At 32.8% G+C, this 72,089-nt stretch overlaps 2 protein-coding genes and 1 long non-coding RNA gene across 3 annotated transcripts; all 3 read right to left on the minus strand.

Annotated features, from left to right (window-relative positions):
• Positions 1–7,384: 7,384 nt before the first annotated feature.
• LOC139481972 (uncharacterized) lies at positions 7,385–35,169 on the minus strand. The gene is made up of 4 exons (XR_011654738.1): positions 35,008–35,169; positions 17,255–17,363; positions 16,530–16,568; positions 7,385–8,274 (listed from the first exon to the last, which is right to left on the minus strand). It is a non-coding gene; the product is annotated as an uncharacterized lncRNA (long non-coding RNA).
• Positions 35,170–42,174: 7,005 nt separating this feature from the next.
• LOC139483316 (uncharacterized) lies at positions 42,175–44,853 on the minus strand. Its single transcript, XM_071267344.1, has one exon. The coding sequence runs from the start codon at positions 44,851–44,853 to the stop codon at positions 42,175–42,177; it is 2,679 nt and encodes an 892-aa protein (XP_071123445.1).
• Positions 44,854–44,915: 62 nt separating this feature from the next.
• On the minus strand, positions 44,916–47,801 carry LOC139483317 (synaptonemal complex protein 1-like). The gene has a single exon (XM_071267345.1). The coding sequence runs from the start codon at positions 47,799–47,801 to the stop codon at positions 44,916–44,918; it is 2,886 nt and encodes a 961-aa protein (XP_071123446.1).
• Between the last annotated feature and the right edge of the window lie 24,288 nt (positions 47,802–72,089).

Raw genomic sequence — 72,089 nt, forward strand, 5'->3', positions numbered from 1 at the left:
TATTCAGAAAGGGGTTACGGGGTTAGGACCAACTTTTTTTGACGATCAATGCTTTTGAATTGGGTAATATGATTGGAACTTCCCTTTCCCCTGGGTTGGAACCCCCTTTTAAAAAAAATGATGGCTGGATCCACCCATAAATATTTCCTAATTCTATCATAGATACATGTATGTATACATGTATGACCATGATTTGAATATCCTGGTCATTTCAAACTTAACATCACGTAAAATTGAGAATGGAAATGAAGAATGTGTCAAAGAGACAACAACCCGACTAAAGAGTCGAAAACAGTCGAAAGCCACCAATGGGTCTTCAACACATCGAGAAAATCCCGCACCCGGAGACGTGCTTTAGTTTGCCTCTAAACAAAAATATGTACTAGTTCAGTGACCTTGGACATCAAGCTAAATCCGAAAATTATAAATAAACATATTAACATTAAGGCAATTAATAAGTTTGCTATAACAATTTTGCCAACGATTAAATCTATCTGAAACAAGTGTACAACAAGAATCAATTTTCTGATTTATAAACCAAATCGTAAATTATCGATGATAAACGTGATTAAACTGTTACATTATCACGATTTTATTTTGACTGTTCAAATAACAGAAAAGTTCCCACTTGTGAAATAGATAACGACTTGTTATTTTTCTTCCCAGATGTGAAACTTCAAAGAGTGACGATGTGATAGACGGATGCTAAAAATCAACATGTAAATTATATGGACTAGAAATAAAAAGTTGTTACATATATGAAGGTATTCTGGAAACTGTTATTAATTAGCGAGATTCCGATCAAAGCTTTGTATTTGCAGTCTTCGAAGAAAGTAAAAAAAAAGGCACAAATAAAGAGTGATGTTATAAATGAAAAAGTTCATAAAGTTTATTTTAACATATTTTTATTTCCAAGCCAATGGTCACTTACTCGCATTTAACATTAAAACAAATATGTTTTAAATGTTTTTTAAGAATATATTGTTTTTCATATTTGGTCTTTATTCTACTGTGAAAGACATTTCCAATAATTGCATATATATGTATATACATATATATCTTTTTAGATATTCAAGGCAGTTTTATTTCTTTTTCAATAACTTTTAGAATGACTCCCTTCTCTTGTTTCTAGTTAATTTTCTGTATTTTATAAGCGTCTTTTTTATTTGGGTAGATACATTTTCTAATTAAATTAACCGTTTATTTGTGTTGAGTCCTGTAGGTAAACAGAAAACACAATATAATAAATGATTATTTTCTTCACTGAATATTCTTGCTACATCATGTAAGAATATCAGTGAGCGTAATTCGTCCTGAACATGCATGATATATGTGCCACTGGATGTCAAGAAACGAACAACCAATCATTACTATTGTTTGCACTTGAATAAAAACAAATACACTGAACATGCATATGATAGCGGACTATGCCTGCAATTGAAGATAAATTGACGGATTTTGGAAGTATTAGGTTAATTTGAAAAAAGGTTTAATATACCGATCATACGCTAATGTGAAAGACGGGAAATGATTACACTATTAAATGTCATCGAACAAAAATTTGCCCTGCGTGAAACAAAATAAGAAGATTTTTTATCTATTTTTTGTAAAAACCTAATGGGCGTTAGTTTAATAATTTACAAACACGAATAGGGTCATTCTGAGATACTCCTTAAATTTGTTCACGTCTTTTACGGTGTATATCTCACTAACTAATATTAAGATCCCTAAGGAAAAATAAAGAGAAAAAAAAATGACAACTTTAATAATCAATATGAACAATAAAATAAAGAATGTTCCCGTCTTATTTATTTTTTTTAAATAATATATAATTTTTTAGGAAGAGAAGGTATTTTGATATTTAAATTGATCTTGTTAGCCTTTCATAATTTAAATATTTTTTTCTTATGTTTTTAATTTTAAATGTAATAACGAAATAATGTTATGAATACTATTCATAAATAAACAATGAGTAATATAATATACCGATTAACTTTAGTATATATATTCGTTTCAATCAGGTGAAATAGTATCATTTCTGAACGAAACATGTTTGTTTACACGGAATATATTGATCGTTTCGTTCGTTTCGTTCACACACGACATTGAGCGCGAAAAAAACCCATGTTGACTTCAATAAACGAAATGAGTGGAGATACACGATTCTGACTGATTTAACTCGTTCGTTCTCATTTCATTCCATTCGCGTGTTCGTTCCGTGCTCGTTTCGTGTAAGAGGGAACGTTGAGTGGTTTAGTAGCTGTACCATTTTAGCCTTATATTATAAAACAAAATTACAACTTGAATATTATAATATAAACTTCAAATAATGTTAAATTATGTGTTTGAATTATTGTTTTCCTGCTATTCTCATTATCACAAAATTGCGGCAACCAAAAAGCAGACATTTTTCAATTTTCATGTCTGATTTCATCATAAATTCCTGATGAAAAATGGTTGCATGTTTCCACAGCAACCGTTCAACAACAACAAAAAATGAACTTGCAACCTATAATTATGTGTTTAAATTATTGTTTTCTTGCTATTCTCATTATCACAAAATTGCGACAACCAAAAAGCAGACATTTTTCAATTTTCATGTCTGATTTCATTATAAATTCCTGATGAAAAATGGTTGCATGTTTCCATAGCAACCGTTCAACAACAACAAAAAATGAACTTGCAACCTATATTTCAATCTTAGCCGTCTATTATATAAAAGAATAAAGCAGTTCTGAGACATACATGAATCATTCCTTGTCTGGATCTTACAAATAGCTGTAAAATTTCAAACGTTTAGAACATGTAGAAAACAAGATCACAAGTTGATTTAAGAAAACAATTGGTTAAATCAGTTTGATTTTGGTAGAGTTGTAATTAAGGATATAATATTAATACACGATCTGTGTGTTGAATATTTTTCGATTATCTCCCAAATACATCCAGGGATAACTGAAAACGTGAGACGAAATATACTTAAAGGACATTCAAACGCATCAATCAAAAATAAATTGACAATGCCATGACAAAAAAGAAACGAGATCAAAGGGCAAACTACATTATACTAAAAAAACAACAAAAACAAAAACAAAAGAAGAACGAGCAGCAAGAACCTGACAAAAACATTGAAATCAAGGCGTGATGTGATTAATTATATATATATTAATGATTTTTAAAAATAATTTTACCACAAAGATAAGGCACCCTTTGCAGTCGGGAGTTAATAATGATAGATGATTCTCGGAAGTCATTTTGAAAAACAAATTGAAGTCAACATATTCTAAGAACTCATAGCACCTCTCGTGCGAATTGTTTGAATTGTTTGATATATATCTCGTTATTCACAAAATATATTGTTGTTCGACGCATTTATTCGCTCCTTAAGCCCTAGTCACAATGAACCCACGACACATCTATGCAGCTCCACGACAAGAAATGTTGTCAAATCTGTGATCGTCGTACGACAGTCGCACGATATTTTGTGCATCGCAGCGCTGTCGTGTGTCGTGGGACGAAAATTGGACATGCATCTTTTTTGTTCTACAATTTTTTTTCCCTGTCGTGTAGCCATCGTTGAATCATCGTGGACATGTCGTAGCCGATGTGAACACTCGAAATATGTTTTTGACATTTCGAACGACAACTATAGAATAGATCTTCCACGACAAAAAACGTAAGATCTGTTATGACCGGGGCTTTAAAAACATATTTTTAAGTACACGCTTAATTGCCCTGTTTGTAATAATGTGTTTTGCGATTTAAAGTTTTTATTTTTCAACATTTTCCAAAAAAAATAAACCTTATATTGTGAATCTCGTGTACAATACAGTACCTACGACACCTGGTATTGGCTACCAAAATCAGATATTAGTATCATTTCATAGCGTTCAATATTCGGAATATACATTGTATATATACTTCCGTGGAAACCCACGGATGCCAGGGAGTAGGACACACACTTGCTTTGTAAGTATCTTTTAAGTTTCGTGCCGATCTGATGAGTCAACAAATGTCCACCAAAATTGCTGATCTTCTTACCTTGTGCTGTAACACTTCTGTCTACCTCACAACAATGCTATCTATCGACACAACACTGTAATTGAGTGGTTTAGAACCTGCATGTAATACATGTTTATGTTTGTTTTGAGCATTTGTGTTTTTCTTTCGAGTGTTTTAATTTTTGGTCTCAACATGTTACAGTAAAGAATTTATACAAAGAGTGTAGCGACTCATAGATGTACTTATCTTTTGGTTTCCATAGCACAGAAACGTCATTGAGCATCATACAAATCATACAACGTCAAATGTTTTTCAATTGTGTTCTTTGATTTGTTTCAAAAACTTTAAATATAATTATATTTTTTTTTTAACTTAACAGCGACTTCTTCATTCAAAACAAAATACCCGTAACTTGTTTGTGTCAAATTTTCCTTTAGTGGTCAATCAATTAACCTGTTATAGGTTCAAATATTAGAAAAATCTGGTGATAAAATTTCGTAGCTGTAAATAGATATAAGAAGATTTGGTGAAGAAAAAGGTATTGTTTGCGAGGGTTACATTGTTGAAAAACAAACGAAAATAACAATCCTCAAGATTTTTCAAGTTTAGAATACAACTTATCGTTAATCCTAATATGCTTTCTAAAATGATTTGCTATTGGTTACATGCAAATATTAAAAATATGGTGATAAATTGTGGTACACACTCTGCTTATCCTTCCGTTCATCTGATGTAGCCGGATTCGTTTTGCTCTATATTATGTTATATATGTAATACTTTAGTGTGGTCTAATTCACCTGATGTGTGTTATTTTAACTCTTTTAACCTGTACATTTATTCGAAGAGGAAACTACACTTCACATTTGAAGAGGAGGAGCATTATTTGTGGAGTGAAATAGATATTATTTGTGGAGTGAAATAGATATTATTTGTTTAAGAAAAATATTTTTCTATTAACGTTCCTTGAACAGATGATATATCGAAAGCATTTCAGAAGGACATGATTCATAGTATATGCTTTTTTCATAATTCTCTATGATGTTTTAGAATCAGAACCTTCTTATGTAATAGACCAAGTCGAGATATATTAGTTTCACACTTTTAGTGTAAGATATGTATAATATGAATGACGTCATCATACATATCATACTAGTGTTGAAAATATGCACAGTAGACCCAGATGTCTTGTACACAAGACATACCAGGGACGCTCGAATCTAAAACAGAGAACAAAAAGCTTGTAATACATAAAAAAATGAATGTTCCAAGTCAGAAATATGGCAGTTGTTATCCATTTTTGAACTTTTGATTTTGCCATTTGATTCAGGATTTCCGTTTTAATTTTCCTCGGATTTGACTATTTGTAATTTTACTTTTTGCTGATTATCACGTTACACCCGACAAAGTACTTGAGGCTACCACTGTTGTGTGACTTTGAAAACACAACCATCACTTGACTGAGAGAAACAAAAATCGTCAAACAACAAACTTCGTTAACTGACTTGAAATATATTATATATTATAACTACGGGTGCTACATGTGAAGTAAAACATGCTTGCCCTTATTGAGTACATTTAATCACGTGTTAGGGTCTGTGCTACTCACTCGTTAATGTTATTCTTTGGGTTTTGTAGAATGTTGTTTAACTTTTGGGAAGTTTTTGGTTTGAGGTTTGCCCTAGATTGTCATGTCGTCTCAATTTTTAGTTTTAATATTCCTTTTGTATTTTCTGTCTCTATATCTACACTTCTTTAATAGTCCCATAGTGTATTATTTGGCCAATGGTTTTGTACTTACTATATTTATAACACACTTAATATAGCTCTTTGTGTGTTTTGGTGAATACGTCCTTTGCTTCAATTGTTTAGCGTTAAACGGTTCTATTGAAAACATCAAGCTCTTATTTGATTTTTATTAGCATTGCGAACCTAAATCCTTGAGGTTATCGATCATCAGCCTAGGAATTGGTAATGGGGCTGAGGGAAGTTCATGTTTTTAACATTCCTTTTTTTCTGTAAATTGTACGATTATATATCGGATTTTTTTTGGAATTTTGGATCCTCAATGCTCTCCACCTTTGTACTTGTTTGGCTTTATCAATATTTTGATTTGAGCGTCACTGATGAGTCTTATGTAGACGAAACGCGCTTCTGGCGTACTAAATTATAATCCTGGTACCTTTGATAACTATATATGACAGTGAACAACTAGTATGTTACTACTCCTTTATGTGTGAGTCTCCGATGTGTCAGTCAAAAACCATTTACATGTTTCTGTTCTTCATATCCTTTACTTTCATTTTTTTCAGTTGAGCATTCTGGAAGAAGGTTGATCCAGCGTAGTTTTGAATGCATACAATAATCAATTAAAAGCAAAACAAAACAAAGTGTTATATTCAGTTCTTTAATTGTTCGTTTATTTTTGTAGAAACTATTAAGAAAAGAAGAATCGAACTTTTTCAGGGGAGTATAACATTATAAGATTTGGCTCTTATCTTGGGTCAATATCGGTCATTTTGTATTGACGTGTATCGGCACTTTTCCCACCTAACCATTGAAATATTTTGCTATGCACGTTTCTAGTGAAAAGCGATAAAAACAAAACCAAATTTTGACATACATTTGTATTTTTGTGTCAACGGTTGTATAAGGTTTTAGATTATATTACAATGCAGCATCGCACATCAGTTTATATTTGTTCATTGTCAAATCCGAATAACAGGATACATTCATTCTTGTCTAACAATAGTATCGTTACAATAAGAATGTACAGTCATAACATGGATAACATTAAATTTGAGCATACTTAATATTTGTTAAAAAATATGTACCACAATCAGAAAATGATAACTATTAAACTTAACTGGGTGTCTGTGTCTGTAGGATGTTGTAATTTTAATAGCAAGTATTAATCGCGATTATAAAGGAGATACATTGCTAAATCCGGTTTTAAATGGTCACTTCTAGTTGACAGTTTCAAGGTCATAATACTACTGACCTAATGCAAAAGATCCCAAGGCTTTAGCATGTATAACTATGAATGTGAATATGAAAACTATGTCAAAATCTAGAACGTCAATTTTACTTTTGATCTTAAACTAAATTTCTTGAAGCAATGATCTGAAATCAAATGACCGTTAGTCTTTACTATGTAAGGGAAATGCGTTTTATCCCAAAACAGCTTTTTGTAGTATAAGGGTGGAGAAAACTCACATCAAATGTCAACGCACCCTTTTCACCAAAGTATGTTGTTACGACATGTCGCAAATAACAGTTAATTAAACATATTTTGTCCAAATCTTATAGGCCTACGGTTGTCGAAACGAAGCAATATTAAGCCAAAAGAAAAATTAAGAATATGACCTTGGCCTTTGACCTTGATCAATTTTTTTTAGACCCTGTGTCTCTTTTACTTATGGTTTACCAGTTAGAATTACATTTTTCTTATTTAAAATACAAAAGGGGAAATAACTCTTATATGGAGTATCCGGACATCTTTAAAGTCACATTCTAAATCCGGATTTCTTTTTTCTCTCAATCGATTTATGAATTTCAAACAGCGGTATACTACTGTTGAATTTATTCTTAACACCTTCAAATCCAAACTTTTAATTTAGAAGAACCGGTTCTGCTTTTTGAACTTTGCATCTTACATATTTCCCCAATTGATTAACATTTATGACTAAATAAATCGTCATCTAAATCTATAACACATACTATACAAAAGTAACTACTTGACTAATAGAAATATGTTTCTTTGTGATTAAGTCAATGTAATGAACAGTTTTAATTAAATACGTTGAATGTCGAGATTCCATTATTACAACTGTAAGTTATAAACAAACAATTATATATAGTCAAACATCATTCGATAGACTTCAGCAGAGGTGGAAGGAGTTGTCCAACCGCAGTTATCAACGCTCCAAAGATTGATTTGAAAAATTTAAAAATCGCTCTGCAAAATCTTGTCCATAATCGTGCAGTACCAAACTCGAATTTGATTTCATTTCTCAAAATATTAATGATAAGATGCTCCTTTCCCTCATTTATTTTGAACTTGAATGGTTCATCATTATCTCCAACGAATATCGATATTCGAACATTTGTTTCACCGTCTAGAGCTTTATAGATGTCGCTTCGGAGTTCTCGTAACTTCGTTTTAGCTTCATATGGAAAACATGGATTTTCTCTCAGTACAATCTGAATAGCCTCATGTGCCTCGTTTACAGTTCTGAAATCGGGAAATCGGTTTCGATCGTTTCCGTTTACAGTTACCTAAATACATTTAAAAAAAGATTAAATAATGCTGTTATAGAATTTGGTTCAATGTTATTTAAATATATTGTTTTAGGTTTGATATCTTTATTGTTTTGTTTTTATTAGTAATGGATGTCTTTTATTTTGTTCCATGAATTTCCAAAGTCATTTCGCCATAAAAAAAAGTTTCGCCAGAATGAAAAGAACAACATTGTGGGATCGTGTTTTTACCCTCGTGTATCAATATTTCTATCAAGTGGAGACTTTTTGTTTATTTTTCATATGATGAAATCATATTGCTCTTTATTCTAGCTCTTATATAGGTTATATCTATTATCGATTACTACCACACATCTTGAGTACAAACAATGCATTGTCACATCTAATCAAATTAGATAGCTGCAATTGACAATGTCGAGTTTTCCGTATTTAATTGTTAAAACTCCTGTTTTTTTAATGGTACGTGCATTCAAATATTATGTCAATAATAATGAAGATCTTTAAAGTTTAAAACCGATTTTATTTTTGTTTTACTTTTATGAACATGATGAAGGCGGCAACATAACATACAATTATAACAAGACAAACACACTTTTTTTTCTATTTTAATCGAATTAATCACTGTCTAACGTTAACATGGTTAATGTGTTCCAAACATATATTATTATTTCGGCATTGAGCACAACAAAAGTCACTTGATGATACTTTATAAAATGGTCTTTATACTGGAAACATGGGACTTTTTCATTTGTTTCATATCATTACCATGGTATAACCATACAATGTTAGCTTTATTTTAAATGTATTGTATATACATTTTGCTCGTTATCTAAAATGAAAATATGCTTGCTCGGTGTGTTGAATATTTGTATGTGTCAGTTTGTTCTATTACATATAAATTCACTCAAAACTATCAGTTCAACGGGAAAAACTGTATCAATAGCCAAACCAATACAAACAATATCATAATAGCTTTAAATCCTTAGCCAATAATGATACTGTAAAAAGCAACAACATGTGTGAAATACGAAACGCATTTATAGAGGAATTACCATTTTCTTAATCGTCGCCTTAATGCTCAACGTGGTTATTGTGAGAAAAATTTTGGCCGTCGTTTATCGTATAATTTAAGTTGTTACACTGACGAGGTCAAAATGAAACAGTTCATAATGCAAAACAGTCTTATTGTTGTTATTGGTATAATTTTATTTATTAAAATAAAATGATTTGTTACAGGATAAAAATAATGATTGTGAAAATGTTATTTTTTTTTAATAAAAACAAATAATTTCTTATGTCTGCATGGATGAACAGTCTTGAAATATTAGACACTTAATCTGCCGTAATTAATTAATGTTAAAATATAACATGTTTTATTACACGGTAGGTATAGTGTCCGGCTAAGATCGTGGTTTTTCGAGTGATTCGGTCCGTTTTTTTCGAGTGTAGTTCGGGTTTTTTCGAGTGAAAAATGTGCGCTAAGGTCAATTAACTGCTAATTCGTAATTATAATAGTTTTTTCATGACTATCCAACAATCGTCCGGGTTTTTTATCAAATGGTCCGGGTTTTTTCAACGAAAATTGTGACAAAAAAAAATATTCTTGACTTGAAATTTTTTTTCTCAAGTTTATAACTGTTATATCAAGTAAAGGACAATATCATATCTTCCCAGCAATCACAAAACCATATTACTACGGTAATCAAAATTAACCTTTCAATCAGTAATATTCTGTTCGGAAAATATTCTACCATAACTTAGAAATTATTGGAACTTTTGTAAAAAGGTCTTTAGAACATATTGCAAGGGACTCATAATATTTTCAACTGCATGCATTTTATGGTAATTCTTTTGTTGTCACAGCTAATAATATTTTTCGTGGTGAACCAAACGTGTTTATATGGGACGTATTATGGTATACCGTTGTCTGTCCGTCTTCAGCAAGTCGGGCAATATTTCAAACACGTTGTAACCAATTTACATTAATTTTCGGAGAATTGTTTATATCTATTAAGGTATCCTCCTTTTTTGGATTTTATTATTTTAGATTTTATGTTTCCCAGTTATTGAATTTAAAAAAAAAAACTAGAGGCTCTAAAGAGCCTGAGTCGCTCACATTGGTTTATATCCTGCAACATATATTAAACAAAGGTCACTCTGAACATTGAAGACAAGAATAGAATTCATGACACAATTCTGTTTTGGTGATAGTGACTTGCTTGTAGTTCTTACTTTACTGAATATTCTGGCTGTTTACAGTTATCTTTATCTATGATAAACTTGGTCAAGTAGATTCAGAGGAAATAATTTTTGTAAAAGTGAACGGACGACGAAGATTGACAGCGACGAACGCCAAGTGATGGGAAAGTCTCACTTGACCTTTGTTTGACCAGATACCGTATTCGGCCATGTATAGTACGCATTTATGTATAGTCCGCACCCCCTTTCCATCCCCTTAAAATCGAGAAAAAAAGTTTTTTTACAATTTTTTTTTTTTTTTTTTTTTTTTAATAAAAGCCTAGTTCAGTGTAAAAATCCATTGAAAGGGACCTATTCTCCATGTATTTTATAAAAAAAAAAAAATGTTTTATTTATTTCATGAAATAATGAAATGGTAGAGCTTTTCATCAGGTAATTTATATTAAATAATTTTATAAAAGTAGTTATTAATCAAAAGATCCCTGTTAAAATCAACATTTGTCTAAGTATCTCCAAGCTGATATATAATATAACAAAAATAATTTGAATATTATGGAACAAAAGAAAAAAGAGATCAAACATTTCTCTAAATTAATTAGCTGCAATCAAAATGTTTAAACTATTTAATCTTTTATAATCTTTTCATTGATCATGTTGTTTTTTTGCCTGGGATTATAATATTTAACACCTGTCAAAACTTGACATCATTATTTAATTGCTACACACCCATACTTAATCCTTAATTACCCCTCTTGATTACCTTTGCAGGATGTCACACCTTTACTTTGAATAATCTATTTTGAAGAGAAAAGTTAAAAAAGAATAAAAGAATAAGAATTAAATGAAATAAATATAATAAACGTCTCCAATATACATTATTAATGCAGAAAAAACGAAATTAAAAAAAAAAAAAAAAAAAAATTTTTTTATAAAATTTCAAAAACCGTCTATAGTTGTGTATAATCCGCACCCCTTGTACAAACTACATATTTAAGGAAAAAAAGTGCGGACTATACATGCCCAAATACGGGTAAGCTAAAAAGGGGTGATTTTACAGTTTTACAGACAATATTTTTAAAGTGCTTTTAGAAGTTTTCGCCAAACTTTGGTGACTGGTTTACATAAATTAAGGTAACCTCCCTTTAAGTTTTTCATAAATTTTTGATACGACATTGAGAAGTTACATGTAGTTATAGGTTTCATAACAAGTGAGACGGATATCGCTTGATATCAACTCTAGTAATTAAATTTCAATATAATACGGTGAGTTTATTCTATTTGAATTAAATAACGAGAGTTGATATCAAACGGTATCTCATTCTCACAAGTTGTTAAACCTATTTGTCTTAATATACTCTCATTGTGTAGAATAAAAAAAAATACGCGAATCCTAGGTGTAGTATTTTTCACACGTAATATACATCGTCGTAACCTTTGAAGGTCAGCAATGACCTAACGAATAGCCTATGAGATGCCGTAATATCATTGATTATGGATAAGCAAATCAAATTAACGCAAATTTTCGTATCATACTCTGTGCAGTGTGATACGAGAAATATATATGCATGCAAGATACATAAAAAGTCGCAATCAAAAGAGAATGAAATGTGTACTTTGAAAAAAACGCTACGGGCGTAGCATGCGCTCATGGCGTCGCTGTTTACCAAACAAAGCAGTAAGAAACCGACATGACAGCAGAGACGAGTTAGAAAATGCTATTTAATAAAAATTATTCTAACGAAAGAAGACTGCCCCCTGCATCATAGAAAACAAAAAAACATCACACACTAAATCCGACCCGTTTTTTTTTCCAATTTACAATTAAATGTTAATGTAAAATTATATAGACAGTTAACAATGAAATGAATAGTTTATCAGCTAAACACACTATATGTACGCACGTCTCGTTCCAAATTGTCTATGCTTACACTAGAATGTTGTCATCACGAATATATATAATAGACATGTTATTTATAAGAAGTGACAAACATCAATATATACAAATGAACGATACTTGTCTATAAAGTGTAATCGTAGTACACCATTCAAACTGATAAATGCATTAGTTTTGTGTCTTAAAATAACATAATTTGAACTATTTTTTATTGTTTTTAAACGTATATACATGTACATTGATATTTATCATTTTTAGCAATAGGAATTTGTATAATCACTCGATAAAAAACGGACACACTAAAAAAAACCCGGACTGCTCTCGAAAAAACTCGAACACATAGAAATGAATTTAGTCTTGAACATGTTGAAATGTCGTTCTCAATGCAATAACAAAAAAAATGTAAAGTGTCTGTATATCTAAGGATATAAGGATTCCATTTATGCATTTCCATCGACATTTGGATTGGTATGTGTATACAATTGGCTTTATTCTGTTTTTTGGAATAAAAAAAAAGATGAATTTAGCATTAAAGCATTTTAATGCTAAATTCATCTTTTTTAACAAAAAATAATATCGGATTGATAATATTTTTTTTGTTTTTAATACTAGTACACCTTTTATTTTCTTGTATGTTAAACTCAAGCGTCTACATCACGCCTTGTCAGAAAGGAAGTCTGTTTGTTTACATTTTTGATCATAATCACTCGAAAAAAGTGGTCAAACTCGGAAAAGCCCCATCAATCCACTCGAAAAATCACGATCCTGGCCGGACACTATACCTACTGTGAATCATGTCAAAAATAAGAAAACTTTTGTAATTATGAAGTGTAAATTTCTGTGTGAATGACGCGTTTTAAGTGTCGATATTAAAGTCACTTGTATAAGTACATATAAGAAACCACTGTTTTCATCAAAGAAGGTGTGATAGATACTTCACCGAGAAAGCAATAAAACAACACAAATAACTAGAAAGTTGCATGTCAAACTCCAAATGCCTTAAGCAGATTAGTAGGTTCGCGTCAATATTGTCGAAAAGTTTTTAATATTTTTGAACGTGTTAATTCTCGGCAACAAAGCGGGACGTGGGTTCGAACCCTGTCGTGGACAAAACAAAACACTGAACGTGGTATTTGCTACGTCACCTTTGAGCACGCAACATCAAAAAGTAAAGGAAAAGACTTGTCCTCTCTTACTCAGAATGAAATATCCGTGTAGAGTGACATATCAAACGGCGGATTTAGGGTGCTTCAGTACATCTTAGGGGAGCTACTTTTATTGTTAATGACGATTTTCTAATTGTTCCACTCAAAATGTTGTTCCCTTCCCTTCTTAAAATCATGTAACCGCATTGAATGTCTTTCTACGGAGTGTTGTCTTGTGAAGATTAACGTGAAAAATCCGGTAACGGTGTCGGTCATCTGCATAGCAAGGTTGTAGATTCATATCATTTCATAGATAAAGAAATATTTGGTATGAGTGCCAATGAGTCATTTTGCCACCCAAGTCACAATTGATACAAGTAAACCATTATAGGTCAAAGTACGGTCTTCAATACGGAGCCTTGTGTCACATCGAACAGCTAGATTTAAAAGGCTCCTGAAATGACTAGTGTCAAACCATTCAAACATGAAAACCAACGGTCTAGTCTATATGATAAACGAGAAAAAGAAACACTTATGAACCAAATCAACAAACGACAACTACTAAACATCAGCTTACTGAATTAGGACAGGTGCAAACATTTGCAGCGGGTAAAAACGTTTTCAAAGGTACCAGCCTACACTCTTATCTGGAACAATAGTGTAATATCATAACATAGAAAGACACAATATTAAATATCAATTGAAATGGCTAAACTCAATCAAAAGATCTATTAACACAAGTGAACATGCGCTGAACGAATAAATTTGATCAATGATACAATGTTAATACAAAATTAATAAAATGAGTAGTGAATAATAAAGTTACACTATCAAACTGCTGTGAAATGTTAATCAATTTCAGATAAAACAACAATAACCGTGAAAAAAAAAATCCGCCATTTCAAATAATATAAAAAGGTAAATGAAAATAATTTTGTTGTTAGGTATACAGTTTAAATGAAGAAAGGAAATATTTTTACAAAATAAATTAAATAATTTTGAGGTTCATCGGACGAAGACATGAAAATTTATAGTAATATCAAAGCTGGTATATATACCAGATATAACCCTAAGTAAGTAAACATTGAAATTTAAAAAAAACAACATTACAAATAGTATAAAAGCTCAAATTAACAAGAAAGTACGATTTCAAAGTACTCGCAGTTACTGACAGCTAATTAAAAGCCAAACACAATTAATTATAAATAAATCATTCCAGGGATTTATAATTTTAAAATCATGGGCAGTTAAAGAAGATATACCTAGTGCAATGCCAAACATATATGTATCGGAAGGCCGACGCACATTTACCAGTTAACCTCTTTATGGATGAAAATGAAAATGGGTGTGTCTTTATACATCCCGTTTGAAAAGAAAACAAATTAAGTTATGTGGAATACACAAAATTCGGTGAAAGTTAAGAATGAGTAGGCATATAATGAAATATTTTGTGAACAACATTACATTAAACAAATCTTCTAATTTCTACTACACAATAATATCTGCTAATTTCTTGGTAAAATCATATGATTGATATCTTATTTTGAACTAAGATTGTTTTTTTAAATTTTAAATGGATGATATATAAATTCCACAATTGCAACAAGTGTGTTACGATATTTCTTTACTCGAGTCAGTTAAATCTTTTTAATTAATTAAAATTCAACTGTTGAGAGTGAAGAGATATTGTAATACACGAGTTATAGTGGTGGAATCTGTTTCTCTAATGATTTGTATCCCTCCTGTTCGAAAATTTGAAGAACGTTGTGTACTTTATATGTGACGTCATCAGGCATGGTCACCTTTTTCAGGACGTCACAATAGGAAAATTCAGAAGAAAACAAGAAAATTTAACGTTACAATCAAATTTAGACCAATCATTTGCCGAGAACATATTTTCACTAGTGAAAAGAAATAGCTTTCTTACGCAAGCCACACACAACAAAAGATGTAAAATAGTTCCATGTATTGTGAAACAATTCCATATATGATTTCTCATCTGATGCGTTGAGTTCTTTTACTTTGTTTTTTAAAGTGTATAGAACAGTCGGTTCACCCTTGTTTTCGTTGACCAGGAAGTGATTAATTCCGTTGCCGCTAGAGATTTTGAAAGCATTATCCGTTAAATCATACACCGTTACTGTGGCATTTTCCCAGATGTGTGTAACCATATGGGTTTGAATATAGTCAATAGTGGCTTGGAACAATTTTCGCAATCCCGCTTTCCTGTCATCTACATCCGCTCCTTCATTTCCTATATACTTAATGATTAACCTACCGAGAACGCGTTTATTGATGACTTCTACAGATACAGATTCGTCGAGATGTTTTTTCCAATCTGACTTAACAATTTCTGCAATGTCGTCTTCCGTGTATACAATCAAAGTATTTTGTGGGGTTCCACTTATAACATGGAAAGACATATTCCCGTCGACCATACAAATTCTTGTATTATCCCAGTCTATGTCTTCACTCTTGTCGTTAATTGCATTCGAAATTAATTCTAAGCACTGTTGAGCAATATGTTTTTTAAAAAAAATATCTAATTTAATCATTAGTTTTGTCAGCGTTTCAATGTCAATTGTCTTCACCTTTTCCACTTGCTTATTCTGTAAAAAGGATTTGTCATATTATAATTTAAGTATTCAATAATAAACTCATCGTACATAAAAGACCTAAACCAGTAAATTAAAAATGTCAACAATATTCTTATTATAGTGTAACATTGCAGTGTCCTCAACCTATTTTTTTGACATGGTCATATTTATAAATTAACATTTCACCTAACTTTGAATTGTTCAAAACATTCAGAATTTTCTACCGCAAGGAACACATTATCTAAGCTGTATTTCGCAAAACCTTCCTTAAATTTTGAGCCTTCAATGCTTTTCAATTATGTACTTGATTTTGCCTTTTACTTAAACAAGCATCACTGACATTCTGTAGACGAATTTCGCGTTTGACGTACAACATTATAAGCCTGTTATATTTGATGAGTTTGTAGAAATTGTTTAACTGCCCATAAATATTCTTACCATTGTTTTGCTTCTTTGCCAAACTCAGACGAGCGTAGTCTAAAAGTGAAAAAATAAAATATATAGAATATATTGAGATCTCCAGGGCAGGATATTTTATTGGAACAAGTGAATACAATGAATGTATGTTTCCTTGCTTTTTAAATTAAAAGTGAATAAAAGTAGAAATGGAGAATTGCTTTACGAGATAACAACGCGACAAAATCAGAGAACCGGCGAAGACCATCAATAACTCTGCAGTACAGCAATAAAATTCCCTAGCCGGGGGTGGGTTTCAGGTGGTACATAATTACAAATGTATACTGTTTCAGTTAAAATTGATTTCACTCTAAACTCCAAACATATCAATAAACTAAAAGAAAAAAAAAACATACAAGTTTAACAAAGTCCTGGTCTGAGACAGGCGCAAAGATTCATCTGGATTCAACATGTTTCCGATATATCTCAACCTTCTCCCTGTACCTTTAGCTAATTAATAACACATAAAAAAGCAGCAATACGTGTTGAAAAATTTATGCAAAAAGGTTCGACACGTCAATCGATTATCTATTAACATTTTACAATAAGTGTTATGCGTAGCACCTACAAATCGATCACATACTCACATTTATCAATATACAGATATGTGTATTGAATTCACACAATAAAAATGATGAACACCGGTAATTACATGTATCCACAACTAGCAATTCTTTAAATGTTAGTTATCTTAAGTATGTAATTACCTGCTTCTCTGTTCTTTTAAATGTAAAACCACTATAACACCGTAGTTTATTTACTTCATGTATTATGTATAACTCACAGCGTTTTAAGTTTCACATAAAATAAAATGTCCTATATTGAAAAAAAAAACCATGTTTTAAGGTTTTAACCATGACATAAAAAACATAAATAGATATGAGTAAACATTATACTGCACAAATCAACATCATTGTTTTACATCCTTGTCTGTTTTAAACATTTTACCCTCATTTCTTATAAACGTGTTAGAATAGTTTGATATGAATATTGAATAATTCATGGATACGTAATAGAGCAGAATTACCTGAGCATTTTCATGTGTATTTTTTTTGCTTTTTCTTACCAAATTACTACACAAGAAAAAATATGAGACCTTGATTTGATGAAACATTTAGGCTACCCTATATCTTGATGATTGCTTGAATAAGTTTCTCATTTGAATGTTTATATATTTTTAATAAAACTTACGATGATTGTATTGACCACCAATTTTGATAGATACATAAACTGCAGTAAAATGTATACCGCCTTCAGTCAGTCTATCGTGAAAAATTATTGTGAATAATAAGTAACGGTGGTCAAGATTGGATCGTTACAGACCTGTGACAGGACCATGACGGATTCCCCACCGAAATGACACAAATTCTGAACTTAGTGAGTTATTATGGCAACTTTCGAAAAAAGCTTTCTTTCAAAATTCTTCAACATTGTGATCTGTATCTCAGAACAAGTCTAGTTTCAAAAGTATACGGTTCTTACAAAAAAAATAACTGGAAATAGGTCATCGCAATTTCAAACACACAAATATAAACAAACATTGTTATCATTTATATTTTGAATGCATTTACTACGTTTCTCGTACAAATCTCGTATATATTATATCAAACAAAGACGCCAGCAAACTCATTATTGTAGTTTTAAAAGATGCAGTAAGTATAGTCAAGCGTAATGAAATAAACTTTCTAAATGAAATAAAATGAATTAGATTACAGTATTAAATTACTTTTGTTTACTGGACCATCTGACACACTATATATAACTTTCGATAAATCATGTGTCGACGTTTGCGTTTTTTACGAGTTAATGCATTTTGTTTAAAAGTTGTACCGTAATATTAATAAACTTGAATGACAACAGCTTTTTCACAGAGTACTAAGTCGAATTACACGTTATTGCATTCAAGATCCTTTACCAGATCTTTCACGACCAAATCGCAATGATTGACCACATAATTAGTCTTTCAGCATTGGCTTCCTCGATATGTCTAGTAATCCCGTCATGTGATCGAATAAGTTAATCATGATATTTTAGATTATCTATAATTATAAAAGGTGCACTGTTCACTGTCTTTTCGTATTACTGTTAAGTGTAAAGTTATTTAGGTAAAATAAGATCAGATATCTACTGGTCATCTTCTAAATAGCATGTACAACATATTTGATATAAAACGAAAATTGCCTTGTTGCATATAGTACCATATTATAGGTCAAGGATTTAAGTTGAACAAGAGTGTCTTGACTTCAGGACATTATCAGTTTATGAATTATATGTTGCACATGGTGTAAGGTTTGAAACACTTTCTGATTGGATATTTCAACTTATTGGATGACTATGCACACAAACTCAAATTATGTGTTTATATCACATTAAACAATTAAAAGTCTAAAAGGCCTATATCTGTACTCGACTGTTCTGATTTTTACTCGACCAGTCTGAATATTCTGCAGTTCACTTCATATTACTCGTTCCCAATCTTAACCATACTTGACTATACTGGTTTGTACCTGAACCTTATCTTAGCCGTTGAAAAGCAGTCTGAACTGTTACTCCACCAGTCGGAAACAGTCGTTATCCTTTCTGGACCCGTACTCGACCAGTTCTCGAACATTTGTTCAGTGTGAACCATACTCGACCGGTGTAGCCCATACTTGCCCAATAACTTCTTCTTTTATTTTTAATTTTAACTCTTTATAACACTATCTTTGTAACTGATAATACAACAGCCACAATAAAGTAGAGATATGTTTACAATAATAAGAAATTCTAAAAATTGTTCTTTTAATCAGATTTAAACTATCAATACAAATCTCTTGCTTGGGACGAACTTATTTAAAAGAGAACACCTGGTCACATAGTTAAACATTCTAATTAGCATCATTTGACAATGCAGCAACATGTAAAACTAAAGTCGAACGATTTTTCAATCCACTAGAAAAAAATACACATAGGCAAAAGGATTTCGTGTTACCTGTAAAACACACACACCAGCACACTGAGGTAACTAAACCTGTTGAAGAGCCATGTCTGAAATTTTGACGAAAAATGATAAATCATGCAATCTGAATGTTAACTGAAACTTTGGAACACAATGTCTTTTTCAAAAGGATATGAAGAATTGATATGGTAGTTCTATAATATAAAAGTATTGGTGTTACAAAACAAGGGTGTCATTTTTGAAATGATTTAAATTGCTTCATATACAATTTAAAAAAGGGTTCATCTTGTTCATAACTAAACTCGAGTGACACAATAAACATAGAATGTAGGAGAGAAGTTATAGTCAAGAGAGATCTACAGATAGCTATAAAAACCAGGTCTAATCAACAGTTTTCGACACAAGAATATGTATGTACTTAGTTAGGATGTCCACAGTTGTTGTTTTTTTCATTCGTTTGATATGTTTGAGCTTTTGATTTTGGCTTTAAAAAAAAAAAAATCCGATTTGAATTTTTCTTCGAATTTTTTATTAATTCACTTTTTACGGACGATGAGATTTAGCATTTCAATTATCAGAAGCAACAAGCCCTCTGTCCAATAGTATGACGTTTTACTTATACATGTATTAATGGATACGCCACGTTCCTACATGTTTATACTAAAGATACTAGTCGCCTACTTATCATCTGGTCTCCTAATTTGTGTTTGTGTTCTGTTACAATTTTTGCAATATGACTGAGTGTGAATTCCAATATCAATTGATTAAACATGTTAAAGGAATGCGAAAAATGTTATTTTTATTATGAACCCGATCGCGATTCCTTTTTGAGTGTCCTCTCATTTTTTTTTTAATTTTTGAACATTGCTTTGAATTCTATTTTGTTTCAAATTTTGCTTTGCTGTTGTTTCTGTATATGTCAGATGCTAATCTCGCCTATATGCCTCTTGAGAAGAATACATGCTTGGGTAAATTCACACTCAAGGATCTATGCACATCTTCGTTCTTGTTTGTTGCGTTGTAAATCTTAATACTATTAATCATATCTTCACTAAGCTTATTTTATAGATCTCTTGCAATACAGTCCTTGGATGGTGTAAACTTCGAACTAACACCATACACCATAACGCCATACCCCATACCCCATTACACCATACAACTTGTTCTATTACACCATACACCTTACACTTTACACCATACACCATTCCCCATTCTATCTACACGATCCGAAATTACCCATAATGCAATTAAATTTTAAATATTAAGATTTTTATTATGTTTATGCTTACAATCCGAAAAAATGAAATAAAAAAAAACTTCGTTTGCAACCAATGAAAGGTCATACACTATCATTCACACCATTCCCGATCGCACTTTTCACAATCACACCATTCCTCATACACCATTACACCATTCCCTTTACACCATACACCATAGCACCATACACCTTACACCATTGCACCATATGCCATACACCATTACACCATACACGTTGTTTTGGGAAGTTTACACCATCCAAGGGCTGTAACAACTCACTTTGTCGTCCATTTGTTGGATAGTGAGATTATAAAACAAAGATATTTGGAGCAAGTTCATCTGCTGTAGCTCTCATCACTTGCACTTACCACTCAGTGATGTGTACACATGGAGCAGTCACCATCATAACTCCTGATTGTTCCATGCAGAGTCTTAGGTAATTTTTACATACGTCATTTGTATTTCTGTTCGAATAATGCATAATAAATGCCTAACTCTTTATCATTCGGCAAAAATTGCAAAAAATCGATACAAAATGTCCTTTTTTCAAGTTTATTTATGAAAATAGTATCAACAGAGCATTAAAATACAATGTTAGAAATAACATCTCTAAGAAAAAGAACCCTGCATGGTCTATCTATGTGAGAAACAGCATTTTTTATAGCCAAACATGCTATGTGGGTGATTTGGGTCAAAATTGCTATTTTCGAGCTTTCTGGGTAAACACGTAGCTAAACTGTGCAACTGAGGTGCATACACACTCTAATTCCTACAATCATATGAAAGACAGAAAAACAAAAGTCTTGCCGCTTCAGTATCCATAGTTATCGATTTGTAATAGATTATCTTAACATGTATGTCTCTATTATTCTATAAACGACTATAAACAAAAGACAGACAATTAACTTTGTCACAAAGAAAAAAGCATTTTCATTTTGAAATTATAATTAAATTAAAGTCAGGTCAAGTTATATAATATTGGTATTGTTTTTTTTAAACCGTACATTCATCCTTGCGGGATGCGAACCCGGATCACTTGATAACTAGCCTCAGATGCATCCCCTCAGCTACTGAACCAGACGGTCAAAATTGATTAAATTCATACTTATTTTCAATGTTATTTGTAATATTTATTCTTATGTTGACTTTTCACATACATATATATAATTATAACAAGATATTCAGAAAAACGAAAACACTTTACATCTTTAAAAGAACACACAATGTGGGATGGTCTGTAAACAAGAGGGAGGGTAGAGGGGGGAAAGGCGGGGGGGGGGGGGGTAATTATGATTTTAATTCAAAAACAAGTAACACACAAGTAGTAAGAAATGCATTTTATTTACACTATTTGGCCTCTGGAACAACAATAAGCACGTTTTTACTGGTATGGGCCGAAATTCTAAGAAATAGTTGCTAAAAAATTACTAACATGTTGACAATGTTCACTGTTTTTTATTCGTTTTTTTGTAGAAATTGATAAAAAAAAAATAACTCAATTAACCTTCATTTTATAAAGCTCAATACAAACCTGTAAGAAAAAGATCCATAACGGACCGAATTTTGCGGTTTATAGCAACCAAACACAATATTTTCATAATTCGGGATTAACACAATTCTAAAGTTTTTTCTATTAAATTTTAGCTGATTTTTTTTAAAAGATGATAGCTTAATTGCTTTATTCAACCAGAAAGATCAACCCAAAAATACACAACTGTCATTTTAACGTGTAGCGGAAACTCACAGGTTTCATTTAAGCCCTTGGTGAAATCTGTTGATAGTCAAATGGCAAAGAACTTAAGGGTTGAATCCAAATTTTACGCAAAAATGTGCTTATGACCCGAATTTGGGTCATAGGAACGGTAAAGAGATAATTGACGTTTAATTGACGTTTAACTCTTTACCATTCGGCAAAAATTAGTGCAATTTTTGCCGAATGGTCGAGGAACGATCAAATTTCAATCAATGATAACTTTCTCATTACTGTTAGTAGACTTATCAACTAAGACTTTTTATAGAAAATAATTTTTCAGTAGTATTAATGACCGGTTTCTAAAAAAACTATATCATCTTTGAGCACGTGATAATCAGTCCAATGTCACGTGACGACGAAAAAACTCAGAAAATTGTAAAATTTCGATTCAAAATGTCCTTTCTTGAAGTTTATTTATGAAAATAGTATCGACAGAGCATTCAAATACAATGTTAGAAATAACATCTCTAAGAAAACGAACCCTGCATGGTCTATTTATGTGAGAAACAGCAATTTTTATAGCCAAACATGCTATGTTGGTGATTGGGGTCAAAATTGCTATTTTCGAGCTTTCTGGGTAAAAACATAGCTAAACTGTGCAATTGTTAATATCAATGCTAGTATTTTTAAAACATTCTAGAAATTTAAGCTCCATAGAAATGTGATCATTTGACGATATTTCCTATCAAAAGAGCCACCATGTTGAATTGCTGCAATCAATAAATATGCAATAGAACAGAAACAAATACCTGAACAATTCATTCAATAAAATATTATACAAATTTCGAGGTCTGCGTAACTGAAAAACCTTCAGCTTTAGCGTTCTCATTTGTATGACAAGTTTTGAAGTGACTAAAATAAAGGCAACAGTAGTATACTGCTGTTCGAAAGACCTGAATCGAAATGAGCTAAAAGCATTTCCAGACTTTCGCGGAATTTTATTTTATTTTGATTTTGTTAATTTCTCCGAGCTCTTGTGCGTACATTCTTGTTGTTGGGCATCCAAATAAGAATGAACACTCGGATTTTTTATTCAATTGCAATTTTTTAAACAATAAAATCGGCATAGCGTTTGCAAAACGTTCAGATGAATGTGGATTTACGTGGAAGATATATTGTAAGATCAGTCAGATCAGTGTTGGTATTCAGTCAGATCAACTGCTTAACTAATCTATTCTCTTTTGTTTGTTTTAACCAGCTGGACTCACAACGTATTCGTCGTGATTTCACATGTATTAGTTGTGGTTGGCGTGGTTTCTACTATTTACGTTTCCAAACCAATGTTTGTTTTATGTCAAACTGTAACCCGTTCTAAGAATTGTCAAGAAGTTTAAAAGAAACCAAAAGTATCTTTAACCAAAGTAACAGTTTTGAAATTGATTTTGGGAAAAACAAAAAAAAACTATCTTACTCAAATATCAGAACTCGGTTTTAAATGCGTTATGTGTGTGATTACACCTAGAAAATTTCTGATTACACGTTGCATTTCTGTAAATATAGCCAATGAAATATCCCATAGGAACTACCTATGCGGCTAAAACGATGACACTTTTACTATGAAGTTTCGTGAAAAATTATATCCTAGAATAGAAAGTTGATATGCACTACTATTTGATTTAAAGGTCAAAACATAGGGTTGTGAGAATATTTTCAACATTTATATGCCCTGAACTTGTTAGTTTAAACTTATACTAAAATTATGTACTACCCCTACATTTACTTTTTTCCTAATTCAGAATTCATTTTTCACCCCAATAGTATGTTTTAATACTGGAAACAATCTCAAGCTATGTCTCTATATGAGATGAAACATAGAGGTCATATCTGGAAACCAGTTTGTCTACATGTCAAATTATCTATGAAAATTAAATATCTCCTCCAAAGAGGCTTTGTTTGGGAAACAGCTGTATTTACAAAGTGCAACCTACAGAAAACAATTTGCAACAGAAAAAGTTTTGAACATATAATTTGGTTAGATCTAGTTCCGTGTAATACGGATAGTTTAAACAAATTGTATCAAATTCGAATACAAAATTGTGTTCCAATATTGCTGTCATTTGTATTATAAAATACATCTCGATTTAAAGCATAAACGGATGTTTTCATAATAAAGTGAAAAAATTATTAGTTTTTGTTACTGCGGTCAAATATTTCTGTTATATCAGCCAGTCTGAAATATCAAAACTACTGATTTGTTGTGATGCGTGAATATTATGGATAAAAAGAGGAATTGCTTGCACTTTAAATTTGATGCTGACAACATATATTGTCATCGTGTTCCAATATTGCTGTCATGGCTGTCGTTTGCTTTATACAGTCAGTCTTGACAAAAAGGAATTTACTGGTTAAATTTAGAATCGTATAATGTTAAATAATGAAGTACAAATATGGTCAGTTTTGTGTCATGCAGTCAAACATTTTTGTTACACCAAACTGAGATATTAAAAATACTAATTGTTTGTGAAGCGTCTATATTTTGAATAAAAAGAGGAATTGCTGGTATTCTAAATTGATGCAGATAAAATTATGTAGCCTTCTTGTTCTAATAGTGTTGTTTTTTGTAATATGCAATATATCCTGGCATGAGGAAACATTGATTTATGATGTAGTGATCTAAATGTACATTATAAATTGCAAATATGGTCAGTTTTGATTGATGAGGCCAACCTTTTTGTTTTGTTTCACAAGCTAGTCTGAGATGAAAACTACTGATTGTACACTTTTAAACGATAGAGAAAAAAGAGCACAAATGAATTTTAGCCGACCATACAAATTATAAATATTAGTAACTTCATACCAATAATTCTTTTACATTATTTTTGTACATTTACAAGCTAAGTTTTATGTGTACCTAATTTTCAACTGAATTTAAATCCGTTTTGTTAAGATGCAGGAACAAACGTATATAAGAAATAGTTTATAACTAGATAACTAGATGTAGAACGGTCCTGATTTCAAGTAGGATAAGTGTTGAGCAGACCAGGTTGGACCGGAGTGATCAAAATCAAAGATAGCGTATTACAAGACTGGATTATAAGTTAACTTATAATAGTAGCAGATCTGTATCAAGTTAAGTTCTTTGTAGTCATAAAACTAAGTCTGGTATTCAAGTTAATTTATTATGGTCCTAGGAATTGTCAGAGCAGTCCTAAATACTGTCGCAAGTTCACGTTGACCAGTAACAATCACTGGTTAGCAAGTGTACTTGCTGTACAGGTTTGAACTGCACCCATTTGAAGTAAGGCATAGGTTGACATACACATATACATACAACTATTTAAAATATGAATGTTTTCTGTGTTTTGAAGTCGAAGAGACCCAACCTAGACATTTTGACAAAATCCCAAACCGACCAAAGCTAGGTATTGTTGATATTTTGCCAAACCTCGAAGAGTCAATAGATAAAGATTTTGATAATTAAAAAAAGCTTGATCATTGTTCACTTAGAATTATAAAAACTAAAACAAGTATTCAATTCATACATGTTAGTTGTTAATTGAAATGTATTATTATATTATATATTGGTATGTCAATGCATGCATTACACGATTTAAGTCCATACCAATAATACAAATACTTGAAATGGGATCGGGTTTTTTATATACTAGTATATATATTTGGTGACAACTTGAGTGGTGATTAAAATTTGCTGGAAGTGTCAATAGAAAATAAATGTATCATCTAAAATATAAGTATTCTTCCGACACTGGAAACTTTAACTATATCCAACTTTTAATTTTACACACAATTATGGAAATTGGGAGAACTAATAGATTCATTTTTTTTTACAAAACTGACTGCATGATGAATTGCCAGTCGAATCAATTATGGATTATACGGCTGGACAGTTTTGGAACAGTTAGATATAAAAAAAAATATAACTATTCAATTATTATTATAAACACGTCGGTAAGAAGAAATAAAAAAAAGATTAAATTCCTGACTTGTAGAATCCTTGGGGACAGACTGAGATTATGTTAAATAATAACCAAATTAAAAAATGTCATGTTAAAACTGACCGTTGGGTGAGATCTATTTCCATATATTACGAACAGAAACGTATAGATATAAAATAAGGTATAAATATGCATATATTTTATATAATTTATCTAAATAACGCTCATTAATGTTAGATCTGTAAATTTGCGGAAGCAAATGTTTGGATCTTCTTTTGGCGGGATTCAAACTCATGCTTCTGGGATATAGTGGCACAGAATTGCCTTGCACTTTGCACAGAGCGCTAGCACATTCGACCACATAGATTGGATAAAAATCAGAATTTTCGTTGGCCGGATGTTACCTTTCCTAGTCCGTATTTATCGCGTCGTAACACAGTACATGATATGTAAGGCATGAATATGGAATATCGTATAGCGGTTTCATTTTCGGGGTGTACATTTTTCCTTATTTTCCTAGAACGAGCAAAATCGCAAAAATGAATTCCGCCAACTTAAAAGAACACATGCAAAGGTATTAATATTTTTTTCAATACGTCACATTAATTACCACCAAAAGATTTAGTATACCTTATTCAATGAAAGTCGCGAAATTTTACATCTGCAAACATAACCCACTATGCGGTATTACAGCTTAGCTAAAGTATCTACCGTAAAGGTTCTTACAAATTAATGTAGTATGCAGTCACAGAAATAATTATATTATAATAACGTCTGAAACAGTGACAACTCTACGACAGATTTTATCCATCGGATCACAAATGATGGTGTACAAAACTGAAAATAACAGCTCAGCAACGTTATTTTAATGATGGCTAATATTTTGAAGTTAGTTTTTTATCTGAAAACAAAGTTTCATAAATTATTTTATGTTATCTGTTTTATTTCAAGTCTTGAATTAGTCGGATTAGAAGTTAAAATATTCACTGACTCGGAGAGTCACAATAGAATGCAAAAGATTTAGACATAGTTTCTTATCTACTATTATCGAATTCGGGACAGTTGGTTTTTCCAACTTTGCAAAATACAGCCCTGCAACGAATACATTTGCGCTGACGGTACCGATGTGACGGAATCGTGCTGAGACATGTTAAGTTTGAAGTGTCAGCCTAGTTACAGCTCTAGTAAATTTGGGGGCATTTTAAATGACAATTTAGCATAGGCATTCGAAGCCTATTGTATTTTATTTACCATTACGATTACTCAGAGACGCTTTTTATATCCGAACAAGGTTATCAGAAGAGCAATTTTTAATAAACAAAGAGTAATATTTTAACAGGAAACCGAATAGTCGTTTATGATTTTGGTATTTGATACTCGGTACTACCGAGCGATACTTGAATATTCGAGTACTCGTTGACATCCCTAGTACAAAGTTCAAAAAACAGGAACGTATGGCATAACTTCAATATTAACGGAATGTGCTGCATATTTTAAATACAATGTATATGTATATGTTTCAAATTTCTAAGAGTTTAAACTGATACTTAAGTTATGCACTACTTCATGTCTTCCTCAGAATTCAGTTTTGCTGCTTTCAATGTGTATTTAAACTAGAGAAAGATATATATATAATATTTTTGTTTGCTTTGGAGATTCCGTATTTCGTCGAGTGGTCGAAATTCAAATGGGGACTAACTGTGCACCACATACTGCGGACCTGTTTCAGTATCGTTATGAGTAACAATTCATAATTAAAGTCAGCAGAGACCAATCAAAACAACATCTGATACAAACATTTAACAATTCTTATAAATATTTGGATGATATTTTGGCTCTCAATAATGACGACTTCAGTATGTATAATAAATTTATCCTGTTGATCTAATTTAAATAAAGCTAATGCTAACAATCAACACTATCCTTTCCTCGATCCTGGTATCTATATCATTGTCGGGAAACTTAATACCAAAATTTATGATTAATGAGATGATTTTTCATTTCCTATCGTTATTTATCCATGTTTAGGTGGTGACGTTTCCTTGACGCCATCTTATTGTGTTTATATATATCAACTTGTACGATACGCTCGTGTATGTAACAACCTATTACATTTTAGCCAGAGAAATGTATGTATTACTGACATATTATTACACCACGGTTTTCGATATCACAAACTCGTCAAAACATTTACTAAATTTTATCATCGGTACAAGGGCATCATTCGTAAATATAATTCAACTTGCAGACATATTATACGGTCAGGTATTTCACATCCAATTTTTAATTGTTATATTCTTTACAAAGCACAAATACGTCGAAATTCATCTCAAAAGCTAACATAACCTTTTAAAAGACTTATTACGAAGGGATATAATTACGATATTGTTGCAGGTCATTAAATATTGCATATTTTGGCTTTAATATTGTTTCACTCGCAGGGTCTTTCCATTTGAAATAAACACATTTATTCTAAAACCAGTTGTTTGCATGTATATAAACACATTTATTCTAAAACCAGTTGTTTGCATGTATATAAACACATTTATTATAAAACCAGTTGTTTGCATGTATATAAACACATTTATTCTAAAACCAGTTGTTTGCATGATACGGGTTATGTGCTTCGTATATTTTATGACGGTATAATACCAAACCCCTAACGGAGGAGATTGTGCTTGATATTCATATGATGAGAACATAATCTTTCAATCAGTCTGGAGCTAAAATGTCAGTAACTGCTAGTAGTCCCTTGTTAATTTATGTATCATTGTCATTTTGTTTAGTTTCTTTTGAACTGAGTTTTACTATGCGTATTGTTGTTTTTTTTTTTTTTTTTTTTTTTTTAAATTGACTAGAATTATAGGCTGAGGGTTGAGATCTCAAAAACATGTTTAACCCCGTCGCATTTTTACTTAGTAAACATTTTTGTTAAGGGGCCAGCTGAAGTACGCATCTGGGTTAGGTAATTTCTTGCTCCATTGAAGACCCATTGATGGCCTTCGGCTGTTATCTGCTCTTTGGTGGGGTTGTTGTCTCTTTGACACATTCCCCATTTCCATTCTCAATTTTTATATACACGAAAGTTCAAATTCTGACTGATATAACAATGGCAGCTACATTTTATATACGTAAGAACATAAAATGCACAGTTATAAGTTTGCTAAAAGTTATAACAATATTGATAAATAAAGACACTGTTTTAGTCGATTTTAGTCTCTGATGCATGATTTTTTATTATTTATTGGTTTTGGCTTTTAACTAGCTGTCAGTAACTGACTCTCAAATCGTATTTTCTTGTTAATTCGACCTGTTGATACTGTTTACAATGCTTTTTTGTTATTTTTTATTTATATGGATCTTGTCTGTACACCAGCTTTCATTATTTGTAATATCTTCAATTTTTCACGTTCAACATTTGTATAAATTTCAAGATTATAAAAAAAACGGTTTTTTTCCAAAGTGAACATTGATTGGTTAAATATTTCTCAGTCATGTCCTGTGTTTGAATTTGTTTGTTAGCTTTTTGGTCATGAATGGTTGTCTCTAATATTTAATTAACTGTGCATTTGTATTCAGATATCGCAGATCAAATTTATTCGTTCATTGTTTAATCATACGTTTTTTGATTGAGTTAAGTCTGCCAATTGATATTTTATCGTATGTTTTTCTTTGTTGTGATGTTATGCTATTGTTTCAGAAAAAGGGAGAAGGTTTGGATCCATTAAAACGTTTAATCCCGCTGCAAATGTTTGCACCTGTCCTAAGTCAGGAATCTGATGTACAGTAGTTGTCGTTTGTTTATGTAATATATACGTGTTTCTCGTTTCTCGTTTTGTTTATATAGATTAGACCGTTGGTTTTCCCGTTTGAATGGTTTTACACTAGTAATTTTGGGGCCCTTAATAGCTTGTTGTTCGGTGTGAGCCAAGGCTCCGTGTTGAAGGCCGTACTTTAACCTATAATGGTTTACTTTTTAAATTGTTATTTGTATGGAGAGTTGTCTCATTGGCACTCACACCACATCTTCCTATATCTACTAAATGTAATCCACAAATCTCATACACATTTGTTCGCACTAAATATTCCTGAAATGTTTGTAACTGAAATTTAAAAAGACAACAATTTATGAAACAGGTTGAATAAGTGTAAATTTTAACAAAGACTAAAAATAAATGTATGTGCATTTTTTATGTTACAATTTAAATGTGTTTCACATAATTCAAATTCCATATTTTGATCTATTTTTTTGCAAATGAAAAGAACCTCAAAGCAACAAAAAAAATAAAACAAAATAAAACAAAATTTATCGTAAATAACCGTACATTCTGTAATATAGCCAGTATTCAAAATATATATATTTAATATAAAAAAAGACATTCCGCAACGTTTTGTTACTTATTTAAAAAAATACATACTAACACTTATATAAATGGCGTGACTTTGATCAAACAGTGTGTGTGAATCTGATATGTTGTTTAACGTAATGGATATGACTATGTTCTTCACAAGTCGTATCAATTTTACTTTAAACAGTAATTACACCAGTCAACATAAAACTAATAAAAAAAAACTTAATACCAAATGTGTTATTATCGTCTCGACATTTGTTAGCTTCTGTTTTAAGTACGAATGTAAGGTGATGTGGGTTATAAAGGTATGAGATAGTCAACAAATGACATATACCCACTGTTGATTTACACAAATTTGCATGAATTTTAGATAGACAACATCTAGCTAAAATGTTACTTTTTTAGTCAATATAAAACTATAAAGACAAAATAACAGATGTATAGATTGCCGTGAACATTTTCAAAAACTGACGTTATATATTTGACAGGGGGGAATTTAGTAAGTTTACGTAAATTTAAAGAAACGAATCCATGATAAAGGTTTTTATTCCAGTATTCATTCCTGTAATAATTACGACCATGAAGTTAGTTCCCGTCAGAATGACATGAAAGCCATATCCTTGTTCGAGGGACCTAATGGTATATACCAAACGATCAATTGTGTCATTAGAACAAAAGTTGGTACACGCAAACATTATTGATTTAAAATACTACTATATGATACCACTTGATTTTCGCAGATAAAATTTTAGCGTTCAGTCCTTTTCAACTGCCTCGCCGTAATCTATTTTCGTTATGTTTTGACATTGATAACGGTAATAATTCTATTTTTGGTACTCGTAAGATTCATTGAATTAGTCGATCGAGAAATGTGTTTAGTTAACATTGTTCGTACCTTTTCTAAAAACAGTAATTTCACTTATAACATTTTTTAGTAATTCCGCATCAACAAAACTTAGTTGTGTAGGTACCGCGTTTTCAATTACTTTATCAAACATGTATCTGCGAAAAATCTTGAGCTAAATTAGACACGAATCATATATACAATAAATTATAGTTTAAGGGTCCGTGTATATTTGCGTCCATTCGTTTTTCGTCTTGAAATATCTCTCAAAATAAAAAAATACGAGTGTTTCAGTTTTTCGTTTTTGATTTCTTAAAAAAAAATAATTGAAAGTTTTTTAATTTTTCGATTTTGATTTCTTGAAAATCAAAATGAAAAACAAAATTAACGAATTAGAAATTAAGCATTGTTGTTATCAGAGGAACACGGAAGTTTGTGTTTTTGACGATTGCCATGTTTGGAAGGATAATCAATAGCGGTTGTTGCTGACTGTTTACTAACCTTTTATGCCTGTTATTCCTTTTGGGTGTGGGAGAAGTCGAGATTGTAGTTTCGTTATGAACCAATGAACTTTTACTATTTTCAGGGCATCATAGATGCAAGTTGAAGATAGAAGTAATCAAATGCGAATGGAAATTGGATATGTGTCAAAGACACAACAACCCGATCAACGAGTAAAAAGACAGTCAAGTCAACCAATGGGTCTTCAACGCAGCAAGAAAATTCCCGCGGCATCCGAAGCCATGTTTCGGCAGTCTCCTAAACAAACATGTGTACTAGCCTGAGGTACTAGCTTAGTGATATTGGAGGCCATGCTAAACTCCAAAACATGTACATGAACTAAAATATACATCTATACAAGATAAACAGGACAGATGCTCCTTACTTTGGACAGGCGCTAAAATGCGGCTGGGTTGAACATAATTTGTGAGATCACCACCCTCCCCCTATTCCCCTAGCCATTGAAGAAATATTTTGAAAAAAAAGATGTGATGCCTTTGTCTTATTATTATTATTATTATTATTATTATTAATTACAGTGCTTATATAGCGCTTATCTAAATAAATATTTTATAGAGTCTTGTAGCGGTTTTTTTACTCGTGTGCACGGTTAAGAATAGGAATCAAGAAACGATCGAGTTTGGTAAAGTCGAATATAGATCAGGTTTTGATTTATTGAAAGTGGTAGTAGTCAGTGATCAAGAAGCATTGTTTCAGTAAATCTAGAAAACAGATAAAACACAGAATGACATTGAGCTGCAAGCGTTTGGATGTAACTATTTATAAAGTAAAACTCAATCTTACCGATAATTGACCAGTAAAATATGTAGGACAAAAAGTCACCAGACAAAAAGTAACGGATAAAAAGTGACAATATAGTTCTGAGATTAGTTTTTTTTTAAAAAGAAAACACTTTATTACAAAAACTAAATGGGGGATGTGTCCATGAACCACATCCAGATAACGCCCCCGCTTGCATAAAACGTGATAAAGGCCCATACATCAAAAACATTAAAAGTGACGCTATGAAAGTGTGTTCTTGGTGTGAGTTTTGTGGCAGTCATCATTTTCAAACTTCATAACATTTGGTTGAGGCAAACTTGAGTTAGAGAAAGGAAACCAAAACTTCAGCAATTTTTCATATTTGTAAAAGGCATAACTCTAGAACGGTGAAATTATTTAGACCAAATTTCAAAGTTGATATGTGTTTTGTGGTAATTAGCATTGCATGTGTATAAGTTTCATAGCTTTTGAGTTAAGGCAAACTAAAGTTAAAGAACGGATACAATTTTTTGGACGTACGGACGTATTTAGTACATTTCTACGTATATGTACGGACGGACAAGGATAAAAATTAATGCCTTCTCCGCAACGGCGTGACTGATTGTAAGTGTGACTGTCCTATAAAATTTGTGACTTCCGGTCCGTTTACCTTAAAAATTTGTATGATGACCTATATTGATCTCTATACTATCATTTTCCGACGAATATCTAGTGCATGGATTCTTCCTCTTGATCCCCATTCGAATTTTATTGACTTTCAAAAGTTGTCGCATAGAAAGTTGATTCAGTGTCAAGCAAGATAAACCACACGAGCATTTTCGTTAAACAAGTGAAATCAGTCTACTGGTGGCTTCATCTGTGTTGATTGAGTCTGATCGACAATATGAACCTTTAAGTTACTTTGTTAACCCGATACTTAAACATTTAACTTCAATTTTGTTACTCGATGTTTGACTTCTTTAATATCGATTAGAACTCGATGATGAGCTTTCTTTATTATGAAACCTGTCTAGACTACATTTTTAGATTTGTTGTGGCAGGAAAATTTCTAAAAATTATTAAGCCCAATTCCTGAACGGTTTCAGCCATAACCAACCATCCCTCTGTTGTGTGAATATTTGTTATACAATTTTATAGCTATCAATACACTAATGTACTCAAGTTATTGTCCGAAAACCAGAAAAAAAAGTTGTTTCCCCTCCCCTTTATTGCCCATAATTCCTGAACAATTTGAACCATGATCACAAAAGTCAATCATCCAACTTCCCTTTTGTGTTATGGAAACATGTGGTACGAATTCAGATAGGTCCATTCAATAATACAGAATTAATTGTCTGGAATCTAGAAAATGCTCATTTTTACAATTTGTTGGTCCCTAATTCCACAAAACAGAAGGAAAACATTTTATGACGTTAAACGACTTTTTTTTTATAAATAGAGCAATATACAGAAATTCAATGCAAATGTCGATTCTTTGCTTGCATAGTGAAATCAAAAACGAAAAAAAAAACCAAAATGATTTTCATTTTGGTTTTTGAAAAATCAAAAACAAAAAATGAAAATACTTCCGTTTTCCGATTTGGTTTTTGAGAAATAAAAAATAAAAATGAAAAACACTTTTCATTTTTTTTTTTTTAAATATCAAAATCGAAAAATCAAAACTCTCTCGTTTTTTTATTTTTTTTTATTTTGATATTTCAATACGAAATACGAATGGACGCAAATATACACGGACCTCTTAGCCCTACATAACCACGTGTTAACCGATGGAGAATGTACGTCATGAAGTTGTTTAAAATCTAGATATATGGATGTTTGTAGCTTTCAGATTTGAATTGGCGACTTGGCTATTGGCATTATCATTCTTTACGACTTACAAAATAGCTGATTTGAAAGTTACATTATCGTATCACCATGATTCATTGTGCACTGTACAGAAACACAAGATAAAGATCTAGGGGAAGATAAAATATTTGCTAATGTAAATTTGAGGATTTTCCATTGTCTGACTAAATTTGAGACAAATTATACATCTAGGTCAATGATATTTTTGTTACTTTAATAATGATTTGACATTACAACTTGGTTCACACTATCAAATGATATGTATTGATAGCATATAAGATAAAAACTTACCTTAATTTTCAATTTCATCGTCGATGACGAGGATGTCTACATTACTATTATGTTGTAATGCCAAAAGTCAAAACTACGAGGTATCTAAACGTAACTTAGAATTAATCACGTATCAGAAACCCTCCGATCGTTTACAATCTTGTAAAGGCATTCGTAAAATTAGGTATCACTAAAGCGGAACACTTCGACAAACAATTTCAATCAGATATAATTTACCTTCATTTAAATGTTTGCTATAAACTTGCTGTGCATTAATGTACACGCAAGTATAATAACTTTAACCTGTCAAATTCATCATGACTATTATGTCGTGTTCATGCAAAAAAAATACGAATAATTATCATTTTCATTTTGAAGTTGAATGAAAATAATGGCTGTTACGGATGTGTAAAAAATTATCCTTCACATTAAATTTAACTTTATTTGTAGGATTTATTTTTGACTGTATATTTCTAAATGCATGTACACATGTTCTATCACTTGCGGTTTAGATGTTTAACCATTGCATACACACAAACGGTGTGTTCATAGAAAGAAGAAGATATGTCAAAATACGGCCGTCAACACGGAACTTTGGTTCGCACCAAACAAAAGCTATAATGGTACCAAAAATGACTAATCTTACACAGTTCAAACGGGAAAACCAACCATTATATCTATATAAAAAACAAGAAACGAGAACAACGTATGAATCATATCAAAATGACACACATTCATCAACGGGTTTCTGACTAAGAACAGGTGCAAACAAATGTAGCGGGTATATCTAGATGGCCGTTTAATACCAACAAAAATTGAAACAGTAGACAAACGCAGAGAAGATCAATTTCAGTTTGAAAAAAGCAACATTGTATTATATACTAATTGAGTAACACACCATCCATATATAGTTGTTGAAGCTAAAGCAATACTATGCATGGATTCTTGAAATGATCTTTTTTCGACGTTTTCTTTATGTTGCTTTCTCATTGAAATATAACTAAAACGTTGTTTTAATTAACATGCTATCATTTGATAAGTTATGCAGATGTCAGACCTTTTCTAATATGGGGTGACATTGAAAACAATGTATTATATTAGGGAAAAAACAATAACTTCCAAAGAGATCAACATAACTGGATTTGTGAATGACTTGATAATTGATAGAAAGGGAAAATATTGCAGATAGTACAAACAAAAGCATTACAAGACTAACAAGAAACTGGTTACGACATTTTATAGCCATTACTCGGCATGGGATTTTCTCATTGTTTAAGGCCGTATACTTGCCTATTTTAACTAACTTATACTATATTTGAACTTTTAAGGTAAGCTGTCTGATTGGCTATGATACTGTGACTGATACCACATCTCCTTATTTTCATTAAGTATAGGGAATTTTACTTATTTCAGTTATTGCTCCTCATTGATCATTTTTTTATAAATCTTTTTCCAGTGGAGCTAAACAAAAAAGTAGTCGTACATTTTAGGTTTAAAGTGATATTTGTCAAGTAACAAATACATGTATATTATGAACAAGCAGAAATAGTGAGTTAATAAGACAATTGCTTGTTAGCTTGCGTTTTATCAAATTTCTTGTGTAAATGTTTAACAATTATCCAATATTTTAGGTCCATGACACTGTTATTATTTCTAAACATATTTGTACGGTTTTATATTCAACCTGGTTAGATAACTTTGTTTTTTTCTTGTTTTGTCACAAATCATGACAAACATATGTTGTTTGCGTGCACAATAACCAATGAAAGTCGAAGTTGACTCAGCAAGGTATTTGACACGTCATTAGATATTTGTCAACGAATATCATTTTCAGATTTCTATAACCCTGTATTTGATTAATGATGACAAGAAATAGAGAGAATTTTAAAGATAAGATTTCAGTCTCCGTCATTGGGAGGTCGTGGTGAAATAAAATGTTTTGTCAATGTTTTTAATATAGTAATTTTAAAGGGACATACAGGTGTTATTATAGTTTCATGATATCAACAACGAATCATGTTAACGGGGTCTCGTTTCTGAAATTCGAAGATATGACAATTTATATTTGTAAATTTTATGTAAAAATAATATTCGTTAAATCAAACCTATACAATTTATTCATTACATTTTGAAAAGAAGTAAAAGGTTACTCAATAAATCACTCTTCTTGTGGAAAATTTTGAATGATCTTAAGAAAAGCTCACAGTTACTACTATCAGCGGTTTGAAAATGTGCATTATGTACTTTTAATAAAAGACAATCGTCTTACAGACCGAGAGAGATATTAAAACGTGTTGAAATCATATTGTTATTATGTATATCAATCGATTTTATAAAAAGATACACTATTCAAATTACTTGTCATTTATTTAACATGCTTGCTGAAACTATTTTTGTTGTAACTGACCTTGAAAGAAAATGCTTTCAAAATCAGGATTGCTTTTAAAAAGGTAGGAAATACAAATAATATGTAAAACTTTTGCGGACGGATTATGAAAAAAATGGCTTCAAATGAACACGGATATTTTCAAATTGTCTAATCGACAATTCTGTCCTCTTTTCATCGATTATGACACTACCGATTGCGACTTACCTCCAATTTAATTTTTGCAATAAGCAACACAATGTTTTGAACTTACGAAGCAGTATATACGGATCCTTTCCAAAAACTTAATTGAACAATTCTTTTTTTTTAAGAAATTCGTGTCGATTTTGTCTTAGGTTTTTTCTCAATTACTCTAACTTCAGTGAATGCTTGCATCTCATTTATCCGAGTAACCTGAGAGTCAAGTTACCAACATCACAATGTTAGCTTAAGGACTAATGTACACAAAAGGACGACTTCAAACTGAAATCTACGACACATGTGTATTTTCAATGTCTAATTGTTAGTTTCCAATTTCTCATCAGTAAAAAATAATACTGCCCTATCGTTGTGTTTTTTTTTCTAATTAAAAAAAAGAACGTTGCGTTTTTACATGCTCACACTCGTACGGACGATTTTAAAAGGGGTTTTTCTTATACTAAACATGAAACAGTCTCCGGGACAAGTTTGCAATTCCGCTAAGTGCAGAAGTTTTCACCGTAATTTTTTTAGTTAAGTTAAAATGAAGTTGATAACTTGGTTGGTATTGATTGGGTTCCTGATATTTGTCCTAAAATGTTTGGCTCTAGCACCACTGTTGAAAAAGTTATGCCCCTTTTTCAACGATTTCCTCAGAGGAAAAGTAGTTTTCCTCGAGCTCAAGGAAAAAGAGTTTTCTCAAGGGAAATTGTTTTTTCCTAAAGGGAAAAAGATGTCCCTTGGGGAATTTGCTGCATAAATATTTCCTTTGAGGAAATTCTATTTCCTTAGAGGAAATTCTACTTCTTTTGAGTAAATTATTTTTCCTATGAGGAAATTTGCGGCTTCAAATATTTCTTTGAGGAAATTTGCGGCTTTAAATTTTCCTTTGAGGAAATACTTTTTCCTGTGAGGAAATTTGCAGGTTCAAATTTTCCTTGGAGGGAATACTTTTTCCTGTGAGGAAATTTTTGACAAACACTTTTCCTTGAGGGAAAATTGAAGATAACAAATTTCCTCTATGCCCGCGTCACACTGTCCCGATTTTTACGCCGATGGCAACACGATTATGGAAATTTTCAAAATCGGGACTGATCGTATCCAGATCGGGCTATTCGTAGTGCCATATTTAACCATCGTAGAACCATCGACCACTTTTTTTAGTCTTCGGGGACAACTTCGGGCAGGGTTCTAATTTTTTTATCATGTTAAAAAATCACCGAAGGTGCGTCCGATGTTGAGGGTTCGTATTGAGTTCGTATCACCATCCTCACCATCGTAATGTCACCGGGAATGCATCATTGAACATCGTATTGCATTCGTGTTTCCATCGTTTCTATCGGGCAGTTTTGACATTATTATGTCCACACGAATGAATCACGAAGCTACCCGAAGGTCTTACGATGGCAATACGAAGTCGTGAAGACCTCGTAATCCCGTCGTGTTGCCATCGAATAAAAGTACAAAGGCGACAAGAGGGAACTACGACCGCAATAAATCCAGCTAAGTTAATTTTCGCACTATAATACATTTAAAGTGCCATGCGCGATATGCACTGGTCAGTCTAATGCGACAGTTAAGAAAGACGTTCACAAAACATGGAGCTCATATCATATGATTCTATGAGATCAAGAAAGGCGACATCGTTGTTTCTATTAATTCAAATGGAACAAGAAGAGCATCTTTTACAGCCTCAGGATTTACTTTTACAAGTAAAATATTATTTTTTGTCAGTTTTTCATATCAAGTAACAAAATGAACATCATAAACGCGCCTCGTACACCAACACTGCAGGTACACGAATATAGGGAAACCAACTTTTTCTTCATTATTCTGATTTTTTATGTATCGTCGGAGTTGTTGTCACACGAATTTTTATTCCATAACCTTTTTGTTTTCTATATGCCATATTTTGCCGCATTTGTTGCTTTCCCAACATCCTTCCTTTTGTCTATATTATTATGATATTCTCCTGGAAAGAGCTGTTTTTGAATAAAAGGGATCAACGAACCCATTACCTTACCTTTAAGATAGATCAGTAAACATGGGCGTAAATATGGGTGACTATTCAGACTAGTGCACACATTTTACAGTTCAAACAAGGCAATGCCGAGCATGGCATCCCCTCGTATGTAACATATTTGGGACACATATGGACACTATATTTGTATATGACACATGCAGAAAATGGTAAAATGAATATGCATATTTGATACATAAACTATTTCTTTAGAAATCAACCAAAACATTCAGTAACTGGAAATACCTTTAATATTGTCTTTAGAACCAGCAGGTAAAAAAATGAGCAACCAATTTTTACCTCAGATGTATTCATGATAAAGCCATGATACTTTTGGCAAAAGGTATCAAACCATAAAACCTTGAAAAAAACAACCGGAAGTGACCTTGTGTAAACCGGAAGTATATTTTTTTGGTACTTTATTAACATGATTAATATAAAAGTATATAGAACCAGATATTTTTGGAATCAGTGTCAAGTAAATATACAAATATTACCGGAAGGAACATTTTTCAAACCGGAAGTAACAAATTATCTCTCTTATTTAAAAATTATTGTATAGAAACCATATATTTTTGGAATCAGCGTACAATAAGCTATCATTTGACGATTGAAATGACATTTTAAACTTAATTTTACAACTTTCATATTAAAATACATTGTTTTTGGTGGAAAGAACTTCAATTGTTCTCTGAACAATTGGTTTTTAATTTAATTTTTTTTTTTCACCTTATTTTGTTCTTGCGATAAATATTTGTTTCGCAGTATGTCGCTTAGAAATTTGGTATATGATATCGAACAGTTTATGTGTTTTTGATATTTACTCTGCGTAACCGAATACTTTTCTTTGTAGGAGTCATCTCCCCAACCATTGTCCACTACTCCTTCGCAATCGTAAAAGATTATGACAAACTTATTTTATAAAATTGCTCGTCATATCCTTTGCATGATTTGTCCTGTTTTGACGGAAGCAATATGAACGCTCCATACATGTATGGGAGTTGTTTCCCCTTATGCATTTGATATAAGTGATATGCATTTGTATCTTGTAAACCATAAATGATAGAAACCTAGGATCTTTTGATTTGAGGTCCTTGGTCCAAAGAGATGAAAATTAGGTCAAGGTCAAAGGTCAAGGTCATATTCTAATTTTTGAATTTGGCTTATTTTCCCTTATTCCCAAAAACCGTATAAGATATCAACAAATTATTTTTACCAAATTGTAAGTTGTGACATGTAGTAACACGTTAATTTATATTGCAAGGGTATGTTGAACGTAAAGGGAGTTTTCTCCCCTCTTGTATTTAAAAATACGCCTATGGTGATATAACTCATTAACCAAATATAATTAAGACTTATGGTGTTTTGATTTGAGGTCCTTGGTTTATGTCCTTGAAATTTATCTCAAGGTTATAGCTTAATTTGACGTTCTAGATTTTGACCTTTGCTATTACCTCATATGTATACATTATAAAGCCATGAGACTTTTGGCAAACGGTATCAAACCATTTAACCTTAAAAAAAAACCGGAAGTGAACTTGTGTAAACCGGAAGTAGCTATTTTTGTACTTTATTAATCTAAAAGTATATGGAACCAGATATTTTTGGAATCAGTGTCAAGTAAATATTCAAATATTATCGAAAGTAATATGTTTCAAACCGGAAGTAACGAAATATCTCCCTTATTTAAAAAATATTGTATAGAAACCATATATTTTTGGAATCAGCGTACAATAAGCTATCATTTGACGATTGAAATGACATTTTAAACTTAATTTTACAACTTTCATGTTAAATTACATTGTGTTTGGTGGAAAGACCTTCAATTGTTCTCTGAATAATTGGTATTTTTTTTTAGTTTCTTTTTTTTTCATTGACAATGATTGAGGAGTTTAGTGTGACGTCCATTATCACTGAACTAGTATACATTTTTGTTTAATGGCAAGCTAAAGCATGCCTCACAGGCGCGGATCAAGGTGGGAACCAAGGGACCCCCTTTTTTTGGGACGATCAATGTATTTGAATGGGGACATGTAGTTGAACCCCCCCCCCCTTTTGTCCTGGGTTAGGAACCCCTCCTTTAAATGGCTGCCCAGCCTCAGCTTGTGGGATTGTGGCGAAATCAGACTAACACGGAATCCTTTTATATCTTTAATCCAAATAACTAACAGTTATTTACAGTATGTACAGTTTGTAAAAGTTAATAAATACCACATTGGAGTAATCCGTCTTTTTCTTTCTAATTCAACTGATAATACTTCTATACTTCTGTTACTACTATTTTAACAATGATAATTATCCATAAAAACCCTTAACTTATATACTAAAATCATAAGAACATTCCAAATCTAGAACAAACTATAATTAACTAGAGAAATGATAAATAATCTATTTTTAGTAACAGGGTAAATTCCGGAATTTGCCAACACTTTCTTGAACATAAATATACACAAGTACTTTCACTATCCATCTAGAATATTCTAGTATGATTTATGTACTATAATTAAAATAACAATGTAATTTTATATACACAATGTCAAAATTAAAGTCCAATGTCTTTATAATTGCGTACTTTCGCAACACTCCAGAGGCCAAAGAAAGTCTATCATGATTCCAACTGTTCTTGTATCTTCTTCATTGCTGTTCGGGCTGCTTGTCTTTGTGTTCTCTCTCGTGTAGTACTAGTATTGTCATTTATCAACTCAGTATCCTTTTCCGTATCTGAGTTTTTAAAGCCCTCATCTAACTCTTCACATTCTATAGGATAAAGCATATTCAGAGCTCTGTTTAATGTCTTTTTATTAGGTAGCATAACTTTTCTAGATCTTATTTGACCATTTCGACTGACTACTAATTGACATATACGGCCAATTTTCCAACTTCCTCGTGGAAGGTTTTCCTTAATTAACACTATGTCACCAACCTTAGCTGGAGTTTTGCTCTGAATTCTTCCACTCCTTAGTTTGTTGGCAGTTCTTTCACGTAGACTAAGGAGATACTCATCTCTCCATGTTTTCCAAAACATATTTAGATGTTTCTGTCCTTTCTTCCATGTCAATAGCAATTTTTTAGCACTACTGATTTGCGGTAAATATTCTGGATCTGTAGAATCTTCTTCGTTATGATCTGGAAATCCTGTTTTAGCATTCAGAGTTAGAAAGTGTGCTGGTGTAAGAATAATATTGGAATTTATGTCATCTCCAATATAAACAAGTGGTCTAGAATTCACCACTGCTTCAGATTCAGCTAAGAGAGTTCTAAATTGTTCATTTGTTAGACATAACTTTCCAATTGTTTTCCGTAAACATCGTTTCACAATACCAATTAATCTTTCATAAAATCCACCCATCCAAGGTGCCAACTCAACAATGAATTTCCACTGAATTCCTTCATTTGCCATGTATGTTTGCACACCTGAATCGACTGTTACACCATTCCATGCTTCTTCTAAGATTTTGCTAGCTAACTTGAACTGGGATCCATTATCTGAAATTATTTGTTTTGGGTTACCCCAGCGAGCAATGAACCTTCGAAAGCCTAGTAAGAATTCCTCTGCTGAAATGTCTTGCATTAATTCCATATGTATGGCTCGAACCACTAGACATGTATATAAGCAAACCCATACTTTTTTGCATCCAGTGTCTGATTTCACAAAAATTGGTCCAAAATAGTCTACTCCTGTATATGTAAATGGGGCTGACTCGTTTACTCGTTTCTTTGGTAGTGGAGGCATTAATGGCATTTTATATGGTCCGCCTTCACACCGTTTGCAGATTGTACATTTTCTCAAAACTCTTTTTACTTCTGAACGTCCTTGTGGAATCCAGTACGTTTGACGCATCGCTGATAAAGTTTGTGAGACACCAACATGAAAGTTTTTTCTGTGCATGCTTTCAATTAACAGTTCAGTAACTTTGTTTTTCTTTGGAAGTAATATTGGTGTTTTTGCCCCTTCTGACAGTTGAGCAGCTCCTAATCTACCAACACACCTGATCACATTTTCCTGGTCTAAAATGAGCCCTAACTGACTTACTAAGTTGTGTCTTTTATTTTCTTTAATTGCTATCATCACTTCACCAAAACATTGTTTTTGAACAGATTTTATCCACAATAACTTTGCGTGTTCTAGCTCTGCAGCTGTTAGAGGACCAGATATCGTCTCTTTATTTAATCGTTTAACAAATCTCAATACCCAAGCTGATACTCTGATCAAGCGGATAAATGAGGAAAATCTGCTACAATCAATGTCTAACAGATACCCAACACTAGATTTCGAATTTTCAACACTGTTTGTTTCTCCGTCACGACCCTCTCCAGCAAGCAATTTTGCTTCATGTAATACTTTAGATACCTTGTATTCTGATTCAATCGAATTTTGATTGTCAACACTTATATTGTGAGGATCCCAACTAGGCCACTCAGTTCTGTGTTTAGTTAACCAAGAGGGACCATGCCACCATTGGCTGTTTTCTTTTAACAGTGATACTGTTGTGCCTCTGCTTGCAATATCAGCTGGATTTTCCTTCGTATAGACGTACTGAAATTGAATGTCTTGTTGCTGCCTAATCTCCTTTATTCTATTATCAACAAATGTTGCTAGAGGTTTTTTCGATCCTATCCAGTGTAAAACACATTGAGAATCTGTCCACAAAATCGTCTCACAGATAGGAAGTTTTAATTGCTTCTTAACAAAGTCAATGCAACGGACACCAATGACAACTGCTAATAACTCAAGTCGTGGTAAAGTTATTTTCTTATTTGGTACCAAGCGTGTCTTGGAAAACAGTAAATCAATTTTACAGAAGTTATCCTCCCTGAGTTGATGTCGATAAACAGCAGAAGCATAGGCTTTGGTTGAAGCATCGCAAAAGCATAGTAATCTGAACGTAACTGTACCTGGTAGCCCAATAGCTCTAGGAATATGATATTCCTGAATTTCATTTAAATCAAAAGAGATTTCTTTCCATTGCTGAATATCTTCCTCTGTCAGTTGTTCATCCCATTCCATTTTCTTGTTCCACAACATTTGGAGGAAAAGCTTGGTTCTTAGAGTCACAGGTGTAAAAAATCCAAGTGGATCAAACACAGAAGCCACTCTCTGTAATACTTCTCTTTTGGTGATTGGAAACATGATATCATTTCTTGCACTGTTCACCGTTAATGTATCATCTTTTATAGTCCAAGTTAATCCAAGAACCTTTAATTTTTCTCTATTCGCCTGATCTTCCTTGGGAATGCATTCTAAAAATGTCTGTGAATTTGATGCCCATTCTCTTAAGTTCATTGATGCATCACTGAATATTTGTTTTGCCTCTTTATATAATGTAACTGCATTCTCTGTCGAATCTACTCCAGTGATAACATTATCCACATAAATGTTTTCTCTAATATTTGCTGCTGTTGCATTTTTGTATGTGTCAAGATGATATTCCAAAGTTGCTGCAAGTAAGAAAGGACCCCAAATGGCACTCTGTAAAATCTGTTAACTTGTACATTGTTTTCTACAGTTGGATGATTAATGTTTCTTAGCCAAAAAAATCTAGTTGCATCTCTGTCATTTTTTTGTAGTTCAATTTGTAGAAATGCCTTTTCAATATCAGCAACTACTGCAATTTTGTTCATTCGAAAACGCAACAAGAGTCCACATAAATCTTGTAACATTACAGGTCCTCTGTGCAGGCAATCATTCAAACTTTTATTCTCTTGTTTTGATTTGGCAGACGCATCATAAACTATCCTTACTTTAGTTGTAGGTTTGGTTGGGTCAACTACTGCATGATGTGGTATGTAATGCTTGATTCCGGTATCCTTACTACATTGGTTTGACACCTTTTCTATGATGCCTTTTTTGCACTGGTCTTGAATAATCTCATCATACATGTTTAATAGGTCAGGATTGTTCTTCATTTTCTGAAAAAGTGACTTTAGTCTTCCGTATGCAAGTTCCCTATTTTCAGGAAGTTCCGGTAATTTTTCTTTCCATGGCCAGGCTACTTGATATCTTCCATTTTCCATTTTGAGTGAGGTGACAAAGTTACTCAAAGTATTTTCGTCGTCTGATGTATATGGACAATCTTGTATTCCAATAGTTTCCAATTTCCAGAAATCTTCAATGGAAGGCTTGATTTGTAGACATGGGTCAATTGTAGAGTGAAGACAGCATTCTGTTATAGATAATAAGCCATTTACTGTCATGGTCATTTTGTTCTCTTTTTCTTCATCATTTAATTGTGACCTTCCTGTAAGGATCCATCCTAGCTTAGAGCCAAGTAGATAAAGCCCTTGTTGAATTTCTATTTTCTGTGGCAATATGATATCCAAATAATAATCATTTCCGATAAGAATCTCTATTGTTGAACTTTCTAAGCAACTGGGCAGTGTGTCAGCAAGTTGCAGATTGTTACATAAGTATTTCACATTTTCACATACATCCATTTGTAAAGGTCTTCTTAGTATTGATCCTGTTATCTTAGGAACAACATTAGCATCAATAAGCATACAAACTCCATCTTTTAGTCTGATCTTTAATGACACCTTTTGTGTTCTTAATGTTTTTGGCTTATCTGCACCAAATGTTACAAGAGTTATCTCCTCTGTAGCTTTCTTCTTCAAGTTTAATCTCTTGGCCAAATTTTCTGTTATATATGTTCGCTGAGATCCGGAGTCCATTAGTAGTCTTACTACTTCTGTTTCATTAACTTCTATATTTGACACAGTTGTTTGAGCTGTCTGCATCAAAACTATATCTCCGGAGGACAACAAGCTATTCTCTGGTACGTTCTCTTCACTTGAAGCTATTTCACACATTTCATCAGCTAGATGTGAAACTTCTTTCTGTTGAGAGGGAATTTTCTTTGGGCATAGACTTCTATGGTGACCCTTTTTCTGTTTGCAATGATAGCATGCTTTTTCAAATTTACAGTCTCTACTAACATGTCCTGGTTTCAAGCATGTATAACAACTACCCTTGATTTTCTGCTTCCTGTCTTCAATTGTACTGAACTTTCTGCACTCATCACTCCAATGGTGTCCATCACAATATCGGCAAACCATTGAATTTCCACTGCCTGAGTTTTTTCCAAATGGCTTTATTGTCATCAGAGCTTCTGCAGATAAGTGTTTTCTTGGTTGAAAATTACTGTTGTTCGACTGGATTTTAGACTGCTGCTTTTCTTCAGAACTGGGACTAGTATGTGTTTCCTTAGACTGACTTTCTGCAGCTTCCCTAGCAGTTATGTAATTATTGAAAAACTGTCTTAACTTCCCTACTGTCCATCTTTCATTGTTACCTTTCTGTATTTCAAGTTGAATAAGGACTTCCTTTGGTAGCTTAGATGTTATCATTGAGATGAATACATCTTGGGTTACATCTTGATGCATTGCGTCCAAACTACGTAAGTGTCGTTCCAAGTCATCATAAAGTCTACGTAAATGTGTAGTTTGATTTGAAGCTGACTGAAGGTTTATTAAATCTGAATAGTGCTTGTTGACAACAGATTGAACATTTCCAAATCTTTCCTTTAGTATTGAAATTGCTACATCGTAATTTTCATGGGAGAGCGTTAAGCCAGATATAGCAGAATTAGCTGTTCCAAAAAGTTTGCTTTTCAAGTAATTTAATTTCTCTATTTTTGTCAAGCTTTGATTTGTGTGCACTGCTGCTTCAAATGAATCCCAAAATTCTGTCCATTTTAACTTATCTCCATTGTACGAAACTAGGTCTAATTTAGGAAGTTTAACTGCACTTACTGTTGAAGGTTGACTTTTCCTCTGTAATTCTTGGAGTTGTAACTGTTGAAACTGTAATATCTGTTCTTGCATTTGTGTCTGTAATTGTAATAAATGCTCCACCTTGTGGTCCGTGGCAGATTCTGTTTTCTTAGTATCTGTAATTTTATCCTGAATTTCTTCCTCGAATAGTTTTAATTCGTCTAAGCACTGTGTTACACCGTCAAGCAATTTAAAATATATTTCACTTGCCTTTGTAAATTTTACAATTTCACCTTCTTTATCTTCTTTTTCCTCTAATATAAGTGAAATTTCTTTCATACTATCTTCAAGTTTTGCTGCAAAATCCTTTAATCGTCTCTCTGCTGATAAAACTTGCCTTAATTGTGTTGTCACACTTTCATCTTGAATCCCTTGTGCTATTATATCTCCACTTTTATCTAATTCTTTAGCTAACAAATTATTGTACCTTGTACAGAGTCCTTTCAAATATGAGACTGCCATCTTTTCTGTGGTTACTTCTTTTCCGTGTTCTTTATAAATTTCTTTTTCTGTAACTCCCGGGTTCCGGCACCATACAATGTGGCGAAATCAGACTAACACGGAATCCTTTTATATCTTTAATCCAAATAACTAACAGTTATTTACAGTATGTACAGTTTGTAAAAGTTAATAAATACCACATTGGAGTAATCCGTCTTTTTCTTTCTAATTCAACTGATAATACTTCTATACTTCTGTTACTACTATTTTAACAATGATAATTATCCATAAAAACCCTTAACTTATATACTAAAATCATAAGAACATTCCAAATCTAGAACAAACTATAATTAACTAGAGAAATGATAAATAATCTATTTTTAGTAACAGGGTAAATTCCGGAATTTGCCAACACTTTCTTGAACATAAATATACACAAGTACTTTCACTATCCATCTAGAATATTCTAGTATGATTTATGTACTATAATTAAAATAACAATGTAATTTTATATACACAATGTCAAAATAAAAGTCCAATGTCTTTATAATTGCGTACTTTCGCAACAGGGATTTTCTCGTTGTATTGAAGAACCATTAATCTGTTATCTGCTCTTTGGTCAGGTTGTTATCTCTTTGACACATTCCCATTTTTCATTTTCAATTTTATTTTCAGTTCTATTATAAATGTTAGACTTCTTGTTGATTTTGTTTCACATTTCGGCATCGTTGGACATGTTGGAGGAAAGCTTCCCAGAAATAAAATAACCTTGCAAGACGTCATTATTATTTGGACTAGGTTTTCACCATCATCAACATTGTAAAGATTGTTGCACTGTGGAAGAAATGAGCTTGGCGCGTTAACAAAAGTATAATTGTCTGTGATGACAGGTTTGTATGTGTGCATACCAATATTTGAATTTTCTACGCCTTCTTTTTTAATATTTTTGTCTTGGTAAAATACTGTCAGACCTCGAGTGCTGTTGTTGTGCTGTTTATTTTTTACAAAACCGATCAAGTAATGTAGAGGAAAGAAATTAACTTAAAAGACCAAAATAAGCCACAACTAAAGGTGCATTCACACGATACGATTTTCCATTCGATTTTCATTCGATTTTTACCTGTGCACCTGCTTTCGAGTAAAATCGTATCGTGTGCACACTAAAATCTGAAGTAGATTGAAATACAGGAATGAGATTGTACATAGATCTTTGAACAGAACTAGAGTTAGATTAAATAGTTTAGTAGCTACATATATCATCAAACATGGCGGTGCTTATATTAGATATCCAGAAATATCTGAAGACAACCCAGATTTATTTTTAGACGGTGTTCATTTATCAGATATCGGAAATAATTTGTTTTTGTATAGGTTACAGCAAGGTTTATTTGACATTATAAAATTTTCACATACAATTTGTCCACAAAACGGCGAAGTAGGTCCATGGCTTCGGGAATCTGTTAGCTTGTAGTCACGGCGGTCAGATTCTTTAACATACAGGTTTTTTATTTTCAAATAAATCACCTTCATAGTACTGGTTGGCGGTAACAATTTTCGAAACATTCTGTTATGACAGAAAATTTCGAATTTGTTTAGTGGCGGACTTTATAGGCTGCACCAGTACCGATAAACTTGATTTATTATTATTTAATTTAGAACATTAATCCATTTCTTCATTTACACTTCAAACGTAGTTTTTCATGTTGATTTTGGACATCTGTTGCCAGGGTTCAATTCAGCACACTATTAATTCATAATTTCATTACATTTTAGTTTTATTTCAATTTTAATTATCTATTATATTTTGAAGATTTGATTTATAATTTTAATTTACGGTTACCCAAAGACCCTTTGTTCATGGGTTGGTAACCGACAGAAGCCGTGATCTTACTTCGCCAATAAATATATATTATTTTTAACATGTGTTATCTCTTATAATTCGATTTAAAGGGCTCGACCATTAAATCGCGTTATCAGAGGAAGACCAGCAATAGTTCATTAGCAGGTCAAAGCAGACGCGCATGTCTAAATTTATTACACTACATATAAATTAACTGCTCTTGCATTCTCATCACAAATATTGCAAACGCTATCTTCAAGGATTTATATTGATCTAAGGTCAGACTATTGATTTAATTTATTATACACATGATTACTTGATACCCACCCAGCCTCTCCCTTTTATGTTCGATACTGCTGTTTTTGTTCTTATTTTACAGATTTATGTGTGTTGTCTGTACATATACTTCAACTTTAAAGAAAACCTGTCACGGCTTCTGGATTTGTTTGTGTTTATGTAAACACAATTAACCGAACTACGACCTCCATATGGTGAAGTGATAATGTTTGACAATAATAATGCACTGACCAAAGATGATTTTATGACCGTCTGTTGCCAGAGGTCATGAACGGCGGACTTTATAGGCTGCACCAGTACCGATAAACTTGATTTATTATTATTTAATTTAGAACATTAATCCATTTCTTCATTTACACTTCAAACGTAGTTTTTCATGTTGATTTTGGACATCTGTTGCCAGGGTTCAATTCAGCACACTATTAATTCATAATTTCATTACATTTTAGTTTTATTTCAATTTTAATTATCTATTATATTTTGAAGATTTGATTTATAATTTTAATTTACGGTTACCCAAAGACCCTTTGTTCATGGGTTGGTAACCGACAGAAGCCGTGATCTTACTTCGCCAATAAATATATATTATTTTTAACATGTGTTATCTCTTATAACAAAAGTATAATTGTCTGTGATGACAGGTTTGTATGTGTGCATACCAATATTTGAATTTTCTACGCCTTCTTTTTTAATATTTTTGTCTTGGTAAAATACTGTCAGACCTCGAGTGCTGTTGTTGTGCTGTTTATTTTTTACAAAACCGATCAAGTAATGTAGAGGAAAGAAATTAACTTAAAAGACCAAAATAAGCCACAACTAAAGGTGCATTCACACGATACGATTTTCCATTCGATTTTCATTCGATTTTTACCTGTGCACCTGCTTTCGAGTAAAATCGTATCGTGTGCACACTAAAATCTGAAGTCGAATGTCAAGTCGAAACGTCGTTTTGAAATGGAAACGTACGCTATTTTCATTCGACGTTTTGACTGGAATCGGATCGTGTGAATGCCAAATCGACTAAATTTATCAGTCGATTGAAAAAATTAAGCTTATGAATTTAATCGACAATATTCCGATTTTCGCATCATTCAACGTTTTTAATTCGTAAAGGAAACATAATCATCCTTTGTTCCTAAACCTGGCCACCGTTTTACAAAGCCTTCGGAAGTCTACGTGTCATTAGATCCATAGTGACAACCATCGTTAATAAATCTTAGGTTTTACAGCCGTTTCAGAAAACCGTCGTAATTTTGTTTTGTTTTGTAACAATGTTCTAAATTAGGATTTCTATCCCGTCCACGTTCTGATATCAATTTATAAATATTTCAATTCAGGCACAGTGGTTATCGACAAAGCGTTTAAAATAGGATGTTTTATTTAAGAAATATCGGCATAAAGGGACAACCCGTGGTAAAATCCCGATATATCCAAGACCACAATAATTATTTCGATTCTAATAGGACAAATACGGCAATTATTTTGTTTCAAAGCGCTCTAGGTGAAGGACAATATTTGACGTTCCCACAAATAAACGCACTATTAAATTGACAGTACATAGATCAACGTTGACAATTTCCGGCGCCGAAAATGTCAACGTAAAATGTCAGTAAAAGTTGGAATCTTTTCTTTTTTGTACCAATTTTGTTTTACTTAATGTCAAGAAAGTCATGGAATATGTTGAATCCATATCAAAGTTATACCAAAACATGCCTTACTTGGTAAACTAACAGTTTTAGGTCTACATCATCATCATGAGATTGACTTGTTGACATCGTACTTCTAGTTGATCAAGATGCATTTCGTGCATATTGTTACCGGCCGCTGAATTTTTAAAATGAATAACTTATCTGTTTGGTCATATCGATTTCATTTCGTTCGTTAATACAAGTATCGTTGTGTTTTGTTTTGTTGCTCTTTTTTGGTCAAAAGGGGGGGGGGGGGGGGGGGTGCTCTCTTAATTTTGTCAAAGGCAAGCGTCATTTTTAGGGGCTTATGGTTCTCAATTTCTGGTTTGCAGTGAAGGTTCAATCTCTTCATGACTTTACTTATTTAACATCTGCAGTTTATTAGGTCATTGATATCATTACTATATTAGTATTACATATATAGTAATATATCTATGCATAGGGGAGGGGCGACCATTTGCTATTCTAGGTATGACTAGGTGGTGGGAATTCGAAGAGAATCCTGGTGTGTTCGTTCTAGTACTTGTCTGTCCTAGGTGCTTTACCTTTATACCCATTCAACGGTACCTGTTCTTTTTTCTTTGGTATTTTGTTAAATGTAAATTATTTGAATGAAGTGTGTAAAAGTTTGTTGCCCATTTTTTTTAATAAGCCGCATAAACCATAACATTGGATATTTATAGTAGGATTTTTTCTATATTGACTATATATTAATTTGCACCCATTCCTCCATTGCCTTTATTTCTAAATATATTTCACTTTTGCATACAGCTGCAGAATATTCCTTTTCAGGTTGTCTTGTGTCATGTTATTAAAGGGTCTATTGTACATGTAGCTTACTATACGTTATTGGTTCTGCTAAATATTGAAGGATGTCAGAGATCTATATGTATTGACCTTTTAGTCATTTGGTATCTGGTGAAGAGTTGTCTCAATGGCAATCATACCCCAACTTCTTATTTTCATATTAGAACTGTCATCAAGCCTTAAGCAGGCAAACTGAAAGGGTACCTTTAATAAATAACTTCTTACAAAACACTGTTCCACTTTAAAAAACAATCGATGAAATATTTCAAATGATACAATGTAGCTAACCATATGGAATATGTTTTGTATGTTGTACATCTCTTTTCTCCATTCAGTCACAGGGACTAGGTTGTATGGTTGGTTGTATCATACATTTGTAACTGGTGATGGGATATACATGTAGTAATGCTGTGTTGAATACTGACTCCCCTCTCCCTAAATTGATAGAGATGAAATAATTAAATCCTTTCACTAAATCTCAATAACAGGGCAAAAGTGAAGGAAATCAATCTAAGCACACTATTGGTTCTGCTCATGTTTTCTGCTCTTTGTTTGTGTCTCTTTAACACCTTGCACATTTCCATTTTCAATTTAATAGATTATTTAAGTATGTGATATGTGATAAATATCCAAAAGTGATCTTGTGTATTCAAATTCAGCCTTTTAATTCAATTTTTGTAAAAATATCAAAGCAAAATTGAGTTTTACACCATATTGGTAAAAGATAAAAGTCTAATTTACCATGAAAAATGTCAAATTATTCTGGAATGGTAAAACTTGAATTAGCCCAAAAGTAAAAGTGAGCATTCTTTAAATTACACTTATGCAAAATAAAAGGAAAACACTTGAGTCTAGAGGGAAGATACAGTGGAGATCACTTCTAACCTCTCATTAGAACTGTCAGAATAATATGTCATATAACTGTTCTAACCTGTCCTAGAACAGTTCTACCTAGAACAGTTCTAAGAAGAACTGTCAGAATCAGTTCTAGGTAGAACTGTCAGGATCATTTCTAGGGTAGAACTGTCTAAAACTGTTCTATGTAGAACTGTCCAAGTCAGTTCTAACCGTAGAACTGTCAGCAGAACTGACTAAATCAGTCAGGACTGTAGAACAGTTCTAAATGACGTCAGTGCAGTAAGGGCACTTTAGAATTTAGAAAAAAAATCACTTCCAATTACTTTGCTAAATAATCATCATAATAGCAGATTTTCTATATTTTTTACTGATCAAAACCGTTGCATGTATAAATATCGAAGTGGATAGAAGGTTATCCAACTCATCGGAGAAATATTTTTATAAGATTGCATATGAAACATCTTTGTTTACGTTTCTTCGTCCCCCGTTTTAACAGTCTCTTCCTAAATATAACTCTGAATTTAATTCATGAAATTTTAATCGTAATTTACCTTGTTTGCCTTGAATTTACATTCTTGATTTTAGATTCTGTTTTGAGAAATGTTCAAACGAAAATTGTATAGTGGATGAATTATGGGATATTAATGAAAAAAGTGTTGCATAACGTAAAAAAACTATATACATTTGCACCATCTCGTCAATTTAGCCAAACTTATCCATAAGGGGACGACCATTTGATATTCTGGGGAGGGGGGGGCAGGAGGATTTTGAAAATAGATAACTCAGCCTTGATAATCACAAAATTAAATGGTTTGTTCTGTGGTAGTTTGACAATAAATTACCTGACTTGCAATGTATAGAAAATAAATAACTCAGCAAGTCTAATCGAAAGTATGAGATGGCACCAGATTCTTCATAAATTCATCTTTTTTCCCCAAAAAAATCGGGAAACACTTCCCAATTTTTTTTAAAAACAAAAGTATAAATATTATTTAAATATACTTGAAATGTCTGAAAATTTGTTTCATTTAACTTGAGGTATATTGTCTCAGGAAACCTTACCTCACCTTTATTTTAACAGGGCCGTAACTACATGTAGGCAATTTTAAAACCAAACTCTTGTCTCCATATCAAATTGTGTTCACGGCCTTGCAAGAAGAAAGTTCTGTTTTCCCTCAGACTTATAGCCCTGATTTTTCGGGATCAATGTTTCTTATTTATTTGTCTTTTGTTCATTGATTGCCCTTCTGTATTCTGTTAGTGTAACATTCCTTTTGTAATCTAGTAATTTTGTTATGAACTTGTTGTTCTTTTGATGTTGTCCCTAGGGTCAAGGATCAGTAAATAAACTAGTCCATAGATTTTTTTAAAACTAAGAACTCAATTAGATATTAAAAATATACATAAAAAATGTAAAAAAAAATATATGTCACCGACTTCGTTTTCAAGAAAAATCCATTTTTAAAATGGTCCGAGAGGGTACTAAATTACATTGAATATATAGGGTAAATCTATATTTTTCTTCTACAATTTTCGGTTTCTGGGATAAATCACGAGAACCGCTCCATAGAATTTTTTGTTAAATTAATATTTTTTCCTCTTTGTCTTATGAATTAGATGAAATTAAAAAAAATATGGTCACCGATTTCGTTTTCCCTGTAGAAGCGACGCAAACCCAACATTTTTGACGAAAAAAACATCAAAATTCGTGACGTCGCAATTTTTATTATATAACGTCAAGTTAGCATGTAATAATTTCCATCGTTCTTCGTGTTGATTATGCACGATGATTATGTGTTTCGTATTGATAGATTCTTTTTATCATAAGAGTCTGGATAATTATCATACATTTTTATTTAGTATTACCAATATTCTTTATTCTTTATATTTTAGCACCTCATTATACACTTTTTCTTTTTTTTTTCTTTTTTGCATTTTATTCTGCAATTTTTGCCCATTATTCTGTATTCCGTAAACCCCAATCAGACCCTCTTTTATGGATCATTTTAAAAAGAAATTATACGTTGTAAAAACTGTTCATTATCAATATACATATCTAAAACAATTACTAATTCAGACAAAAATACGTTGTAAGTACATGAACGCAAAAATGGTAAAATCTTTAAAAATAGAAATTATCAGGGTTACTGTCTACAAGTTGATGCAATAAAAGATGTAATGGAAGCTATATTTTTTATGCCCCCTCAACTTCCCCTGTACGTCTGTCCGTCCGTCATTCCGTCCGGCCAACCGTCCTTCTGTCCGTATGTCCCCCTTTATAGTTTATAGTTATTCCGCAAAACATCTACAGTTTAAATCCTAGAACGTACTTTGCTGTCTGTTTGCATGTGGTCAGGGTTTTGATCTTTATTAATATTTGCTTTAATGAGAGATAGTTGAACTTTGTCATTTTTGGGTAACCAATTCATAAATCTCTTAGACTATCTTGTAAGTTATCTGTTTACACTTTTTCTCCGTTCCGATATATGATTTGGCCACTTTTGAAAAAAAAACGTTTTTTTAGCAGCGGAACATGTAAAAGCTTGTCTTTTGGTACTATATCACGACAGAACGTGTTCTGTCCATATACTGCTGCTTAACATCGCATATATAAACAAACATTATATCAATGATTCTACAAATTCTTGAAAGAGTGTCGTGTGGATATTTATACATCTTCAAGTTAACAAGTAAAACACGCAGACAACTTGACATCTTTGTTAATATCTTTTTTGTTCTGTATCAAATTTATTGTATACAAGTCTACAAAAACGTTTTAAAAAGTTTACTAAATGGTTATTGTTCCATAAGTGTACATATGTATGCTCGAAGTATATACAGAATCAGTACATGATGCACGACATACGACAAATAAAGGGGGGGTAGTAATGACAGGAAACTAAATTAAACTAAGGCTTTGATGAATGTAAACTTTAATAAAACTGGAAGTTACATAAGGGGAACAGGAAAATAAGAATATATTGCATCACTTACAACAACTTTCAAATTGACCAGTGATTTTTTATTCATCACTGACCAGCAACACCGAGATAATCCAACGATTTTTAAAGTCATAAGAAACCTCAAATTAAAACAAAATATGCATATGTTTTTTTATAACTAAATGGATAGTTTTCATTATACAACTTATATACATAAACTTTTTTTCTGAAGAAAGTTCTGTAATTTGTCCACATTTAGAAGAAGTTTATTTATTTTTAATTGCTTGCTTCCAGGAAGCAATTCGCCGACATATTTTCCGTATGCATACTGACCTGAGCGTAACCTTCCTCGTAAAAATCCGGTGATCGCAATACGCATGAATCCGTCATTAAAATTAACAATTATCGAATTGTATATGTTAAACACGTTCCCAATACCCATGCTTATTGTTATTTGTTTACTATTAGGTGACAATCGGTAAACTTCGGCTTCAAAACACGGTATTTAATGAGCAGCCATATTTGATAAATCATAACAGACAGAGAGAAAAAAAAATTGACGATTATACGATATATTTGCGTCAAAAATGATAAAAATCGTGCACAGAGGACTAAGTTTATGACATTTACATGCATTGGTTCAAGAATTTGATAAACATTATTTTTCACCACTCACTGGTTTCTTATGACTTTAAGGGTCCATATGAAGTGTGGACCTAAATGTTCTTTATCTTTATATATAACGCTTATTCTGTAAAAACTTCAATTAACGATTTTGTAAAATTCAGTACATGGTCTACACTATTATATTAAATAATTATTTTTTTCCCGTTGTTATTCTTTATAATTTTGCAAACTTTTTTGTTCAATTTTGACATTCGCCAGTATCCGTTATTCTGCAACTCCCTTTGAGGTCTAATTATATGTGACAATAAATTATTGTGCTTCTCTCTCTGAATTTCGCTTTCTCTCAAGACATTTCACGGTAGTCTTTGTGGTACAGTGTATTTTCCAGAAAATACATCGTTTAAAAACATTTCCGAGGAAACCAAATTAACGGAGGTTAAGACATATGACATAAAAACAGATGTACATATTTATGTTTGATATGTCTACAACACACCCCCCCCCCCCCCCCCCCTCCTCCTTCTCCCCAACCGAAAAAAAAACAAGAAAAAAACAATCGCACACAGGCTGAGACATGACTGGTAATATTATGTTTTGTTATTTAGTCCATCTACACAAATGAGGTTGGACCTAAAGCGGGACTCCGGGATCGAGTGTTTTTCAGCACGGGATTTTAGGATTGATCCTTTATGGATCCGGCTATTCTTTTTTTCGAATTTCGGTATGGCGGGATTGAAATTTCTATAAGTTCTGGCAAATGCATATCATATGATGTCTTTTCCTTTTTTATTTTATTTTGGCCTTGTGTTGTTGTCTGGATGCTGTCTTATTGAAGTACTGACTACTTACGGGATTTACATTTAACTTTAGGTACTGAAAGTCTGTGACATTTTGCATATTTTTCAGTCGGTCTATATAGTAGTACTATGATATAGAGGTGATTGGTATAATCTCGTTCTCAACCTTCAAGTTTTATGAGTGAAATAGAATTGAGAACAGTTCTATTGTATATTGAGATGCTACTTTCAGCTAGGGTACATTTTTTTTATTCGGTTAATTTTTACAAATCAATACTATTAGGATACTAAGCCCTGTATAAATCTTTAAACCAAATACTATTTATACATGTATCTATTTAAAAATTTGGGTTCTATTTTTAACATCGAAATTGCGGACGTGAAAGAAAGTACCATTTAAAAAAAACAACGTTAGATTACAAAATGTAGCGATGGATTAATGATCGTGAAACATCATTTTTGCTTATTTTTAATTTGTTATAGGCTAAAAACTGTGTATGAATATTAAAATAATTGTTCCAACCGTGAACAAGGTTAATTAATTTGTATTATAGTTTAGTGCCATCTATGACTGACTGATAGCAGCGGCGAATTTATGACCAGTATTAGTTTATGTGGTTCATTTCATTTTCTCTAATTTGAAAATATTTTTACTTGTTCCGACTGGTGTGATAATTTTCAAAATATGGGAGATATTATAGTCTTACCGTACAACTTTTAACTTTAGTATTAACGTCCCAAACTTGCACCCCTTCTGCTTATTTTCTGCTAGACGATGTCTTTTCCCAGTGAATATAGGGTTTTTGAAAGTACAGTTTTGACATACTACATATAGAATACTTCCGAGACCACACTGTTTTTTCTCATCACAATTATGTAGAAATAGTAGTGAGCAACAGTTTTCACACTTGTTTTAACTGGTCGGCAGATATACAAACTCTACCACCCTACGTCCTGATTTTCATTTTGAAGATCGTCTTCAGGACTGTTTTCATATTCATTTTCAATTTTTAATTTTAGAAAAACAAGTTCATTCTCCTAGAAGTAACATACTTTCCGTCAAATTTACCGTTGACGTTGTCCCATCGAAAAGTCGCCGGGTGCAATTTTAACATTGCAAAATCTGGTCAAAGGGACGTAATTCGTACAAAACGTCGCAATATGTCGCGGAATCCGCTAGACGGCGTTCATTTACTGTTACTTGACCGGCCTTCAGTGGCTCCAAAACCCTTCAAAAAAAATATTGCATAGCTCCGCTCGGCGTAGTATGTTTGCCAATAACTTTAAAAAGTGCCTAGTTATAACTAAACTTTAATACTATGTATGTATGCAATACATGTATATGCAGTTGGGAATTTATAAGATTCATTTCTCTGCAGAGGGGGGTGGTTATTCTAATTAAATGGTACATAATGACTTGACTATACTATATGTATTATTGATAATAAACAACTCATTTAAAAAATTGTATGTTTTCGAATATCAAAAATATAGTTGTGAAAATGAATAATCAGTCCCTTGCTTTAATGAAATAATGAAAATGAAAAATCTTGCTTCAATAGTGCAGAAAATGAATAATCTGTCCTCTTAGTTTACAAAAATAAATAACCGATCAAAAACAAATCCTACTGCCCCCCCCCCCCCCCCAAAGAATATCAAATGGTCGTCCCCTAACGATTATAAATGATATCTGGGAGTCTGGAACGTCAGAAAAATCTACTCGATCTGAACATGAACGGAAAATTTGCCCCTGGACGTTAGGCTACAAACAAAATCATGCATTTTGTTTTGCCTCCTTCCATTGTCTTAAAATTATACTAACAGTATACTATTCCAACATGTCCAAGAAGAGAACTTCCAATACATGTACTTTTTATTTTAGAATAAAGGATATGAATCAGTCATGAGAGTGTTGGATGGTGCCGTAAATAGTTTTGTTTAAAAAAAAAACATCACAAACTACTGACTTAAAAAGTCACTTTAGTGACAGTTCATTATTATGGATACAGAGAGGAAATAACGGCGCGCTAAAGTTTTAGATATGGTACAAATACACCTTATCTCTATTTGTCCGCCATTACTGGATATCACACAGGTTCCCGTAATATTTTGACGTCATAAAACAAAATATATGATGCCACAATGGAAAAGTTATTGTTGTATGCTTCAAAAGTTCAAGCGACCGGGTCAGCCGGGATTAGCGATAAGGTGTATTGTGCTCCAAAGTTGGTGTCATTTTTTTATCATCCGTCCTGACATAGAAATATTATTGGTTTATGAGGCCATATATATTTACATGATAAAGTGTAAATATGTTCAGTTTTGGTTGATGCTGTCAAAAATGTTGTCAAAACGACTCAGTCTGATATATCAAAACTACTGATATTTGTTTACAATTCAATATTTTGAATAAAAAGAGGACTTGCTGGTACTCTTAATTGATGTGGAAATTTTTTTGTAGCTAATGTGTTCCAATATTGCTGTCATTTGAATTATACAATCCATTGTGATATGTTACTATAAGTGATTTACTATGCATATATTAAGATTTACATAATAAAGTGTAAATATGGTCAGTTTTGGTTGATGCTGTCACATATGGTCAGTTTTGGTTGATGCTGTCAAATAAGGTCAGTTTAAAATAATTTTGTTATATGAGTCAGTCTGACAAAATGTCTGAGATATCAAAACTACTGAAATTAGTTTACGATTCAAAATTTTGATTAAAAAGAGGACATGCTGGCAATATAAACTGATGCGAGCATAATTTTGTTTTCCAATATTGCTTTCATTTATATTAAACAATCCATCCTGATATAAAAATATAGTTACTTTTGTTATACCAATCAGTCTGATGTATGAAAACTACTGATATTTGTTTATGATGCAATATTTTGAATAAAAAGAGGACATGGTGGCACTCTCAATTGATGCAAACGAAATTAGGTAGCTTTGTGTTCCAATATTTCTATCATTTATATTATCATGGTTATACAATCCATCCTTACATAAACAAAGATTTACTATGTGACTATAAAAATATGGTCAGTTGTGGTTGATGCTGTCAAATATGGTCAGTTTTGATTGATGCAGACAAATAATTTTGTTACATGAGTCAGTCTGAGGTATGAAAACTACTGATATTTGTTTCTGATGCGATATTTTGAATAAAAATAGGAAATGCCGGCACTCTCAATTGATGCGAGAAAAACATTGTGGTCATTGATTTCCAATATTGAAAGTCCCTCTTGACCTAAAATTATAACTGAATTACTGTGCAGCTATATAGATTTATTTAAAAAAAAGAAGCAAATATGGTAAGTTTTGGTTGATGCGGTCAAAAGATTTTATTACACGACTCAGTCTAAAGTATGAAAACTACTGATATTTGTTCATGATTCAATATTTTGAATAAAAAGAGGACATGCTCATTGGCTGATCTAGGGAGGAGGGTTCCAGGGGTACGAATCCCTCTTTTATTGGACGATCAATGCATTTGAATGGGAGCATATAGTTGGAACCCCCCTCCCTTTTACTCTGGATTTGGAACCCCTTTTTAAAAAGGCTGGATCCGCCCCTGCATGCTAGCACTATAAATTGATGCGAACAAATTTTTTTTCCAATATTGCTGTAACTTGTATATTACAGTCCCTCTTGACCTAAAGTTATAACTCAAGTACTGTGCAGCTATATAGATTTCCAGAAATAAAGAGCAAATAATGTCAGTTTAGATTGATGCGGTCAAAAGATTTTTGTTAAACAGTCCGTCCGAGGTATGAAAACTACTCGTAAACATATATCACATTTGTGGATTGGGAAACAAGTTATTACATTTAGTTTATGAGGTCAGATAATTTTGTTATGTGATAACGAGCCATCCCGACTCCCGGAATGACAAATGTAAAACAATTCAAATAAAAATGCACACCCCCAACCCATAATACTAACGGCCTAATTTATGTACAAACAAATGAAAGAAAAACAAATAATTTATGTAACACATCAACAAAAGAAAATCACTGAATAACAGGCTTCTGACTTGGAACAGGCATATACATGCAGAATATGTTATCTTACCCGGCCATAGGATGAAACGGCCATATCTCGAAAAGATGAAACGGCCATAGTACAAAAACGGCTATACATTCCATTTGATTACTGTTTTCTTGCTGTATGTATATCATATATGTGCATGTACTGCAAGTGTTTTTGTTGATATATAAAAGTCCCCTGTTTTGAATTTTTGATTCATAGTGGACATCTTTCTCCATCCTGTAAATATAAGGCAAATGAACATACAATTACTAAATCAATTAAACTAAATTATTCAAAGCAAAATTAAACTTTGCATTGTTATTTTCAACACATAAATACAAATTTGCCAAATAAATTACCAAGAAAAAATATGTATTCTTGCTCCAATGAAGACCCCTTGGTGGCCGTCGACTGTTATTTATTATGTATTATAAATGATTATGCCTCTAGCATTTCTGCTCAATACATAAAAGTTACAGGCAAAGAAAACATATAATAACAGTGTACATAAATATCTAACATGTCAATTGCACAATGAAAGCTGTAATTTAATACATTTTGGGGCACTCACCCCTTTAGAAGTTTTAATTTAAATTCATGAACCACCACTGTCATGACACCATTCATTTGATAATATTATGATATTAATGTAGTTGGAGTACATTTTTTGAAAGTAATTAATATTGTCAATGGATTATCATTTCTAATTTATTAAATAGTTTGTATATACATGTATATATGACTCATAGCCTATAGGAATAATATAACATGATTGATATAAAGAAATTGTACAGGCATATTAAATTTGTAATAGTTCCTGGTCATGGGGATACATGTACATGTTAATGCATGTGTAAGCTCTCAAATGGGTGGGTGATTAAGTAGTTAATGTCAATGTGTAAATTTCTTTTAAAATATGAGATATGAATATTTTTAGAGGATGGCTATCTAATTTTTTTTGTATATGGGAAAGAGGAGCCTGTGATCGCTTTCCCTTTGTATGTTATGTTTATGAAAGATTTAAATTTTATGAATATGATGTGATTTCCGAGTATTATCACTTAATACTGATATTCGTAATACAATGCAATGCTCCGTGTTGTACTAACTCACCGAATATCTTCTACTATAAGTCTGTCTTTAGTCTATATATGACTTTACTTGCGTTATATTCCCGCCAATACGCCAACTCTCGTTACCTGGTAACTATCAGAGATCTTATCCAGAGTTGGGTAGTTATCAATCGATCATTCCAGGAACCGGACTACGCGGTATATATATCTTCCGTTCTGTCTACATAGTAATGTCACGTCCATTATAGTATATTACACAACACTCCCCACACCGTTGAAAGAAGTGAGTTCACTTCCTATTTGAATATTCACTATATTCCTTTAGTCCACCACGTCTGGTCGTACCACAGGGATAAAAAAATAATCTCCAAATATCATGAATATATATTTTCCAATGTTGATCGACATAAAAACAACACACATATATGTATCTTTTTAAAATTCACAATTGCTCCGTTGTCGCTTTGCGGATTCACTTTTAACATGTTAAAACTAGCATATCATTCCTTGATATATATATATATATATATATATATATATATATATATATATATATATATATATATATATATATATATTGTAACCAATTCCACTGATGATCTAATTTTCAATTAAAATTAACAACTGATTTTCTATGTCACCATGAAAATGATCTATACATCCTATATACACTTCAGACTAAACCTGTCTTTTAGTTTAAATTACCTAGCGGTACTGGAGTCCTGGCACCGTGGACATCGGAACTTTACCATAGTGTCCGCCAGTGCTGGTGTCAAATCTATACAAGCTTCATGGTACCACTCTTCAAAAAAATCACACTGTATCATAAACAGTTCATCGTCTGGTTTTCTGCACAAACAGAACAAGTCTGGGTTAGTCGCCTTGATCACATCTTCACCGTCCTGTATTCTGATTAGTTTTTAGCGTGTTTCGCGCTATTTCATGTACAAATGTTACGGCATCTCGGAGTCTTAACACATACTCATCTTGTGACTCACCTGTTTTAGCACCAGATACACTGTACAATAAATCAACAGGCTGGTTAACCTCTCTCCCAAGCATCAGCATGTTTGGCGTAAAACCAGTACTCCTGTTAACTGACGATAGAACAGCTCATGCCAACTGTGCCAAATGTTCATCCCAATCGTCTTGTTGTTTAGACACGAAGCAACGGACGGCGTCCATTAAGGTTCTGTTGCAACGTTCTGCTTGTCCGTTTGATGATGGTCTGTACGGAGCATTTGTAAGATTTCACAGATGGATTTGAAAAGTTTGCTTTTAAAATTGTGTCCTTGGTCTGTAAAAACCTGAAATGGGAATCCAAAACGAGAGAAAACTCGTTCACTGCAGCTCTTTGCCGTATGCTCTGCAGTTTGTGCTGGTAACGGAATACATTCCATCCGTTTGAAAAACTGGTCAACCATAACTAGTACATGGGCATTCCAAAATTTCGTCTCTGGCAGTGGTCCTAGAAAGTCTAAGTGGACACGCTCCTTTGGTGCACCTGCATGAAACTGGGTAAGCGGACATCTCGCCTTTCTGTTTGGCTTCTTGTGTAAATTGCATGTACTGCATGTTTTGACAAAGTCTCTTATTTTTTGTGTCATACCATACCATTGATATTTTGCCTTAGTTCTCAATGTGGTCCTATTCATACCTTGATGACCTGTAGCAGGAATATCATGACATAATGATATCATTTGTTCAACAAGATCTCTTGGTACCACAAGTATTGATGTTCTGTCTTTCTTGTCCAAATTTCTCAATATTCCATTATCATCTAAACAGAACATATCTGTGTGTATCCAATATTTCTTAGCCATTGGACTGCATCTGAATATTGTAGCTTCTGATGGTTCTGTTTTGTCCCTGAGCCATACCAGTATTAACTCTAAGTCTGGGTCTTAATACTGATATTTATCTCGTAATTGTTCTGGTGAATAAGTACTAGCTTCTATACCTGTCTCAGTAATGGCATTTAATTTGGGAGATCCAAATATGTCGCGTAAACTGACATACCAAGTGGTGTAGTGAATATTTCCACTGAACTGTGATAAATATTTTGGTTCTGGCTTACTGTATCTTGATTGGTATTGTCAAATACTTGTTGCTAGACCTGATATGTACCTAAATTCCCATTCACGTGACTAGTCACGTTCTGGTCCTCATCTTTTGATATTGAACTGTCTGGTTTAGCATTGTCCTCTATAATCACATATGTATGTTGTGTATTGTCCTGATTCAGTAAATTGTCATTAGCATGATTAGAAATCAAAGAACTCGGTAGTACTGTATGTGGTCCTATATTTTCATAATTTTTACAGTCTTGATGTGAAGCTAAAGGAATAACAACTTTGATGAGCACGAGTACAGTAATCGCATGCTCCACAGGGTAGATTGTGTTTTAGCACGTTTACAGCTGCTAATCTATTCTGTGGACAGGCTAAATCTGTCTTTTACCTGGCCTGTGTTTTACTGTCATGTGATACTGGCTTAGTTCCCCTAGCCATAGAGCTAGTTGTCTTTGTGGCTCTTTAAAGTGTAATAACCATGTTAAACTGCTATGGTCTGTACGGACTATAAACTCTCTTCCTAAAAGATAATGTCTGTAATGTCTAGTGAATTTCACTACTGCAAACATTTCTTTTCTTGTCGTGCAATACCGCTTTTGCTCATGAAATAATGAAAAACTTCCGTAGGCAACTGGACGCTCTACACCATCTTGGACTTGTATCAACTCTGCTCCAATTGCGAAATTGGTAGCATCTGTGTCCAAAATAAATGGATCTTTATTGGTGGGTAGTGCCAATAAAGGAGTAGTTGTCAATGCCTCTACAAGTCTGTCAAAAGCCTCTTGCTCTGATTCTCCCCATTTGTACGGTTTCTTACCGGTTAATTGATACAAAGGGTATGACAGATCCGCAAAATTCTTGATGAAAGTTCTATGATAATTGGCAACTCCTAGAAATTGTTCAACTTCTCTGGTTGTCGTAGGTACTTTTCATTTCTTAACAACTTCCACATATTCACTGTCAATGGACATACCATCTCTATTGATTGTTCTGCCTAAAAAGTATATTTCCTTTTTAAAGAAATCACATTTCCGGGGTTTCAATTTCAGTGTTTTTGTTGATATATAAAAGTCCCCTGTTTTGAATTTTTGATTCATAGTAGACATCTTTCTCCATCCTGTAAATATAAGGCAAATGAACATACAATTACTAAATCAATTAAACTAAATTATTCAAAGCAAAATTAAACTTTGCATTGTTATTTTCAACACATAAATACAAATTTGCCAAATAAATTACCAAGAAAAAATATGTATTCTTGCTCCAATGAAGACCCATTGGTGGCCGTCGACTGTTATTTATTATGTATTATAAATGATTATGCCTCTAGCATTTCTGCTCAATACATAAAAGTTACAGACAAAGAAAACATATAATTACAGTGTACATAAATATCTAACATGTCAATTGCACAATGCAAGCTGTAATTTAATACATTTTTGGGGCACTCACCCCCTTAGAAGTTTTAATTTAAATTCATGAACCACCACTGTCATGACACCATTCATTTGATAATATTATGATATTAATGTAGTTGGAGTACATTTTTTGAAAGTAATTAATATTGTCAATGGATTATCATTTCTAATTTATTAAATAGTTTGTATATACATGTATATATGACTCATAGCCTATAGGAATAATATAACATGATTGATATAAAGAAATTGTACAGGCATATTAAATTTGTAATAGTTCCTGGTCATGGGGATACATGTACATGTTAATGCATGTGTAAGCTCTCAAATGGGTGGGTGATTAAGTAGTTAATGTCAATGTGTAAATTTCTTTTAAAATATGAGATATGAATATTTTTAGAGGATGGCTATCTAATTTGTTTTTGTAACTGGGAAAGAGGAGCCTGTGATCGCTTTCCCTTTGTATGTTATGTTTATGAAAGATTTAAATTTTATGAATAAGATGTGATTTCCGAGTATTATCACTTAATACTGATATTCGTAATACAATGCAATGCTCCTAGTTGTACTAACTCACCGAATATCTTCTACTATAAGTATGTCTTTAGTCTATATATGACTTAACTTGCGTTATATTCCCGCCAATACGCCAACTCTTGTTACCTGGTAACTATCAGAGATCTTATCCAGAGTTAGGTAGTTATCAATCGATCATTCCGGGAACCGGACTACGCGGTTTATCTATCTTCCGTTCTGTCTACATAGTAATGTCACGTCCATTATACTATATTACACAACACTCCCCCCAACTTTGAAAGGAGTGAGTTCACTTCCTATTTGAATATTCACTATATTCCTTTAGTCCACCACGTCTGGTCGTACCACGGGGATAAAAAAACTAATCTCCAAATATCATGAATATATATTTTCCAATGTTGATCGACATAATAACAACACACATATATATATCTTTTTGAAATTCACAATTGCTCCGTTGTCGCTTTGCGGATTCACTTTTAACATGTTAAAACTAGCATATCATTCCTTGATATATACATATATATATTGTAACCAATTCCACTGATGATCTAATTTTCAATCAAAATTTACAACTGATTTTCTATGTCACCATGAAAATGATCTATACATCCTATATACACTTCAGACTAAACCTGTCTTTTAGTTTAAATAACCTAGCGGTACTGGAGTCCTGGCACCGTGGACATCGGAACTTTATCATAGTGTCCGCCAGTGCTGGTGTCAAATCTATACAAGCTTCATGGTACCACTCATCACAAAAATCCAGTGTATCATAAACAGTCCATCGTCTGGTTTTCTGCACAAACAGAACAAGTCTGGGTTAGTCGCCTTGATCACATCTTCACCGTCCTGTATTATGATTAGTTTTAAGCGTGTTGCGCGCTATTTCGTGTGCAAATGTTACGGCATCTCGGAGTCTTAACACATACTCATCTTGTGACTCACCTGTTTCAGCACCAGGTACACTGTACAATAAATCAACAGGCTGGTTAACCTCTCTCCCAATCATCAGCATGTTTGGCGTAAAACCAGTACTCCTGTTAACTGACGATCGAACAGCTCCTGCCAACTGTGGCAAATGTTCATTCCAATTGTCTTGTTGTTTAGACACGAAGCAACGGACGGCGTCCATTAAGGTTCTGTTGCAACGTTCTGCTTGTCCGTTTGGTGATGGTCTGTACGGAGCATTTGTAAGATTTCACAGATTGATTTGAAAAGTTTGCTTTTAAAATTGTGTCCTTGGTCTTTAAAAACCTGAAATGGGAATCCAAAACGAGAGAAAACTCGTTCACTGCAGCTCTTTGCCCTATGCTCTGCAGTTTGTGCTGGTAAGGAAATACATTCCATCCATTTGAAAAAACTGGTCAACCATAGCTAGTACATGGGCATTCCCAAATTTCGTCTCTTGCAGTGGTCCTAGAAAGTCTAAGTGGACACGATCCTTTGTTGCACCTGCATGAAACTGGGTAAGCGGACATCTCGCCTTTCTGTTTGGCTTCTTGTGTAAATTGCATGTACTGCATGTTTTGACAAAGTCTCTTTTTTTTTGTGTCATACCATACCATTGATATTTTGCCTTAATTCTCAATGTGGTCCTATTCATACCTTGATGACCTGTAGCAGGAATATCATGACATAATGATATCATTTGTTCAACAAGATCTATTGGTACCACAAGTATTGATGTTCTGTCTTTCTTGTCCAAATTTCTCAATATTCCATTATCATCTAAATAGAACATATCTTTGTTTATCCAATATTTCTTAGCCATTGGACTGCATCTGAATATTGTAGCTTCTGATGGTTCTGTTTTGTCCCTGAGCCATACCAGTATTAACTCTAAGTCTGGGTCTTTAGACTGATAATTATCTCGTAATTGTTCTGGTGAATAAGTACTAGCTTCTATACCTGTCTCAGTAATGGCATTTAATTTGGGAGATCCAAATATGTCGAGTAAACTGACATACCAAGTGGTGTACTGAATATTTCCACTGAACTGTGATAAATATTTTGGTTCTGGCTTACTGTATCTTGATTTGAACTGTCAAATACTTGTTGCTAGACCTGATATGTACCTAAATTCCCATTCACGTGACTAGTCACGTTCTGGTCCTCATCTTTTGATATTGAACTGTCTGGTCTAGCATAGTCCTCTATAATCACATATGTATGTTGTGTATTGTCCTGATTCAGTTAATTGCCATTAGAAATCAAAGAACTCGGTAGTACTGTATGTGGTCCTATAGTTTCATAACTTTTATAGTCTTGATGTGAAGCTTAAGGAATAACAACTTTGGTGAGCACGAGTACAGTAATCGCATGCTCCACAGGGTAGATTGTGTTTTAGCACGTTTCCAGGTGCTAATCTATTCTGTGGACAGGCTAAATCTGGTAGACATGATAATGCGTCCGCATTTTGGTGTCTTTTACCTGTCCTGTGTTTTACTGTCATGTGATACTGGCTTAGTTCCTCTAGCCATCGAGCTAGTTGTCCTTGTGGACGCTCTACACCATCTTGGACTTGTATCAACTCTGCTCCAATTGCGAAATTGGAAGCATCCGTGTCCAAAATAAATGGATCTTTATTGGTGGGTAGTGCCAATAAAGGAGTAGTTGTCAATGCCTCTACAAGTCTGCCAAAAGCCTCTTGCTCTGATTCTCCCCATTTGTACGGTTTCTTACCGGTTAATTGATACAAAGGGTATGACAGATCCGCAAAATTCTTGATGAAAGTTCTATGATAATTGGCAAAGCCTAGAAATTGTTCAACTTCTATGGTTGTCGTAGGTACTTTTCATTTCTTAACAACTTCCACATATTCACTGCCAATGGACATACCATCTCTATTGATTGTTCTGCCTAAAAAGTCTATTTCCTTTTTAAAGAAATCACATTTCCGGGGTTTCAATTTCAGCCCATACTCTCTGAAACGTTCAAAAACTGATCTTAAATTCTGTAAATGGTCTTCAAATGTCTTTTCCATTACTAGAATATCGTCTAGGAAGGCAAGTACAACTTTCCATGTTAAACCTCGGAGAACGAGATTCATTACTCTTGAATATGTCCCTGCATTGCAAAGACCAAACCTCATTCGGACAAAGTGGAATAATCCATATTTAGTGATGAAGGCTGTCTTTTCTTTGTCTAAGTTCTTCACTTTTACCTGATAATACGCACTATTTGCGTCCAATTTTGAAAACCATTCATTTTCCGCAAAAGTGTCCAAACATTCGTCTATCAGAGGAAGCGAGTAGATATCTTTTTTCGTCACGGAATTCAATTTCTGGCAATCTATTCACCAGCGCACGTTGCCATCACGCTTGCGCATGAGTACTGGCGCAGATGCCCATTCAGATATAGATGGTTCTATTATACCTGCATCTAACATTTTCATTAAATGGCTTTCATCTTCGTGTGCAAATCACATGGGTGTTCTTCTTATTCGTTGTTTGGCGTGCATCACCTGTATCAATCTCATGTTCAATTTGGCTAAATGTTCCCAAGTCAAAATCATCTAGTGCAAAAACACTAGCAAATTCATGAACTTTGGTCTTCAGTGAGTGTACTGGATTTATCCAATATGTTCTGTAACTGTTCCGGTAGTGGGTTGTTATCTCTGGCTATTCCAATTGTTGCTACTGACGGGGCTGGCCCCGTTTCAACAACATCAGCTTCAATTGCTTCGCCTAAAAGAGTTCCCTTTTGCAAAACTATCTTGTTATTTGTTACATTCAGTAAACTGACACATGGCAAAACACAAGCGTTGTAATAACCACGTGGGATTAACAAATCTATCTCTTTATTAGGTTCGATTATAAAATCTGTTAACTCTGCCGACAAATCCGACTCCAATTGTACAACTGAATTAGGAGGTATGACTGTTCTATGTGGAACGGTAATTTTAGAAACTCTTGCTATGGCGTTCACCGGCGGTACCATTCCAACATCTCCATTTTTGCTCTAACTAGAAAATCAAGTCCTAATAGCATGTCATTATCAATTGGGGCAACATAAATATCTGTCCTATATGTTCTTTCATCAACTTTCAATTCGACTGGTCCCACTACAAATGCATCCATGTGCATACCACGCCCTGCTGCCTGCATTGTTGTTTTTCTTGTGATGGGTGGTTTCTTAATGAAAGATTCGAAAACTTTGTCAGAAATTATTGTTACTTCCGCTGCGGTATCTACTACCGAAATTATTGACTGTCCCTGAGCTTTTAAAATGAAAAGAAGCATAGATGCTGAACCTAACTGGCAATTAGTTCCTCCTAAATGTACAGGATCTAGCATCTGAAGTCAATTACCTGCTGCAAATCGTTATCAGGCTGCGTTTTTGCAATGGTGAATTAGACAAAGTATCTATAGATGTTGAAATGTCACATGTTTTAACGGGGTTTAAGTGATAGGACCTTTTTATTTTTATTTTATTTGAATTTTTAGTTTTAAAGATTTTATTTAAGAGACAGTTTTATTTATTTTTCTCTGTGTTTTACTGGTTAAATTTCTACCTTATATTTTCTCTTAGCCAAGTGAATAAATCCTTTAATGCAAATTTTTATAGATTTTACTTTTGTATATTACGCAGGGAATGTAATTACTTATAATTTTCATCATTATTTTATTTAATTTTTGATTGACTGTTATATTTAATATGTTTTTATGGTATTCATTGTGATATATATTTCCCCTTTAAATGCTCTTAATTTACATCATTATTCTATTTAATTTCTGTTTTATTCTTATGTTCATATATATATATATATAATTGCTATTATTGTATGCATTGTGATATATATTTTCCTTCAATTTTATATGTTAAGCGCTTATAGTATTATGTTATTAGATAGGCGCTATATAAAAGCTATGTAATAATAATAATAATAAATAATCCCCGAAACAGGTGTCTTGTTAATATCGTTTGAAATAATGTTCAATATTAGACGGTTAGGTTTGGTCTGAGTCAGGGTTCCGCCCTTTAGCCCGACTCTTTCTGGTTTAAAGAATCTATATAACTATTTCCTGTCGGTGAATGTTATTCGGGACAGTCCCGTTGTATGTGTCCAGACTGATGACAAAAATAGCAAGCCATATTTGCCAATTTCTCAGGTGGTATGGGTCCCCAGCGTCTTTTAAATGGTGATTGACGCTGATTATCTTGCCTTTTATCATTGTTTAGCCATTGTTGGCGATTACCTTGCTTGTTGGTTTGCTGGCTAAATGGTTGGGCTGCTGGCTGGACTTCATTTTTAGTGGGAGATATTATGGACATAATTGTGCAAATCGTGATACAAGCATGGAAATTGGTATACG

Source organism: Mytilus edulis, chromosome 7 (assembly GCF_963676685.1).
Source record: "Mytilus edulis chromosome 7, xbMytEdul2.2, whole genome shotgun sequence".
In the NCBI taxonomy this organism is placed as follows: Eukaryota; Metazoa; Mollusca; class Bivalvia; order Mytilida; family Mytilidae; genus Mytilus; species Mytilus edulis.

What these genes read in the sequence shown, in the direction of transcription:
- LOC139483316 (XM_071267344.1), bottom strand. Translation starts at nt 44,853, where the DNA reads ATGAACTTAAGAGAATGGGCATCAAATTCACAGACATTTTTAGAATGC.
- LOC139483317 (XM_071267345.1), bottom strand. Translation starts at nt 47,801, where the DNA reads ATGGCAGTCTCATATTTGAAAGGACTCTGTACAAGGTACAATAATTTG.